Source organism: Eublepharis macularius, chromosome 5 (genome assembly GCF_028583425.1).
Source record: "Eublepharis macularius isolate TG4126 chromosome 5, MPM_Emac_v1.0, whole genome shotgun sequence".
NCBI classification, from domain to species: domain Eukaryota; kingdom Metazoa; phylum Chordata; class Lepidosauria; order Squamata; family Eublepharidae; genus Eublepharis; species Eublepharis macularius.
In genome coordinates, this window is record NC_072794.1 from 42,176,224 (window position 1) to 42,248,312 (window position 72,089).

The 72,089-nt window shown below is 41.9% G+C and overlaps 1 protein-coding gene across 1 annotated transcript; it reads right to left on the reverse strand.

Moving 5' to 3' along the window:
• Positions 1-13,785: 13,785 nt before the first annotated feature.
• On the reverse strand, positions 13,786-34,575 carry ATP6V1G3 (ATPase H+ transporting V1 subunit G3). The gene is made up of 3 exons (XM_054981332.1): positions 34,393-34,575; positions 20,823-20,923; positions 13,786-14,071 (listed from the first exon to the last, which is right to left on the reverse strand). Exons 1-3 carry the CDS (start codon positions 34,472-34,474, stop codon positions 13,898-13,900), a joined length of 357 nt encoding a protein of 118 aa, XP_054837307.1. The 5' UTR covers positions 34,475-34,575; the 3' UTR covers positions 13,786-13,897.
• Between the last annotated feature and the right edge of the window lie 37,514 nt (positions 34,576-72,089).

The window sequence follows — 72,089 nt, forward strand, 5'->3', positions numbered from 1 at the left end:
GGGTTTGTTGTCTGTGCCACAAGTCTAGGGTCTTCTCTGCAATGGCCTGGCCTTTTTTCATTTGCTGCCCTGTATTTATGGAACAGAATTCCACCTTCCAGGCTTTTTGGCAAGAATGTAAAATGATTGTAAACTGATTTTTGGGTCAGTTTGAGTCTAAGCAAGAAGAATGATTTCGGGCTTTTAATATTGTGTTACTATATTGGCTTTTTAATATGGTTTTGTTGCATGTATTATATTTTGCCCGGCTTTTTTCCAGATGGAACGCGGTGGAACGAAGTTCCGGAACCTCTTGAAAATGGTCACAGGTGGCTCCGCCCCCTGATCTCCAGACAGAGGGGAGTTTAGATTGCCCTCTGCTCCGGCAATCTAAACTCCCCTCTGTCTGAAGATCAGGGGGGCAGGGCCACCAGCCATGTGACCATTTTCTCTGAGGGCAACCCACTGAGTTCTACCACCTCTTTTCCCAGAAAAAGGGGAATCCCCTTGTTATCCAGTTGCAAGGGGCTTTGCTTGTGAGAAGGAAGGTGGGTATAAAAATGTTTTGAATAAATATCTGATCATAGGATGAAAACTGGGTAAATAAGTGACATGAAAGTGAATAAATGACTGCCATTGACATAAATCCTTCTTTTTCTTTGAAGGATAAAAGTTATATTACAGCATAATATTGGTGTGATGCTGGTGCACTGACATCATTTCTGGAACTGATGTCGGTGGATCCTCTGGATTTTTAAAATTGGTTTTACAAGGAAGGAAGACAAACAGCTGGAAAAGTCTGGGAGGGCAAGAACAGGGAGGTAGTGTTCCTGGCCAGGAGAGCAATAAGTTACTGGTCACTTTAAGGCCTAATCCTGTGTTAAGGTGCAGTGGCTGGAGGTTCCAGGTAGGAACCCAGGCCAGGAAGTACAAGCTGAGTCTTGATGTAGATAGGTGGAAAAGATAAAGGGATAGGTAGACCTCCAGATTGTAATCAGGTTGTCTGAAACCAGACTGTTTCCTCAGCCTATGTGGGATGCAACAAGTCTCCATTACCCCTGCTCTGATGTTCAGGCTGCTAACTATTCCTATGGCTGCCCTGTCAGCAAGAGGGCAGGCATTGCCAGGCTAGGCAATGCACAGTTCCTGTACATCACCATACAGCTCCTGGCCAGGTTATCAGGAAAATGGGGGAGAAGTGCAAAAGGTCTGGGAAGGAATGACGTAAGCCTCACTCACTCCCCCACTATGAGGCAGATTTTCCCTTTAAAAAGGTCAAGATTGCTTGCTGTGGCTGGGCATGTCTCTGGGTATAATTTAAAGTTCCTTTTGTCCCACACTTAAAACATGTATATTTTTGGGTTATATCCCAGCCCAAATACTTGGTAGGAGAGAAGCAAGAGCCCATGTCATCTTGAAATGATATGGCACTGGAGGCTGAGTAAAGGAAACAGCAGGTTTATTAAACAGGCAGGGTTGGTAAACAGGTAGGCAAGAAAAGAAAAACTGAGGCAAACTTAAATTGTAGAACAGAATATTTCACAAGGATTAGGCACAATAATCTTCTTAAAGCTTAGCTTCAGTAATCACAGATCTTAAAAGTAAGAGGTTGGTCGTTTCAGACTTAGGTTGCTTTAACAAAGTTTCTTCATAGATTTTGCTTTACAGATCAGGTGTTCTGACCAATACAGCACTCTTTTACACCAGGTCTAGGGTCCTCTTCAGAGCCAAAACTCCCTTTTTAGTCACTGGGCAGGAATTATTCTTCTCCAAAAGACATAACCCTGATCACTTGGCTGAAGGGGAGTCTCTCCCAAGTTACTACCCGCTTCCTCTGCCAACAACCCACCCCAAGTTCTAACTTGTCTGTGTAAATCAGTGCTGGCTTTCACACTTAAGTACTTTAACTAAAGTCTTTTTTAAATCTAAAGCTGTTCCAGTTCGGGCAATCGTTTCCTTTTCCCTCACACAGAGGGTTACTAGACTGCCTCTCCTTGTCAGACTCCAAACTTCAATTCCTTCCACAATTCTGTCAGCACCTTCTTCCTGGCCAATGGGGGCACAGCCTGTTAATCATTCTCCTTTCTGACAGTTTTTAACCCTTTCCCTTCCACTCTCTGGGTGCTGCACTCATTTTAAAGCTCATTCCATCAGAGAAGACTTTTGTATGAGCAATTAAGCCTGGCCGATATAAGGGGCCAAATGTCAGGCCAGGCAGGCAGCTTCTGGTTATCTCCAAGTTGCGGAGGAGAGATTTGAAAGACGTGGTTGACTGCATCAACTCTCTGAATCTGAGGCATTTAGCAGCCCTGGGGTCTCAGCTGGAACCACAGAGATGGACAGCGAGGATCAACAAATGTGGAACCCTACATCCCCACACAGGTATTTGAACTGGAGAATGTTATTGAGGAAAACAACAATGAAATACAACCTGACCTATCCCTCTGGTGTCATCCTGATTTTGGAGAGTCTAGAGACTGATGGAATGCCTGGGTGGAGATGCAGACCCTGGCTCTGGGGGGCTTCACAATTACTCAACCGCTGTATAAATAAAAGTCAAGTGTTCCCCATACACAGATTATACTTGCATTTGTTGTAACTTGTAAGCAAGGTTTGGGACTCTGGCCTACCCTTGGGGTCTTTATTCTTTAGGGTTGAGTTTGCCTGTATTACAGCTGACTCTAGAGTCTGTCCTTTAATATTAGTATTAATTTTATTAGAAAGGATAGTTAGGGAAAACAATCAGTTGTGAACATGGACCCGTTTAGTGAGGGAGCAGCCCTTCTCCAGAAAATGTGTGAGGTGAATGTGTTTACTGTGTCACTGTACCTCATTACACTCCTGTCTCTAGCCATCATAGACATCAAATTTATAATCAGGGTGTTTCTTTGAGTTAATGACTGAAAATTCAAAGAAGCCTCTGATACAATTGGAAGAAATTAGCACTTTTCATCTTGTATGGTTTTAACTGATTTTTTTTAAAAAAATACAAACATAGTAAAAAGAAATTAAATGATGTAAATGTCTATAGGGTTATAGCTATAATGATGTAACATAACAGCGCTAGTTATTACAATTATGTGATGTCACAAAAATGCTGGAATGCAAAGGGATACAGTTAACCTATAAATGTCAGTGTTGTGAGACTAGAAGCTGATGAAGACTTGAGGAAAATTTCTAGGCACAGATAAAGAGGGGCAGAAAGCCTTGAAGTAACAGATGGACAGAAAGGAGTCGCACACCTACAGTGCGTGTGGAAAAGTGCGAAGATTACATCTTTGAAGACAGCACAGTCTGATAGTGGGCGAGCACATCTTGCATATTGTTTGGCACACATGCAAGAAACGTGCCTTCTCTTTGCACTTGGCATCAATGGTTATGTGTTTTCTGGAGGATGATGGTGGGGACTGAAGATAAAGTGATGGGATCCATTTTGTTACCCTCATTTAGCCTGCCCCCTTCATGACCAAGTCTGAATGAGCAGTCCACTGAACTGGATGGCTCCTCTGGGAAGACAGAAGGAACTAATGTCCATTTTTTACCATTGGCAGTATTCAGCCACTAGTTTAGAAACTCTTTTTACAGGCAGAAGACAAGTCTCTTAAACACAAAAAGGGAGGGCCACCCATTTCAAGTCCTCTCTTGCTTGTTGGATCTGCTCTCCCTGAAAAAGTGCATTTTAATGCTTCTAATGCAGTTTTTCAAAGTAAGAGAAGAATAAGGTTACAAACTACTACAAACAAAGTAAACTATCCTGATATCATGCTCAAACTGCACATTATGTAGGTTTTTTACTTGATGGTTTTTGAATACTGGTTAAACCAAAAGTTGGAGACTTGCTGGCAAGGCCAGTAGCAGAATGCTGAATTGGTAGAACAGATTATGTCATTTTCAGACTTCAGGTGGACGATTGTGAAAGATCCCATTGTGGAATGTTACACACACACTGCAAAGAAAAATCTGAGCAAAGACAGGAGATAGAAGTTCTCTTCTGCTGTTCTATTTTTCTGTTGTCATGGACCTTTTAAAATGAAGTAACCATCAAAGCTGGCATCCACTACTGTCTGAAGTGGTGCAGTTCACTATACCACCTCATTTGCCACTTCATTCTCTTGTGTATATGAACTGGGATGGAATTTGGCTGAGTAACGTGGTGGAGTGGAGAGACGGGTGGTAAAGGAACCCAGAGCATGACGACTGAGGAAAACAAGACATATTAATTATTATTCCAATTTTCAAATTTCCATAGGAAGTAACAACAGAATAACTGTTTCTTATTTTGAGGGTCATCTTGACTCTCGCCCTCCAAGTTCTCTCACAGCTGAAACATTTTTTAAGTGGTACCCATTCCCAACATTCACTGCAGCTTTGATATCAGACTTCTCTGGTTTCTAGTACATGTTGACATAATAGTATTTTTATGGGGCTCTTCCAAAGTGCTGAAAGTATTTCATCTGTGTCATCTCAGTCTTCTTTACAACAGTCTTGTGAGGTAGGCTGGTATTCTAAAATCCATATTACAGGTAAGGGGTGTGTGTATAGGCTTGGATCCTGGGAGAGGGGAGCAATATTTGCCACTTCCCATCACTGCAGAATCTTGCTTTTCTTCCTAGGGAGTCCCCTCCCTTTGGAGGAACATGGCTGCTTCTTACTTTATCATCACCCTGAGCGGAGATTTTAACTATGTTTCATAGTCATTCCTTTAATCACTAGGGAAATCGCTAGGACTCAGGGGGGAATGCATCTGCTTTGCATGCAGAAGATTCCAACTCTATTCCATGGTATGGGCAGTTAAAAGGGTCTGGTACTGGGTGATCTGAAAGGTCTCTGTCAGAGACCAGGAGAACCACTGCCAGTTATAGTAGAGAATGCTCACCTTGACTTACCAATGGCCTGACTCAGGATAAGGCATTATCATGTGTTCCATGTGCGTGTTGCCTGTGCTCCAGTAGCTCCATAACTCTTGGTAAATAAACCATTCCGAAATACAATATAAAGGAGGGCAGTGTGATCACCTGGGTTTGGAGCCAGAGGAAGCTGGCACTATAAAGATTCATCTCCTAATTTATTATTCACATCAAAGGATGTAAAACCAGTGTATCATTTTTAAATGCCTCTCTTGTTTCCAACTTTGGTTAAACTGACTTGTCTAAGAAGGTTTCTGAAGTCTTAGCTGAGTTCACAGCGCCATCTAATGTTGAGCTGTAGAATTTAGTTCTGCTGGCGCCTTGTGTAATAGGGGGAAAAGGTTTATAGTAAACTCTTAACTAGTGATGCCTTGTGTAGAGAGAGACTCTGTGTCTAAAGTACAGTATGTGTATCTGTAATAGAAGCAGCAGCAGGAACAGAGATATAAGAACAGGATTAGAGAGACTGAAGGATATATGCCCTATTTTAAATGATGGTAATTGCCAACTTGTCCAGGAGTTCCAAATATTCTATGACGGGAAGTAGTAGATGGGTATGAAGAAAGGTACTCCTGATAATGTAGCACCCAGAGCAAATGGAACTATGGACAGTGAGGACAGCAACAAGAATAATAATGGGCACCACTCAGCAGTAGCAGCCAAACAAACAAACCTGTATCCCCCCCCCCAGCAATTAGCAGTGGAATTCTAAACAGAGTTACAGTCTTCTAAAGCCATTGACTTCAGTGGGATTAGAAGAGTGTAATTCTGCTTAGGGTGGCACTGTAATTCATTTTCATTTATTTATTTTATTAAATTTATAACCCGCTCTCCCACAAGAAGGCTCAGAGCAGGTAACAATAAACAATAAAATCACATTAAAATACATTAAATACATTAGTTACATTTAAATACATTCACGGCAATAGATGTTAATTTCAAAGGGGGGTATCAACATTAAAGTATACTGGCCACAACCATAAATATCACAAGCTTATCTTTTAGATGGTCCAGCATCTTGTTTAGCTCCCTCCTATCTCTGTGCTGAAACATAATCTTCCCTCTCAGCTGTTCAGATTGGGTGAGGTCAGCCAAACGGGAGAGGCATCACTGCTCTCCAGATGTGCGGCATTCTAGCTACTACAACATTTTGTGATGGAGCCTTGTTCTGCTTACCAATCCACCCCCCCCAACCCGTCCCCACACACAAATATTGTAGCTTTCAGAAAAGGCCAGATTTTCTTTACTTAATTTATTCCCCAACCTATTCTATAAATTCAAAAGCTATAATAATATTTTAGAGTTATAAAAAAAATGAAGAATGTTAATATATAAAAAATATACATTTAAAAATCTCTGAGCTGTTACACTGAAGAGCTTGACATTGTTCGTATCCGCAGGCAGAGGGAATGATTCAGGGGGTTCCAAGAAAACTTTTATGAAGCATAATACTGGAACCAATTTGTTTGAAGAATTTAGCTTTTTATTGGGGAATATACATTTTAAGTATTTCTTTTTTAAAAAACTTTCTCCAGAAGGAACTACTTGTAAATACATTTCTTTGAACAATAAAGGAGGAAAAGCCACAGTATGGGTGGTGTTTGGGTGGGTGGAGGGAGAAATTCAGGTTTCTCTGTCCTGTTTTCTTCCTGGTTGACTGTGATTGTACAAACAGAGGACCTGTTTACGAACCCATTTGCATGGCAAAAACCAAGGAGCAGCGTTCTGCCTGTTAATGGCTAAAATTGAAATGATCACAAAATGAGCATCACAGCTCACATGATAACATTGGCCTCTGAATGCACTCTGATTGTATTTGCAGAAAGATATTTGCTGAAAAATAATTTACCACTTTTTACTTGGTTTCTCATTTGGTGATAATAATTAATATTTTTAATAATTTGCTATTTTATTTATTAAAATATTTATATCTCACTTTCCTCTCCAATGGGGAGCCAAAGTGGCACACAATATGCTTCCTTCTCCATATTTTCCTTACAATATGCTGAAAGGTCAGTTAGTCTGAAAGAGAACGGTTGGCCCAAGTTCACCAGGCAAGCTTCCATAGCAGAGTAGAGATCTGAGGCTGTGTTCCCCCAGATTGTAGACTAGCACTGATGAATATGCTTCTACTGACAACTTTTGCATTTGAGGCGATATGTAAGATTTGGGAATGCCCAGTATGAGGGAGGGAATCCTTGTATATAGGATTTCACCACATGCCCCCATAGATATGTATGCTCTAATCAGGGATGGCAATATCATGTGGCAGACTGAGGCAGTGAAAGCTACTGAGATCTGGGTCAGATTGGAAGCTTCCTGTTGATCTAATCTGGAAAATAAACTGCTCATATCATGGCTCTTCTATCCCAAACCTGAGTGCCACATCATGGGCTGGGGGAGTTTGGAGGTGGGGTGGAGTACATGCCTCCAGTACATGTTTTATCGTCTGTTGTAATTCCTCATTTTAGGATACTTTAAAGTATTCGGGACTTTATCTCTGCTGCAGCCCAAGGAAACCCAGGCTGGGGGTGGGTGGGTGGGTGGAAATTAATAAGGATCAGAGACAATGTTAATCAATCTCCGTAGACTTTTTAGCTCTAAAAGGATCAGAGGCCTTAAAAGTTTATAGCTTTCTGGGGTAAATGGAGATGGGGAATTAGGGCTTGGAGATACCTACTCTATGCCCTGTTTCTATATTTTAAGCTGAAAAGGGTTTGGACAAGCCAGTTTCTCCTTCTCCATAGTATCTTCTCGCCTAGCTGATACTTCTCATTGTGGTATTTTGAGTTCCCTCCCTTTTGAAGTGTGCAACTATTCATATTTGTACGTGGAATCCCCAGTAATGCAGAAACCCCTGTCATGTCCATTGCTTTACTGATAAGCATGAGACTATCACATGGACTGTCAGAAAGAATGGTGAGGAGGACAATAGCCTCTAGAATGCACATGACACAGGGCATGTTAGCGCTCCTTGATGGGTTTAGCTAAGTCCCTTCAATGGGTCCTGATGCTTTAATGGCCAAGTGCCCATCAGATTGGGGGGAAGTAGGCTTCCTGGCTAAGTTGAAAGGGGATGGTGGATAGGTATCTGTGTGAGAAGAAGGTGCAGTGGATGAGAATGGAAAAGGAGAAACATGGAGAGAGAAGCTGACAACCTTTGTTCAAATAACAGAAGCACCTAATGTGTATAGGGACCCTCTCTCTTGGGGAATCTGATGTGGAATAGCAGATCTGAGGCCCTGTGGGGATATCTCTGTGCCTCTACCTGTGATCTACATGTATATTTTTAAATAAAGAAAAGTCTTCAAAATCTCTACATGTCCAAGGAAACCAAACCAGGTAAATGCTGGCTCTTGGAACATCTGTTTGCTCACATCAGTGGGGTGAACATAACATCTCCAAAGAGATGACTGCATGGGTGAATCAGGATAACCTTTTCATAAATCAGCACATGGTGTTCTTTGTGTGAGCAGCAGGAAAATATGGTGCCAGGGAGGGAAACGGGAATGCAGCACAGCAATGGAAGGAGACAACCTCTTCCTTGTGACCCAAGGGGAAACCTTTGGATTAGGAGGTGGCAAATGTTAATCAAAGACTCGTTTTCATGAGAGAACAGAATCCAGAGGAATTCTTTAATGATTGGGGGAAACTAAAACAGTATTTGGAAAAGAAGTGGGACGTAAAGGGAGAATTGTGGGTGTTAGATAACTATTAATTTGGCAGAAGGGAAGAGAGGGGAGTCTTTACAGGAGGAGAAGAGATAAGTTAGAAATATATTGTAATTGTTAATTTGATATTAGATCTTTTATAGTTTAACATATAATATCTATTTTAGTAGTATATTAGGATAGATAAGAAAAGAAAAAGAGATATAATTAGTAGATTTAGGCAGCAGGTTGGAAAACTGTTGGAAGTCTGAGATAAAGGGGGGAGGGGAAATGGTGGGGAATATGGAAATGAGGGTATTAATTAAAAAATTTGTAATATTAAACTTTACTCACCCAATAAAAATTTTTATTAAAAAAACACTCGTTTTCAGATTGCTTGATGGTCTGAAGACACCTTACGAAAAACCTTGTGAAATCTTAAAGGAAATCTGGGGTCTGGTCATTATCTGCCTGAGTGATGTTAAGGAGATGGGATAGATATGTTATAAAAATTGACAATGAGAAGTCAAGTAGCAACTCAAAGATTTTATTCCAGCATTGGCTTTTGTGAAGTATAGCCCATTTCTTCTTCAAATGCAGTGTACTGTGTCCTTGCTATGAGAATGAACAAAAATAAAGAGTAGGGACAAGAGCAGTTGTAATGCAGCAAGAACAGGGTGAAATGTAATTATGTGAAATTCAAATTTAAATCATGAATGTACAGACTCATCTAAATGGCAGTAATGGGCTATCTATGTTTCCTAAGCCTTTAGATCACAATCGGAAGGGAACCAAGAATTAAAGGGTATTTTTAATGCTTTTAAAGGGTTTTTTGTAATGCTTGTATGCTGTTGAAACAGGGAATAAACAAGAAAAAAGTTGAACAAATAAACAGCTGCTTTGGTTATTAAGCTGCAAGAATTTTCAAACTTCTTTCTAGCTCCAAGAGGAGCTTATATTGAGGTCACTGTAATAAGCACATTGATTTACATTTAATCGGTTAAAAGGAAGATGATTACTTAATAAACATTGCCAGTTGGTCAGCAGTTATGATATGTTATTCTGTTATTGCCTGTTGACATAACTAACGTGAATTTTATCAACAGGACTGAGGGTCAACTTTTTGCCTGTCTCTGCTACTGTGTTTTGTAGCAGGAGCATGGTGTTCAAACTGTAGCAGGTGATAATTCTATGCTTTGTTTGCAGTGAAAAGCTGCCACTCTTAAATCCATGGGATCAAGCCAGGTGAGTTTGTTCTGATCTGCTGACAACCCTGTTTATGTTAGTGTTCACATTAGTGCTAGTGAACAGGTTAGTGTTCTTAACCGCAAATGTGTGTTTTGTCCTGCTTCTCATGGGATGCTGTATTTTAATTAGAGCAAAGATCATTGGTTTATTCCTGTTACCCAATATCTGACAGGGATAAACCACAGAATTAAGGTGATTATGAAACTAGAATAGCTGTAGGGAGACTGGTGTACCCACATCTTGTAAGTCAAAGAACAGAGAAGGTCTTAAAGAAACCTTACATAGATCACGCCATTCAGTCTTTGTGCATTGTCAGTATGGCTGAATGGTGCTCTGGAAAGATAATACGTTTGCAAGACAGCACAACTTTCTATGTGCTGCCGAGCGTCTTGCATATGCTTTTAATAAAACTCCCAAGCAATATAACCTGAGCATTTTGCAATAATAGCCATGTAACCACGACAATTGATAATGTTCCAGTAGTATGAAGTGTGTGCTTGCTTTCTGGAAACGAGGAACAATGGGCTATAAATAAGGGCAGACCATCATGGTAACGGCCGGAAAATAGCACAGCAGTTACGGCACAAAAGGCAATCGCTTTATATACAGGCACAGAATTCAAATGATATTGAAATGTGGGTGTATTGAGTCTGTTTATGTGCCATAAATCTATATGGGTTCGTTTGGCTGTGTATATACAAAACAGAGCATGCGTGCCTCTTTGCTGTCTAATGAGAGCAGGCACATATTGCTTTCAGTGATTTGTAGAACCTACGCATGTTTACAGTTCTCTTGAACTTCCAGATTGCTTCACTGCATAAAAACAGGTCTCAGTGGTTCATATTTTTTTCCATTGATTGCTGCAATCCTATGTGTACATACCTGGAAGACAATTTATCTGGAAATTTGTTTGCATACAAAGATGTTCCCTGAGCTTACTGTGGAGAAATGTTCTCATTTCTCATGTATCCTTTTCTGTTTTTTTTTTTTACTATTTTTTTTTTTACAATAGTCAGGCAGCACCCACTACAACTACCTCCATCTCATAAATATTAGTAAAGTTTGTAATCATTATTTGCATCTTAATAATTTACATGGAATTCATTGCCTCATGATCTGGTTATATTCCATGGCTCTGATGGCTTTGAACAGGTATTTAACAAATTCATGGCAGTTAAGTCTATAAATGGCTACGAGGGGAACTGGTGAGAACTCTTCTCAGGGGAGAATGCTATTCCTCCATTGGCTTCCATTCTCCCCACCCAGTCTGGTTTTGGTTCCGCATTCTTTCTAGCTCCACTGGCTCTTCTCCCCCCCTTCCTAGGGTTTGCGGTGAATACACGTTTGTAGCTTATTGAATTGTTTATTGTATGTATCAGTTTCCTTTTACTGCATTGTCTTCTTCTACTTATGTGACCCACTTTCTGCATTGTGGGGTATTGTACCTTAGACTTAAAAAAAAACAATTTTTTTTTCCAATTCTGTAAACCTAGGCCTGCTTAAGTGATTGCTGAAAGTCTCTGTTGTTTGTTTAATTTTTAAAAACAGTATCTAAGCAGGTATCAGACCAAGAGTGCAATCCTATGCAGTTACTTCAGTCTAAGCCCATTGATTTGGCTGTTTTCCCTAGTGCTTTTTGTACCCCAAGCAATACATTCCTTTTCAGTCCCTTTTCTTCCTGGCTCCTGAACTGGACTGCCTTGTAGGGACTGGGGCCTCTTCCTCCAGCTTTTTGGGGGCTTGAGCTGCAGCTGAAGAGAACTGCCCTGCCCTGTAACTCTTCCTTCACAGGCGCTCAGCTGACTTCAGGATCCATGCAGAACAGGCTCTGTGTAGCCTGACATCTTTTTCAGAAGGATTAGTGTCACCCTCTTCCTTTTTATGGTGGTATTTATCCACAGAGACTTGTATATTAGTTAATGTAGGGCTTGGGATTTTTTTTCCATTTTGATTTTGGAAAATTATAATGTATTTAGTGTTGATACAGTTATAAAGACTCATACACATTGTGTCAATCATTCTTCCAGTAGCCTTGGGATGGATCCAATTCTGGGTTGGATAAACAGCATTGGGGATTAAATCCTGGCCCTTTAGCACCACAACTGCTGGTCTTTAAAAAAAACCAAAAACCTGTTGGGGAACTGATCACAGCTCTTCCTCCATCTCAATGAGTTGTACACTGAGCAAAAGTGTTCTGACTGTGTGCATGTATGAGAAATGCTCTCAGATACAGAAGTCTCCATCTTATATCAGCTGTTCTGAACAATCACATTCATTGGCTTTCATTAAAAAAAGATTCACATTCCGCAGACACAAGTGGCTCAGGGACTCCAGCGTAAAAGCTAACTAGACTCCACTTCGTGAGCACAAGATCACACATCAAGTACAACAGCTCAAGCCCCTATTTTGATTGTTGTAGTTTAATTGCATTTGTAGGATTTGAGAGATTATTTACCTTTTGCAAGAGCAATGCTTGCTTTCAAAGTACTGTTTAGAATGTCACGGCAATCAAATTGTTACCCATAGTTCTTGAAGGGTCAGGAACCTCCTCTTTGGAGGAGCGGCAAAAACCCAGTGTGATTCAGTCTTACTTCTACAGTATATTTTGATGCATTGCAAAAGTATTTAAACTGCTCCACTCATTTAGCACTTTTACTCATTTAATTTTAAAGGCATTGAATACTGCTTGTTTACACTGAGAAACTTAGGGAATGCAAGTGCCAATAAAGTGCTAATCAACAGGTGCATAAATGTCTCAGAGGTTGGGGGAGGAATGGAATGCAATTTCATTCCATCTCTCACATTTGCTTTCATATATAAGGATGTGTCCTTGGTTAACCTGACTTAGATTTTTACATTTAAAATTATTTTAAAAACAAATTATAATAAGCTGCAGGTGGCAAGTGTCATCTCAAAAGAGGCATTCCCTCCTATGTGTGAGAGGGCGGGGGGTTACCTCTTCTAAGATTATATCTGCTGTGACATAAGGGATGTTTCCACACTGCTTACCGGCCCTGGAACATCATGCCAAGCTCCCAGAACGACAGCGTATTCCTGGTGCAATTTCGCCGTGCAATTTTGCCTGGTGCAAATTGTGCCAGAAAGATGCTGTCATTCCAGGAGCTTGGGCGCAATGTTCCATGGTTGGTAAGCAGTGTGAAAACGGCCATAATCTAAGACCAATAGAAGTATTATTTGGGGTTTGTTTTTTTTAGAATAGATGCTATTTTTCACACACAGATATAGATTTCAATTATTGAACTCATCTACGATTAGAGCCCCAAACAGTAATCCCGTCTCTCTACATAATTGAATATAATTATGCCTAATGTGTAAAACCTACATAATATGTATGATAGTTGCCTCTCTTGATGTTAGAAAAGTGCTAAATTTTAAGTCTCTCTGTCTCTTTGTGTGTATGTATTTTAAAAAATACTTGGTTATTTTAAATTCTTCACATATTGCAACAAACAGATTTCCTATGACAGGCCAAGTCATACAGAACATTTTTTAAAGTAGTAGAGAACATAAGTAAATAAGAAAAAGACACCCACTGAAAAGCTGCTGGTGTCAAACAATTCCTTATTCCATCATTGCCCATATTTAACTGACAATGCAATCCTAAGCAGAGTTACATTATTCTACGCCCATTGACTGAATGGCTCTAGAAGGGTATAACTGTGCTTAGGATGGCACTGAAAATCCTTGCTAGCTATCAGAAAAAAAGGGGTGCGGGTGGGGAAGAGGAGGAAATCCACTCCACCAAATGCTTGTGCAAAACCTTGGAAGCACAAGTCACATCACAAATCTTCTAAAAATCTAGGGGTTTTTTTTTTTTTGGCTTGCAGTTTCTCACATACAGAGTAGAAATGTAGAACATGACAAATTTCTAAAACATGATATCTTCTACTTGAAAAGAGCACAAGACAATTTTAGTCCCCGAGGCAGAGTACCCAAATTGGTATCCAAGTCTTGCTGATAATAAAAACATAATAACTGACTTGATTTGACCCTTTAATAGTACTTTATAATCTGTGACTTGAGGAAAACCACATCACCCTGTCTAATAGCAAAGCCATAATTGCTCTTTCTGAAACACTTCCATAAAGTGTTTTAAATAGTGTAGGAATAATTTGTGTGGATTTCTGGATTGATGTCATACACCTTGTCCAAAAGATGTCCCATCATGCTTTCCGTGTTGTTACGGTAGTTACTAGTGAGATCCCGGATCTTTGTTGCGGTTTCTTCATCTATTTTTGTTGATAGGTTACCCTGAGAGCCCATTATCTGCAAGTCAAACAAGACATCTTGTGAGCGAAACAAATTTGTAAGCTTATTTATACTAGCAGAGGTGTATAACTGCCAGAATCTCTTATCATTAACTGCCTTGCTCAGATTTTGCAAACTTAGGGCCGTGGCTTCATTTACTGAGTCAAGCACTATCTCATTTTGGCTCTTTCTCTTTTGTGAGATGTCCAATTTCTTCCATTGAGTCCTCTTGCATGTGCTGGAATTTAGAGAGGGACCTGTCATTTCATGCTGCCTTTGAGGAAGAAAAAAAAACAAAAGGAAATTGTAGTGCTTCTGCCCTGGCTAAAGCCTGGTGCAAAATGAAACATCTCTGCTTCCAAGTTCTTTGCACACAGAGAGTTCTCAGGAGAGGGAAGGGTACTTTCTCTCATGTTGAACAAGGTTTTGGAAGAAAGGCTCAGAAAGTGCATAACAAATATAATACATCCAGATTAGACAGGTTTTGTCTCAAAGATCTACATGAAAGAAAATGTTTGATTTGTAATTAACACAATAAAATTAGTGGGGGAAAAGGACATAAGATGGCATTTATTTTTTTGGATGCTGAAAAGGCATTTGACAACCTCTTTTGGACTGTCTTACAAAAATAGTACAGAATTTAAATTGTGGCCTAAGATTTGAGAACTGGATACAAGGAATCTAAACAAAATAAAAGGCTAAGATGTTAATCAATGGAGTATTAATGGAAGGATTACAAATTGAAAAGGGGACTCAAAAGGCTGTCCACTGTCACCACAATTATTCATCTTAGCAATGGAAATTTTTGCTTCAAAATTAAGACAAGATTCCAAAATTAAAGGTTTGAAAATGGATGATGAAGAATTTAAATTGAAATGTTATGCAGATGATGTTGTTTTGGTGATTTTGAACCCACATGAGACATTACCACATGTTATGGAACACCTTGTGAGATTGGGAAATTTTTCAGGATTTAAAGTTAATAGGAAAAAAGCTAAAATAATTCCCAAGGTTTTGACAAGGCAAAAAGAAAAAATTGAGGAACTGTTGGGAAATGGGATGTGAAATAGCAGTAAATCCAGTGAAATATTAGGGCATAAATTTAACAGGACAAAAGGAAACACTATTTAAAGATAATTATGAAGTACTTTGGAGGAGGATTCAAAAAGATCTTGAAAGGTGGTCGATGTTAAAATTGTCTTGGATAGGAAGAATTTCTACAATCAAAATGAATATTTTACTGAAAATTAAATTTTTATTTCAAATGTTACCAATCAGTATAAAAGACAAGACACTGAAAAGCTGGAAAAGACAGATAAATCAATTTATTTGGAATGACCAAGAGTAAGATTTAAGGTACTACAAGATGAAAAAAGAAGAGGAGGATTGGCGGTACCAAATATTAAGGTACGTTATAAAGCAGCCAGTTTGGTTTGGACTACAGATTGGATTAAAAACCCAAAGGATAGATTAATATGATTAGAAGTGGCTGATTTGTCTGAAGGGCTACATAATTACCTTTGAGTGAAGAGAAGAGCAAGGAGGGACACAACATAAAAGCCATGTGATAAGAGACAGCTTGATCCAAACCTGGGACTCAGTAAGAATGAGGATAAGCCCTCCAATATCACCAATATTGTCATCAATTGATGCTTTTTCTGATAAGAATCAGAAAAAAATTAATGACTTTATAACTTATCAAGATAATGACGGTTTCCTCACGGTCTAAAAATAGTGCAATACTCACGGAAGGCTGTCAGCATTCCTTGCATGATTTTTGACAAAGATTTTTCACACCATCTGTTTACAAAACACCACAAATCACATTTTGTAAATGGATGGCATCAAAAATTGCGTGAGGAAGCCGGCAGACTTCCGTGAGTATCATGCTATTTTTAGACCATGAGGAAATGGCCATGATAAATTCTCAAGGGGAGATAAAATCATGGCAAGAAACCCATGATGAAGGAAAGGAAGTATAATGGCTGACTTATCTTCAGGTGGTCTCCAGATTAAAGAGAGCTTTTAAGGATTACAGAGGCCACCTGAGGGATCTTACTGATTTTGAGAAGACAATTACACAGAAAAAGAACCATAACTTGGGCCAAATTTACAAACTTCTACTTAAATATGATACAGAAACAGAACAAGTTAAAATTTGTATGCTAAAATGGATGCAAAAGTTTGGAGAAGGAATAACTTTTCAACAGAGGGAAAATTTATGGACTATGGGAATAAAACTTACAGCAAGCCAACCAGTGAGAGGAAATTGGTACAAGATGTTTTTTAGATGGTACATTACACCAAAACATATTGAAAAGATGGATAAGAAATATGTAGGGTTATGTTGGAAATGTAAGGAAGCAGATGGTTCCTTTTCTTTTGTGGTGGACATGTAAAAAAATTAAAATTTTTGGAAAGATATACACGTTGAGATTCAGAATATTTTAAAAATTGATTTTGCCATGAAACACCAGACTATGTTGTTGGAAATAATACCAGATAATGTTGACAGAACACTACATGAACTATTAAAGTATTTGCAGATGGCAGCAAGAGTGGTAATAGCAAGTAAATGGAAAGAAGGAGAATGCCAAACCAGGGAAATCTAACCAACAACAGAGAGTATCACGGTAAACAGTAATTATGCAGCAAAGAACCCGCAAATATTTACTAAGCATCCCTTTAAATGATAACAATAAATAGAGATGTAAACAATTTCTTGGGAATGCTCTTCACCACCTGTGGGCGGGGCATGTGGCGGAGGCGCTGGCTGTGGCCTTCCCTGCTGCTCTGCTGCCTGCGGTGGCAGCGGAGATGCCGGCTGCAGCCTTCCCCATCGCCCAGCTGGCTGATGTGGAGGCAGAAGTAGTGGCGCGGGTGGCAGAGGCGCCAGTTCCAGGCTTCCCCGCCACCTTGCTGGCTGCTGCGGCACTGGAGGCACCAACTCTGGCCTTCCCTGCTGCCCAGCTGGCCGCTGCGGAGGCGGAGGAAGCAACACGTGTGGTGGAGGAGCCAGCTCATGCCTTCAGGATTCAGTAAGTGGGGTTGAGGTTCGGGGAAGGGGGGCTCAGGGGGGTGAGGGCCTCACTTCGGTATGCTCTGAATCATTATATATATATATATATATATATATATATATATTATAGAGAGAGAGAGAGAGAGAGAGAGAGAGAGAGAGAGAGAGAGAGAGAGAGAGAGAGAGAGAGAGGACTAAATATATATATTTAAATAAATATATATTTAGTCCGCTCTCTCTGCAAGCGGGCTCAGAGTGGAGCACAACACAGTAATATACATAAAATAAAACAACGGTAGCCACTACATTATATTAAAAACATCATTAATACAGCAAGGCAAGGGAGAATTTCTTCCACACACACAAAACTAACAACTTCAAAGCAGCAGAAGTTCCCATACAGACACACTTTTTTAAAACTTGAAGTTAAAAGCTTGCTGGAAAAAATGGATTCTCAAAGCTACACTGGCATAGATATGAAAAAACATAATAGAGATTGATAAGTAGTGTATACTTCTTATTTCTAAGGCAAACCATTCAGTTCCCTGTGTGGAGCTGGCTTTGCTTAGCTAATGGCAAAGAGTTATCTTGAAGCATAAAGAGCATCTCCTCCTCTTCCAAAAGCCAGAGCCATCTTTTTCTGTTTTCTTAAAATAGGGAACTCAAGGCACCCAGCACGGCTCCTCCAGCTGCCCCTGCAACATTGGTAACCACTGTCACACCTGAAGCACCTACTGATTGCAATGTAGCAACCAGGCTTCCATCAGCCACTCCTCCACCATTAGCAATACCAGATGCTGACATCATACTTGCAGCTGTAGATCTAGCTGTAATTCCAGCTCCAGTAAAACCCAGTACCCTAGGAACTGCTAGGAAAGCAGCAGTGGCCACAGCTCTAGCTCCAGCCTCAGCAGCAACAGTGACAATGTCAGCCATTCAGATATTTTGACTTCTCTTCACCTTGTACAGGAAACACTTGCGCAAGCCTTTCCGGAGTATGAAGCATACCAAAGTGATTCCGATAACCCAAATCCGAAGCAGCTTGCTGCTTCGGGTTTTGGGTTATTCTAAATCTTTTTCCCACTTCAGGTAAACCCAAAGCGGGAAAACTGAATATTTCTCCGGTGCACACCCCTAGTTGCAGCAGCTATTGAACAATTGCATTAGTTTCCTGTGCAAGCAAAGTGATGCTCAAAATTCTACAACAAAGACTCTTTTCATATATGGAATGAGAAATGCCAAATGTGCAAGATGGATTCAGATAAGGACCTAGGGATCATTTTGCAAATTTACAAGGTTAATAATAACATTCGATTTATAATAATATTTGATTTATATACCACCCTTCATGACAACTTAATGCCCACTCAGAGCGGTTTAGAAAGTGTCATTATTATTCCCACAACAAAACACCCTGTGAGGAGGGTGGGGCTGAGAGAGCTCCAGAGAACTGTGACTAGCCCAAGGTCACCCAGCTGGCTTCAAGTGGAGGAGTGGAAAATAAAACCCGGCTCTCCAGTTTAGAGTCCCACGCTCTTAACCACTACACCAAACTGGCTCTACTAGTAATGGAGCATACTAGTGAATTTCAAAATAAAATCAACATGTGTTTTATAGATTACAGCAAAGCTTTTGACTGTGTGCATCATGAAAAGCTGTGGATGGAAAAAAACCGAATCTTGTGGTTCATGGTTCATCAAATTTCACAAACAATGAACTTTCATGAACCTGTCCCTGGTTCGCGAACCAGTTCTTTTGGTTCATGAAAACGTCCCATCCAGGTCAGAAAAAAAATACTTCCGGGTCAGTAGAAGGTCACTTCCTGGCCATCAGAAGTTCACTTCCGGGTCACCAGAAGGTCTGCAGGAAGTCCATCCCCTGTTGCCTAGGAAACTGATTGATTGGTGCCAAGATGTCTGCAGTGACGAACCAAAAAACGAGCTAAATGAACCAGCCTAAAGTTCGTGGCAGTTCATCAGAAATGGGATCTGATGAACTGCTGGTTCGCAAACCACGAACCGGGCTATTTTGTGCTTAATTTTGGTTCGTGTTTCAGTTCGTACCAATCTCTACTCTGGATAAGAGACTTCTGTTTGGATAGAATACGGAGGAACAGAATGGTTTCCAATTGGCAAAGTTGTCAGACAAGGATGGATATTATTTCCTGATCTGTTCAACCTATATGCAGAACATATCATAAGAAAAGCTGGAATAGATGTAGAAGATGGTGGGGTAAAATTGGTGGAAGGAACATTAACTATTTGAGATATGCAGTTGACACCACATTACTGGCAGAAGACAGTGATAACTTGAAATGGCTGCTGATGAAGGTTAAGAGAGAAACTACCAAAGCAGGATTACATCTGAACATAAAGAAGACAAAAGTAATGATGACTACTGAGTAATTACACAATTTTAAGGTTGACAATGAAGAAATTGAAATTTCTATTCCTTGGTTTAATCATCAACCAAAAGTGAGAGTGCAGCCAAGAAATCAGAAGGAGACTAAGACTTGGAAATTATGGCAATTTGAAAGTTACTAACTGGGGAAACTATTAGGGATAGGGATCTTTACCAGTTAAAGTGAAGTTTTAATTATTGTCAAGTTTAAGTTCTAAATAGATTTGACTTTAATGGATATTATTTAGTTTATTAATGGAATATGAGATAATAGCATATAGAGAGAATAGATAAGTAAGTTATAGAATAAGATATGGGTTGGAAAGCTGTTGGAAGTCTTTGAAAAAGGGGGGAGGGAAATGGTGGGGGGAAATTGATATTTAGGTTTTTAATTGAAAATTATATTTGTAATTTGTACTCGCCTAATAAAAAAAATGTGGTTAAAAAAAGACGGAGACTAAGACTTGGAAGGACAGCCAAGAAGGAAGTAGAAAAAATCCTTAAGGACAAGGATTTGTAGTTGTGGAGCAAGATCATGATAAACCACAATAAAAGAAGCCACAGCCTCCAATTTCAATATCTGAGCAAGGCTGTCAATGATAGGACATATTGAAGGTCTTTCCTTCATAGGGTTGCCGTAAGTCAGATGTGATGTAATGGGATATAACACACATGCATGTGCCAGATCAAAATATTCTATTTTTTCCGGGCTTTTATTGGATTTTAACTCATTTTAACCCATTTCATTGAATTTTAACCCATTTTTTACTTGACTAGTTTAATCTCTTTTGTGATATTATGACCTGTGATTTTATGCTTATTTTGGCCTGCTTTTATGTGGGTTTTATGTTCTTTTTGTAACTCTGTTATTGATTTTCTTGGCCACGGTATGAATTTTGCTTTTCAGGTTAGTTTTAATTGGTTGCATTCTTTGAATTTTCATTGTTTTATTTTATTTGATGTTGGGAACCATATCAAGGAGTTTGCGGAAGAGGCAACATACTGATTTTAAATCATTTATAACTCCATATATTGTTTATAGCAACAGTCAGTGTGTTGGATCACTCACTAAGAGAATGAAAGATGAATCAAATTAAAGCCTATTTATGTATGAGCTACATATAGAACATCCAGAGCATATTATTAAATGTATCAGAGTGAGGAGGTGCGGACACACCTCAGCAGTGCAGAGAATACATATATACTAATATATGCACTGAGCAACTGGGCCACATTTTGCCTTCTGTGTATGATGAACATGCTAATCCTCAATCATTCTAAAATAATTCTCAATTAAGCAAGAGTATAAACCAGCTAACTATCCAATCTCCCCTTTGTAATCTTGCTTACATTGTTTTGCTTGTGTCTGAAATTCTTCTCTCTGTGTAATCTGTAATGGTCTATCTCTGCTGTGGCTTCTTCCTTGGCTTGCTTTAGCCTCTTTCCCTTTCCTGAAAAATAAGAAGAAAATCCAAATTCAGTGACACAGGGATTATGATACAATTGAATATTATTGAATTCTGTATAAAGTATTTATTTAATGTTTTGAGTTCCCAAGTGTTTTGACTGGGGAAAGCATACAATGATGCAGTTATGTAATTTTAGTTATGTAATTTAATAGTTATAAGGGTATCCTTTAGATGGTAACGTATATTTCACCAAATGCTTACTAGCCACAGTAGGCATGAGGTGTGTCTGTTAAACCCATGAGCTAGTCCTCTGCAATTTCATCTGAAAGTCTGGCTCTGACAGTGCCACCGAGATCATAGAGAATGCTACCTGCCACAATTACCTACACATAAATAAAAGGTACTCAAAGGTACTCCAGAAATTACTGCACTTTTATTTCTTAATTCAGACTTGCCAAAGGTTTGAAATGCAACATGTGGCAATTCAATGGGGTTATTATGGGATGCACAATTCCCTAGTAACTAGATTCTATACTACATGGAGGCAATAGGAGTGAATCTTGAGCTCCCAGACCCTGTCTTATATAGCTTTTATTGAATAGGGTGGAGCTGGAACCCATCAGGTGGAAGAACCTGGTTCCTCAGGGGACAAAATGAGATGATAATATGGTGGTTATGGGTGGAACTAGGGTGAAATTTCAGGCAGATCCTGGTAGAATCAAAGAGGTCATTGGTTAAAAATTTCTTTCATCCCTGAAGTTTGCTGGCCTTTGAGAACTTGGCAGCTAGTTCCCTGTCACAATAAGAGTTCTATGGACAGGGCCAGTGCTATACTGGCCACCCTAATACAACCCACTGTTCATGCACCCTGTATAGTACCCTGCCTGTACACAGGCAGTCCTCTTGATTCCTCTGGTGCAAAATGGGGTAGATGGATTGCACAACAGGGTGCATGCATATGAGCCTAGCATGCGCTGTGATCCATATATGGTGAAGCAGCATGCAAACCTGATACTTCACTCCTATCATGTGCATATGCTGTGTGCCTGAGCCTTTATATTAGATGAAATCTGTGGATCATTATATTTCCAGAATAGTTAAACATTTGGTATATCAAGACAACCCTTGAACATCTTATTTGTTCTTATTTAAGAAACGAAGGGAGTTTTTAAAAATAAAATATACTTTTTTTGTAAGCTGTGTCTGCATTTTCCCCAGAGCACATAAACTTCTGAGTGCAAGTACAATTGCCCCCATTGTCATACAGCCTGTTCTCTTCTTCTGTCCCTCATGTGCCGGCAACAGGAAGGAAACTCCTATTGATTTTACTGGGTGTTTTGATTATGTGCTGCTGACTCCATGATCAGGCCCATCTTATTTACTAGTTCTCATCAACAAGCAAATATTTGTACTCTCTAACTAAACGGTACCGGGCATTGGCAAGGCATATCCTTTGGTACAATCATTGATGACTCCCTTTTATACTTTTGGCTTTAAATAATCAAATATTCCCCCCCCCCCCCTTGCAATGGAAACAACCCGAGAACAGATTTTAGTTGTCGTTGATGAGAAAAGACTTTATTCTGCAAGATTTGCTGTATTGATTTGCTGCCAGGAACCCTTCAGTCCCCACCAACTGGATTCTATTTAATGCTGGCAGATTTCCAAGGCACTACAAAGATATAACTCAGCCACTAACTGAGCTGCAACATTTACTTTTTATTGGGTCTCTCCCTCCTTTTCGTAACATTTGCTAAATGCAAACGTGAGTAAGAACATCAAAGCAGATCTCCAGCATTAATATGTTGTAGACATGAAAGTGAAGGTAAAGTCAAGACTTTCAAAAAAATAACAACAAACAACAACAGGAATGTAACTGTGTTCAGTGACCCTTTAGGGACCAATAAACATGAAGCCCTCACCCTAAATCCTGCAAAGACCCTGATACATGCCAGCACAACAGGACAAAATGTATTATTTGTAGACCTTTTTGGTTGTTCAGTTTCGGTGCTCCGACTGTGCACAGTGCATGTGCTACATGTGCTCCTCCCAATATAGACAATCACCATTTCGTATGAAAAGGGGCAACGTGCATACAACATTGGTATGTGTAAAAGGAACCAGATTTTTGAAGGAACATGTTCATTCATACCAAAGGTGTATAAGCATTGAAAATATGCATGTTGACCACAAGTTACACCATTCATAAAAAATGGTGACTGCATGTGTAGTGTATGCTCCTGTTACTTGCAGATGGAGTGGAAAAATCAAACTACTGGATTGTAATCCTACATGAGTCTGAGATCTCTAAATAAATTACGGGGGCATTTCAACCTGTACTTATATGGCTCAGGGTTCTCAAGTGGTGCAGTGAGCTCTCTATCCCAGTCAACAGCATGTCTGCTTCAGTGCTGGGAGTAGGGGGGGGGTTCATCTAACACATGTGAACTTTGCAGTGGCTTCTTTGGGACAAGGAGGAGTGAGTAAACAGTCCCATTCTTTGTATGACAAGTTTATACAAATAAGGTCCCTTTAAGAAAAAATGTGCTGGGGCAAAACCTCCAACTACAAAGCAAGATGTGGCCAGAACAGCAAAGAACAACCTGGAGAAAAATCTGGAACGTCCTCTGACATGGAGTCTCCTACTGTGGGCTGGTATAAATGGATAGTTCATAGTCTGCATTCTTCTCAACATTAAAGAACAGGGCAGATCCACAGTTTTAACGACAGTCCAACCATCTGGCACTTGGGAACCATTGCAAGACTGCTTTGGGGGCAAGCAGAAGACGGCTAACCTGCTTGTTTCTCATAGGATACCATTGGTGGGTGTATATTTGCACTGCAAAAGACACATGCAGGGGCAGATTATAGAAAGCTGGTCTTGAGGCTAAGCATACGTGCTGGGAAGTCCCCAGTGCAAATCTTCCTAGCTACACACTCGCTAGAGAGCCTTGGAAAGCTATTGTAGCATAAGCTTTCGAGAATCAAGTTCTCTTCGTCAGATGCATGGTACAGAAACTGGTCAAATATAGAAGAGGAGGGGGGAGGAGGGGAGGAGAGAGAAGATGCAGTTAGGGGGGGAGAGGGAGGGTGCAACCAAAACATTCCTTTGCTAGTAAATGTAAACATCTCCTTTTGGTGTGGGGGTCAGTTGGCTTGGGTGAGGCTTCAAAGGAGTTTGCCGTGTTAGTTTACAGCAGCAAAACAGCTAGACCATCCAATTCCTATGTAGTATAAGCCTTCGATAACCACAGCTCTCCCCGCCAGATGCATCTGACAAAGAGAACTGTGGTCCCCGAAAGCCCACGCCAGGCGCCACTGGGCTTCGGATACAGAGTCAGTATAAAGTCCATTCAAAGGACCTTTGAATGGACTTTATACTGACTCTGTATCCGAATGGTTTCTTTCACGTCTTAAGTCTATGTTGTATTGGAATTGAAATAGTTGGTGGCCTGATGAAGGAATTGCCCTGAAACAAGCCAAATTAGATTGGACCGGTGTAGCTCGTTGCCACTCAGCGTGCTCTTCCGATGTCTTCAACCAGTTCCTACTGGCCTCTGGACATCGCGAATTAACAGCGATGTGACTAAAGATAGAACCACTTACCTGTTGGATTCTTGAAGACTTTTTCTTTCTCTCAATGGTTGTTGTTCAAAATTGTTACTCATTGTTGTAATTTCTATTGTAGATTTGTACTTGGGACATTGTTAATATGTCTTTTGGCTTGCTTCCTTTGTTGTTTTTCGGTGTAGCTCTTATTGAGGAAGCTTTTTCCCTCCTGTTCTCTTTCTTAACTGTACGAAGTACCCGGCAACACAAGCTCACTTAAAGCAGAAACTGATGGTTTCATGACCGCTGTATAAGACAGTATAATTGCTACCAATAACTATCAAAATGTATAACAAAGATCACAGATAGACCCTTTTGAAAAATGCAACAAGGTAAGTCAAACAGAGGACAATGCAATAGCTGGTTGTATCATGTTATTCAATACAGACTATCTTGCCAGATGTTAGATTGCATAAATAATTCATTAGTTGCAATCCCAACTAATTGTGTTCAGCACTTTACTACAGATGTAATTCTTTCCCAGTCGTTGAGAACCACATGGTGACTTGAGCATTCTCAGAATCACTACTAGGGGTGTGCATTTAGAAAGTTTCAGTTTCAGTTTCAGCTCCAAGAATTCTAGAATCATTCCATTTCATTACTAGTTTGTTTTGGTTCAGTGAGTCCTGGCTTGGAACTAATCCATTTGTCAGACTATGGAATCCCTGTCATCCAGAGGTCGTCTCCCCCTTCTGCAAGAAGCGAAAGTTTCTTGATTTCAAAAGGTTTATTGAAAGACTAGGCTCTGATTCAGGTGTCCATATTTCAAGGCCTGAAGAGGTCTTGACTGAACTTTAGCAGGGTCCAGCCGGGCTGGCGAGAGGAAAGTGACAGCACCGCTGCTGTCCCACTCGAAGGGGAAGGGCGCCCGGGCGCGGCGATGGGAGCAGCTGCGGACCTGGGCGGAAGCCGAAGCTGTGGCAGCGGCGGCCGCTTCTTTCCCAGGGCCAGCCCCACTTCCCGCCGGTTCCCGTCCTCCGCCTCCCCCAGCGGCTGTGACGTGGTCAGTTGGGCGGCCTGCCTGGCCCAGCACTGCTCTGATCTGAACCCAGAGCCCCTCGTCCAGTTCAGACTTGTAAAACACACCTTTGGGCAACTTAATAGGGAACTTGCACTGCATCAGAGTGGACAGGACTTTTCGGGCCAATTTGACATGTTCTACTCCCGTTTTCTGCGCCACCAAACTTAGCAGGTCTCGGATCAAAGAGATTGGGTAGGCATTGGTTGTGGGCACTGTATTAATGCCTCTGAAATCCATGCAAAGTCTCAGTCCCCCATCTGCCTCCCCTACAAGCAACATTGGTGCTGCTTTCCCCGTAGCTGCGGCTCCGGCAAGGCCCAGGGCCGGTGGTGCTATGTGTTCAGCCAAGATCCTTTCTAGGCCTTGGAATATGGATACGTGTCAGAGCCTAGTCTTTCAATAAACCTTTTGAAACCAAGAAATTGTACTTCTTGCAGAAGGGGAAGACGAACTCTAGATAACAGGGATTCCATAGTCTGACACCATTTGGGTCCCCCCTGCAGTCAATCCATTGCATGCATACATGTGCAAACACACAGTTCTTTACAGGGGTGGGTAGAGAGGCTATGTTTTTGCATATAACCAAAAAAACAGCATCAGTTATTCCCCCTGCTAGTCTAAACCATTGATCCACTGATTTTGTCCTCAAGCATAATAACATACACAACAACAACAATGAACTCATGGAAAGTGAGTGTCATTTGGTGGTGCAAGGGGGTGTTCCCAAGAAGGAGAATGATACAAGTGCAAAAAGCAAGCCTGTTTCATGTTTGAGTTTTTTTCTTTTTCTATAGTGCTGGTAACTTATTACCTTTGCATTCTGCTGTTGCCTGTTGGTTTCATATTTCTTTGTGCTTTGCTCCCACAATGAGGGGCGAATCCAAATCTCTCCTTTTGATGCTCAGCATTCTGCTGCAGAATGGAGTGTTCTTGCTGCCAATCTTCTCCCATCACCCAAGTGCAGGCAAGCAGGCAGACAGGCTGAATCCCCACCCCACCCCCGCTCAAACTGATTTTACCTTTTCATTTTTCTGTGGGGGCAGGCAAGATTGTTTTTGAAAGGGAGGAGTTATACTTTTGAAATTGGCTCAGAAAAAAAGACTATGATAGCAATTCTACACAGATCTACTTAGTCCCATCAATAGTGTTTACTTCCAGGGAAGTCTCTTTTGAATTGCAAAGCAGCCTATTCCTTCCAAACGTTTCCAAAGCTGATAGGAGGGAGGGATTTTCCCTTGTGTAGACTCGATTGGCAAGGAGGAAGATCCATTTCCTTGGTAGTTACAGGGCGTGGTGTAGGGGGATGCACTCACACCATGTGCATTGGTTTTGTTCACCCTAGAAACATCTGAGCAAAATAGGGGAGCTTGAGTGCTTGAAGCTAAATGACGATTTAGATATATGCAGAACAGGGATAATCAGTGGGACACCGGGACTCCTGAATAGGGATAACACACTTCGCTTTATCCAAACACCTTTGTGAAGCTCAGGTACTATGCTATTATACTACAAAACCAACTTTAAAAAACACACACACCAAAAAATGCTACATACCCATAAGTATTATAACTGGATTTAAAGTAGTTAAATACCGTAGCGAAGCACGGATATCAAGCTAGTGATTCTATATGGGGAGGATCCTATTATAACAGATAAAACAATAGATTGCAATAGCCCAGACATAGTTCTGGTGAACAAGGAACTAAAATAGCAACTTCAATATGCACTTCAATACCTTTCACACTTAACATAAAAACTAAATTGTGAATAATTTGGTAAATACCAAACTGTAGCCTAGAAAATAAAATATGCCTATTCATATTGTAGCCTTCTTAATATCCATTATATGAGTTATTCCAAATACCATGAAGCAAAAGTAAGAGAGAATAAATGTGCCATCAATCCTATTAAATATAATGCTCAAACCTGTCATTCTTCTAACTGGCCATATAAACAGGAAATTCCAGGGTCTCAATTGACACATCTTGCAGAAAGAAATACAGATCTAAAAGTACATATACTATCAGGAAGAAAAAGAAAACAGTAATAGTAATAATAAATACTATAATGTGTTAACTACCACTCCATGCTAAGCCATCACATAATTCCAGAATATTGAGGTCACAGCCAACATCCATGCTGTCCTCCTGGAGGGAGGTGTGCTCTGGCACCTACCTGTATTGGTGCCATTTGCGCGCACGCATGCACATGCTCCCAGACCCTTGTGATGACATCACTTACAGGAAGAGACATGGTTGCGTAGGCTGCGGCTGCCCTGGGAGTGCTCCTGTGCTCCTCGGGGGGACAAATTGGGCCCTAATCTACCAGAATTGGGCCCAAATTGGCCTGGAATTGGCTGCTGCAGAGCATGGGAGTGCTTCCATGCTCTGCAATGACCCAATCCAGGCTGATTTGGGCCTGAATCAGCCCGTTTTGGGCCTGAATCTGTCCGGATCTGGCTGGAATCAGCCTGGAATGGGCTGCTGTGGAGTGTGGGAGTGCTCCTACACTCTGCAGTGGCCCAATCTGGGGTGATTTGGGCCCAAATTGACCTGTTTGGGGCACAAATCGGCCTGGAGGAGTGTGCTGCGCCCCCCAGGAGCGTGCTCTTGGAGGCCCATGCCTTCCCCACCATCCAGGTGGGGAGTGGTGGGTGGGAGCAGGGGATCCCCTGCCCCTGACAGAGGAATGGCAACCCTGCAACAACCCTGTGAGGTAGTTTAGACTGAGAGTGTTAGACTGAGAGGTCACTCAGGAAGCTTCTATGGCAGAGTGGGGATTTGAACCATGGTTTCCCAGATTCTAGTCGGATACTAATCACTAAACCAAGCTGGCAGATTTAGCCTGAAGAACAAAAATATCATAGAGCAGAGAACAACCTCCCCCCCCCCCCGCCCCCCGTGCTGCCATGACCCTGCAAAATTTCCTGTTTCTGCTTCTAGAAATCCCATATACCCCCAGAGGAATCAGGGATTATGTTACTGAGCTCATCTCACTGAAATCACCTTGCAGGGAATGTGCGGTTGCTGTATCTCGCAAGATATGATGGCTGTTGATTTCTGTTTCTGCTCTTCTGGTGTAACTCAGGAGTCACTAGCTGAAGTCAATGGGATTGAATCAGAGGACGACAGATCAGACTCAGATCCTAGCTAAGCCACATTTTGTGAATGCTTTTTATTTCAGACTTGAGGCAATCTTTCTCCCCTTCTGCCTTTGATTTCCCTCTAGTTTGCTGTGCCTCATTGGATTGACTATGGTTGCCCCACACATGCAAAACTGTATTGGATATGACATGTAGCAACGGAACTCCTCTGGGCATGGCACAGCAATGAACTAGAAGCTTGGAAAAACAAGTCTTTTCAATAGATCTGTAGCTTGAGACAACTCTAGATAAAACGGACTGATCTGGCAAAAAAATTATCTGCTCAGTGGGCAGTTCAGGCCCAAGTCAGTACCTGGATCTGTGTGAGCAGTTTCAAGGAACAGCAAGACATGAAATACTTTTAAAGGTTTCGCTTCGATTTACAGGCCACTTGTCTTGCTGACTTCGCTTATCGTGGGATTCAAAGAGAGATCAAGTGTGATTATACAAAGAAGAAACAATCTGGTGAGGAACCATGTGGGTTTACTGAATATCATTTCATCTTCTGGGATGCATGCCCTCTCTCCTCCTCCTCCTTGTAACTTAATTGCACTTGCCAGACTCTGTATGTTACGGTGATCTCTTGGATTATGTCCAGATGGGCAAAAAATGTTTTAAAGGCTTATTTTTTCCCCTGGAAAGAGCCTGAAGTGTATGTTTTACTAGGGTTAATGTTTATTGAATATGACTGAGCTAAAACGAGTTTGGTGATTGCTCTGAAGCCTCTGGCAGCCACTGCCCTGGAAGTTGGCTGAGTCACTGAAAATGCTTCAGGATGCCCTACAGTACGGTATTTAGATACATGTTCAGGCTGTCTATCAAGCCTCAGCATCTTGCCTGATTTCCAGGTGTTTGTGTATGTTCAGCCATTTATATGACAAAAAAAGGAGGTACTAGATGAGTAAAACTCATAAAAGAAACCTAATTTCTTAAAACATGACACCAGCTGCATTGGAAAATTTACTGCACATTAATGTGCCATAGTATCCTTTCTAATTCATCTCTTAGCCTCTGCCAATCAGTTGGGGCCTCAAAAATATTAAGATAAATAAGCAACTCTGCTTTTTATTTATTTTAACAGGTAAATCAATGCAGAATCCCAGCCACCCCATTTCCGTTTCCGCTCAGCAAAATCAAATAAGGTGTGCTTGATGCACAAGATACATTACTAAGTCCTGGATGTTGCTGTAACATGGCAGCTTCTTAAAGTTTCCCACAATACCATTCACACTAGTCATCTGCTGTTTTTCATTTCATTGAATTTGAATCCTGTGAGTAAATTGGCACCGATATTGCAGTGTCATAGATGGATTCAGCCACTATACAACAACCAGTGCTGTAGATGGATTCAATCACTATATATTCAGCTATGTTACACCTGATTGCATCCCACAACACAACCTAGATGGAAACCTGCTGTTTTACTCTAGGCAAGCCAAAATTAATGAATTGGCTTGGATAACATTAACCTCTTGCCTTTATGGACTAGACTGCACAAACAAGGGCCTGTTGTTCGGTCATTCAAGGACGCAGCTGCCATCAAGGGTCGGGATACAGAAAACCTAATTCATACCAGTTGTGTGGATCTCATCATATCAGAGGTGGTGGCAGGGATATGGATTTAGGTTCAGTGCCTTGTAGTCACAATCTGGCAGTAGGTGAAGGTGAGTAGGCCAAAGACCAGATGATACTTTATTAATATCCATTTACTAACAGCAAAGTTTCTTTCCAGATTTTTTTCTTAGATGCACTATAGAATTTTTTTCCTTATAGGAAGGGAAAATCTATGAGAATAGCCTGGAGACTTCTTCCTTGACTTTCATAGTTAACCTATTATTGCCATGGCTTAGAACAAGCCATGGGATAGGTTAAATCCCCCTCCAGATGTTCAGGAACTACTTCTCTGTATTGTGATGCCTTGCATGCTAGGGAATATGTACACGCAGCAACCACTAATGCCGGGCTAATTGTATATGTTTTGCCCACTCAGTCATTGTCCTCTCTCTGAGTAGGTGCTGATTACTTGGGAATACCCATGCAATTGTCCCTGTCCAAGGGCCCCTCTCTATAGAACCAGACCACCTACTAGGTAATTCTGTGGGTCCTTCCTATCCAATCATTGTGCGCCTTCTAGCCATGCCACGATCAGTTAGAAGGACTAACGTAAAACAGTTCTATCATCTGTTGCTTCCAGCTATCCCATACCTTTCTGTTTTTCTCCCTCTTTCTTACTCTTTCTTCTAAAAAAATGCAAAACACTAACCTGCAAAAGAAAACGGACATGCTGCCACTGCTTAGGTTAGGTTTTCAATTTCCTTTGGCCCCAACCCCCTACCCTTGGGAAACTGAGTAGCAGGATTAAAAACAGCAACCCTCGTCAGGGTGCACATTCCTGCTTGTACGTCCCCCTGATCCACCATTAGGAATTCAATGCTTTAAATGACCCCTACTAATGGCAGTCTTTCTTCAGAGTTTCAGGTGCTCTGAAGGGGCTTCACTGTTGATGATGCCTGTTGAAGAGAATCCTCTTTTCCTTCCCACCCTCCAAACAAATGAACAAAAATTGGAGAAGTGTGCAAAAGAGAGAGAGAGAGACAGTTGGCGATACACAACAAACTTTTCCAGTCTGTGCAGGTCATGTTTATAGTAGGACATGGCAGGACTGCCTTTGTTCAGAAAGGGCAGGTTCATTGTTTTACTTCAAAATAGAATCTTGCTGATGGTAGAACACAGAGCAGGCTGGGCTGCTACTGTCTGGTACAGATTGCCTTCGAACTGGTCTTTTTTCGCAAGCAGGTTTAAGTTTGTCACAGAGGTGCAGGTGACTCATTAACAGCCCAGCCCCCCTCCCCCAGCTTTGCTGAGAAAGGTTGCAGAGCAAATGTCCCTGTAGGATTGAATCATGCAAGCTACACAGCTGTGTAAAGTGAGTCAGTACATTGTAGCAGTTCGAGTACCAGATTAGGAGCAGGGAGATCTGGATTCAAATCCCTTGTCATAGGGTTCCCAGTTGCCCTCTGGTAGCGGGTAATCTCCTGGGGGTTTTCCCCAATGCCCACCAATTGCTGCCGATCGGCAGGAGGTGGAAAACTGCCCAGTGATCACCCACCAATGGCAGGCAACCTGGGCAAATGCACAGTGGGCATGCTCCTGGTGGGGCACGATGATGTCATTTCCTCAAGTGACATCATTGCATCAGCAGCGGGCATGCTCCTATGTTTCACAGGGGCCAATACTTGCCCCAAATGGGCTGAATGGCATCCCACAAAATGCAGGAGCATACCCGCTGCTGGTGTGATGACGTCACTTCTGGAAGTGACATCATCATGTCAGTGCCTGGAGCATGTGTGCACTTTGCGCATGCACAAGGAGATTCCTCCCAATAAGTATCAAGTCCCCCTCTCCCACCAGGAGGGTAAAGGGACCTGGCAACCCTACTTGTCAGCCACATGATTTATTAGCCAGCCTTAGGCCAACCACACTCTCGTAGGACCTGTTTAAAGTAGGAAGCTGTGTTGGTCTGGAGTAGAACAGTAGAATTTGAGCCCAGTAGCACTTTAGAGTCCAACAAGATTTTCAGAGTGTAAGCTTTCAAGAGTCAAAGCTCTCTTCTTCAGATATATGGAGGAGTGGAGCTCCCTGAGTCTTTATATCCCTGTCAGGACTGAAGTGGGAGGGGTGAAGCAAAGAAGGGGATTCAGGATCTAAAGACACAATGCAGCTTGATTAGAGCAGAAATTAGTATCTGTAGTGAGATAAGAATCCATCTTATATGTCTTTTCCATCCTGGGAGGGTGGGGTATCCATTGTTCTGAACTTATAAATGAACTCAGGTTCAGCAATCTCATGCTGTAATCTGCTCTTGAAGTTTCTCTGTTTGAGGATAGCCACTTTTAAGTCAGCAATGGAATATCCTAGTAGAGTAAAATGTTCTCCCACTGGGTTTTGAGTGCTGTAATTTCTAATGTCAGGCGCAGCATGCGGAGGCTCCCCCGGCCACCCGCTGGGACCATGGTCTGGGACCATGGACAGCTTCCACACACCATCCCGGCTGCCCACCGACCAATGGGGCCAACTTTGCTGTGTGATGACGTCACCAAATGGTGACGTCATCACGCAGTCCAGGGCGGGTGCGCGTGCACATAGGGGGCAGCCACGGGTGCCAGAAACCCTGGTGCCGCCCCTGCGATTATGATAAGCCACTTTTGATTTATGTCCATTTATTGTTTTGCATAGGAACTGACCTGTTTGTACAGAGTGGAAGGGCATTGCTGACAGTAGCATATATAACATTGGCTACTCAGACTGAAAGTAGCTCTACAGGGCTGAGAAGGGTTTTCCCTAACACAGTGAAGATGCTGGGGATTAGATATGGGAAGGACTGCTTGCAAAGCCACTGAGGTCCTGTGCACTGAGATCCTGTGCACTCTAGGAGAAAAACAACAACAATACAGTTTTCTGTGTGCACAAAAGGAATGGGAATGTTGGATGCTGCACATTCACTGTAGTGACTGCAGAAGGCTCCATGCATAGGACCTACATGAGACACTGTAAATCCTATTAACCTCTGGATATCTGCTGACATTCTGTGTGCAACTTTGTCTTCCAGAGTCAGCAGAAATATATATAAACAGTCTATTAAATCATAGCCACCCTTTATGAGTATTACAAGTCACCCAAATCATAAGGTCCTATCATTAGGGCACACCAGAGTACATCTTCAGCTCCGCATGCTTTGCTGCGGGTTTTTGTTTTTCACCTACAGAGCAGAGTGTAGGCCTGATTGTTTATGATGGTAGGTAGGTAAATTCATTGTATATGGCAATTGGCTTTTGCAAAACAAATCTATATAGCAAATTTACAACCATAAAATGTAAAAAAAAAATGGAGATAACAGACAGGATTAAAATTATTCAAATCACAAGCATGACCCAAATTTACTGCTCAGAATTATGAGATGCTTTCTTAGATACCACACTTGCCCTTATTTTCCTAGCAGCCAAGGCAAAAAGTGCCACTTTATAGCATCCACGTTGGATACCACATGAACTAATTTATTGGAGTCAGAGAAGGAATATATAGTATTTAAAATCTTGGACAGGAATTTCTTTCTGGGTTCCACATTATAAAAGACAAGCCAAAACATAATGAAGAAGATCCTCTACTGGTAAAGAACTGTTTATGAGCCTGTGGGACTTCTTGCCCTTGTCCAGATGTGCCCAGACTCATGCAGCTGTGCATTAAACTAGTCTTCTTACTCCTGTGCACCTGAATCTGAGGACTAGGAAATCCTTTGAAATGGCAGTGTAAGGGGAAAAAAGGAAGCTAAAGGTGCTAGGACTACTACTTTGTCAATGAAATCCTAAGCAGAGTTACTCCAGTCTAAGCCCATTGACATCGATGGACTTAGACTGGAGTAACTCTGCTGAGGATTTAACTGTTAACCAGAAAAAAGTGACACAATGCATAAAAGAAGAGAAATAAAACCTACTTTCAGGTAATTGGGACGGAGACCATTTTCCTAAGCAAAACATTTAATAATCGATTGTGGTACATGCACAGCTGTAAGCAGGTCCCAAGACAGCAAGGAGAAAGAGATGAAGAAAGAGGCAGCAGCAGGAGACAAAAGCTTGTGTGAAGATGAAACAGAGCTGGGTTTCCTAGGAATGACTGCTTTTCTAATGAATATTCAGCAAAACACAAGGGGAAAAAAATACACCAACCCAGCTCACAACTTACTCTTTTTGGCTTCTTCAAGTTTGTCTTTGGCACGCTTTTCTGCTTGCAAAAGCTGCTGGATTCCCTGAGATTGGCTAGTCATATTGTCCCCTTGATTTCTCTGGCCCTTTTGCCAAATGAGGAAGAGAGGCCTTTATGTGACACCCTCCAGGTTTCTTCCTTGTGTGTCTTATTGTGTCAACATTGAAGGCATCCAGTGTGCTCCTTCCAATCCTGCTGAAGCTAGAGTAATGCTCTGGGAGACCAAGAAAATAAAATTAATGTCAGGAAGGAGCACAGGCTAGTTTGACTTTCCTTCTGACTGGTTCATACAAGACAGCTCCAGTGTTTTGAAAATATGGTAGGTTCTTGTTTGTCCATAACACATATTTTGCAGCATAATTTAAATAACACATTTTGAAAAACGTCTATGTCGTCTCATGTTTGTAGCTTGCTTTGCATTCCCCTGCTCAGGCCAAGCCACAGAATAGATAGAGTGAGATGTGCTGAGCATTTCTCCTAATGAATGACTGCTCATTTAAATCCAGGCATGCTTGACTGAAGGGCATGTTGAGATCCACAATGCTGCTCCTGTTGCATGCGAGAATAACCATAAAGGTATCATGTGGTGATATTGTTGTCTTTCATTTTGAGAGATTCCCCAAACATTTTTTTCCTGAGGCTCAGAGACATAGAAATTACTGGAATATACAAACACTACAGTGGTGTTAATATGGTGGGGAAGAGTGCTTTTTCCAACTGCATTTGGTACAAATGTCATCTCTGCTCTTGGACTCAGATGGTCCATGCATCAGGGGCTAAACTACTGTGGGGCTGTGTGGGGCTGCACTTGAAGGCAACCTGGAAACTGCAATAAGTGTCAGAGTACAGTGGGCCCTTCATTAACTGGGACACACGTATGCCAAGGAGCACCGCTCCTGGTGTGAATCAGTGGACCAACTTCAATCATCCCAGCAATCTGTCCTGGCTTGTTCTTTCCACCAAAAACAGTTAGATCGACTGTTCCACAATCACAGGTTTTCTTGGTGGTGATGCTATCCCTGTGGAATAGCCTGCTGGAGAAGGTTTTTATGAGTTATGTGCCATCAAGTCACTTCCAACTTATGGCGACCCAATGAATGAAAGACATCCGAAACATCCTATCATTGACAGCCATGCTCAGATCTTGCAAACAGGATGCCGTGGCTTCCTTTATTGAGTTAAGCCATTTCATTTTGGGTCTTCTTTTCCTACTCCCTTCCACTTTTCCTACCCTTATTGTCTTTTCCAGTTAATCTCGTCTTTTCATGATGTGACCGAAGTACCATAGCCTCAGTTTTGGCACTTTAGCTTCAAGGGAGAATTCAGGCTTGATCTGAGAGAGTGTCTACTTTGGCAGTTTTTTTTTAAAAAGAGAACACTGCGATTCAGTATTGTTCAGGAGTGTTTTGGGAGGAAGCTGCTGCTGCTGAATGTTCTGTTAGGTGTTTTGAAACACAGACAGGAGGGTTGTTAGGTCCCCCTTCCTCTTCATGCATGAGCAAAGCAGATGCGTGCTCCCAGCACAGTGCAATGACGTCACTTCCAGGGGTGACATCATCGCACAGGAGTGCTCCCAGGCTTCGTGCCAGGCTGATTTGGGCCCCCAAATGGGCTGAATTGGCTGCTACAAAGCCCGGGAGCATTCCCAGAGCCTGCACAATGATGTCAGTCTTGGGAGTGATGTCATCACATCGCACTGGGAGTGCACCCAGAGAGGCCCATTTCTGTGCCTATTCCCCTATTAGGCAGGTGAGTGGTGGTGGGTGGAAGAGGCTGGGAGCAGGAGATCCCCTGCCACCAACGGGGAACAGGCAACCCTAATGGGCAGTTTGGTGGCTGTTTTATTCCTTGTTTTTAATAATAATAACATAATAATAACATTCGATTTATATACCGCCCTTCAGGACAACTTAATGCCCACTCAGAGCGGTTTACAAAGTGTTATTATTACCCCACAACAATCACCCTGTGAGGTGGGTGGGGCTTTTTGTGCTCTAGCAGTCCATGCTGGTGATGAGCCACTTCGGGCCTCCTTGTATGAAGGGAGAAATGGATATTTTCATTAATAACTAAAGTCAGTGTGCAGAGAGAGGAAGCAGAATTGTGGCCATTGTGAGTTTTGCATAACTTTTGAAAGGGCCTATATGCATATAAATGATATGCTTTGTATGGAAAATCGGTCACCACACCTATGTGCACACATTTTAATGTTGTGCAGGCTCTTTCACCAGTTATGTTGAATGCATGTGGAGGGTAGACTAACAAGTCATCACAATCCTGCCTGTTCCTGTTTTATAAACTGACTTCCAGATTGTGTTGACTGCATTACTATGTAATGTTGTGTGAATATTTCTACCTTCAGACACCGTGGCCCTGTATTTTATGACAGGAATATATATCAATTAGCCCTTAGCCTTTCACTTGGTAGGCTGCTTCTCCTGTGGTCTGGTTATGTGGGAAATATGTGTGGCAGAGCATGGGAACTAGTCACAGGCAAACACACCCTGCCCCATTGCAGTGCATGGCATTCAGTGTAAATGCTAACCTATGCAAGCACATCCCACTCTTAAGATTCACCCACCCCTTTCTCACAGTGAATGAATCACTCGAGTATGTGGGGCCTACTCCTGTAGGCATTTACAGGCAAGTATCACAAGAGAAGTTATAAACATTGTGTGGGAGAAAGCATGAGCCATACTCTGGCATCTTGCTGAACATGCAACCTTCATGCTTGGCCTGGTATGTGACCTTAATTTTAAAGCTTCTAAGTTATAAACATGAAAAAAGTTCATTCATGGCAGAACGAGCTGCACTCACTTAGCTGCCTGCCCAATGGTAAGCAAACAGCAAAACAAATTTTCTGTAGTTTTGAAGAAGTAAAACACTTGGAAAGAGAGGATAATGAATCATTACATAATGCCCTCTTCACACCATTACTAAGATCAGGGATCATTTGCCCTTAAAGACCAAGTTTAAATATAATGATCATTTCTTTTTCCACTATTGGTACATATTTAGGGCATTTCTTTCGCATCTGGAGAGCACCCATAAGCTGTTTTGAGATAGTCTAATGAATGACCCCATTGTGTTCTTTCTTCTGTGTCTTGGCCTATATATTGTATGTTGTCTCTGATCTATTCCCAGGGGTCAAGGAACAAGAGTGAAAGGAGGAGGAAAGAAGAGTCCTTTTTTGTCTTTCCCTGAGCTTAAATAGTGGATAATGTTCTTCTGACATCAGTTCATGCTGAATCCTATTCTGTGGAACTCATTACTCATGTTCCTTCCAAAACATAATTGTGTCCAAAAATTGTTCTAGCATCAAATTTTATACACATTTTTGATCTCTTAAAAACAGTTGTTTGTGCCTATCAGAAAACAGTGTCTTGAGAGTCCCTTCCCTGTGGTTTAATCCCATGCTGCTCCAGTCACACATTTCAGTGAAGAAATCACACAGGCAAGGAGTATAATACCCCAGGAGGGTATGTGGGAAGAATAATATTATTAACTCCACTCAGGATTTGGATCCAAATTTCTTTTACCCATCTTTCTCTTGGATCAATAAGATGTTCTACATACATACAACCAGCCAACACAAATTCCCATATTTATTTTAGTTAGTTTAGATATTTATATCCCACTTTTCTCCCCAAGGGGGACCCAAAGTGGCTTTCAATTGTGTTCTTCTCTCCTCCATTTTATCCTCATAACTACCCTGTGTAGTAGATTAGGCTAAAATAAGTCACCCAGCACACTTCTATAGCAGAGAGGGAAGGTGAATTTAGGATTCCCAAATCTATATCTGACATTCTTATATTCTGCATGCAGCAGGGCATGTTTGTGGGGTTTGGGTTTTCCCCCATCCCATGTTGCACATTCAGCATTAACGTAGGCTGGGACTTGCACATTCACATATGAGTAGGCCCCACTCCTACAATGTTTGCTGCAAAAAATGGTGAATGAATCATGTAGATGGGGGCCTAGTCCTGAGTTAACATTAATGTGAGGCACAGCTGCTCCTGTTGTTCTGGGAACTGGCATCCATTACAGTTGCTGTGATGTTTCTTACCATGTAGTGCCTACACGTACATCACTCTTTCTTCAGTAACTGTAAGGTGATGCATATGGCTCTCTCTTGCCCCATTTTATCTTCACAACAACCCTGTGAGGGAAGTTAAGTTGAGAAAGACTGGCCCAAGTTCACCAAGTGAGCTTCACCTCAGAGGAGGATTTGAACCTGGGATTCCCAGCTCTTAATCTGATACTCTAGCCCCTATACTACACTGGCCATATATGAACTGGAGGTATAATTTTAGCACTACCATACAAATGAAGAAGGACATTTGGATTTAAGTGCACTAAGTCACGTGTTCACCTCACAGAGTCCTTTATCCTTACGTACATTTCTTGGTGTTTCTCAGGGCCAAGCTACACATGACGAATGACACTTGAACAGCAAGTGGATTGAGTGGAGGGCAAGTGAACAGGGAGAAATACACTTGCTGTTCAAGTGTCATTCGTCATGTGTAGCTTGGCCCTAAGTCCCTCCGCAGCAGCTTCTCACCCCCTAAGGTCAAGAATAGCTGCAACTGTCAAGTGAGGTTAACGCCTCTTTCAGCTGTCCAGATCCTGTGACATGTACAGATGTGTGAAAGAATAGACAGGAAGGCTCTATTTTAAGACAAGTTACTGGCACAGTTTGAAAAAAAAAGCTACTGCAATTTAAGAGTACCAAAAGGGGGAAGTATAGATCAGTTGGAGAGAATGGTATGTGCAGTATGGTTCACACGGCCTTCCCTTAAAGCGCAAAGGAACTCATTGGGTGACAAAAGTGCAAACCAGAAAATGAAAGTTAAAAACAACGTTTCTGGTGACTTGCTGATATGAGAGCTACAGCGCGATTCTATGCAGAGTTACTCCAGTCTCTAAACCCATTGGCTTAGATGGGTAACTCTGCACAGGAGTGTAGTTATAACAGTGTCACCTGAGGAATTAGTGAGATAAACATTCAAATCTCCACTCAGCTACAAAGCTGCCTCACCGACCTTCAACCAGTCACTCTCCCTCAGTCTAACCCACCTCACAGGATTGTTCCACGCAATTCATGGTCCGAATGTCCCTTAGCCAGTTCAAAGAAGAGATAGACACAGAGTCCTGTGCAAGAAGCAAGTCTGCTACATTTAATAAATGTGGAGAAGCATCAGTTTCATGGAGAGTAAAGAAATCACTCGTGTCCAATGCTCATCAAAGCTACAATAGCTGTGCAAAACATTTTAAACCCTTAGGTTCAGTACAATGTTGGGGGTCTCGTTGGCTCGAACATAATAATGAACCCCATTGGTTGTGTAGGTGACAACTTCCAATGATCCGGTGGTCCCTTATTGGAAGAATAACGCTGGTCAACAGCCAGTTTGGTGTAGTGGTTATGAGCGCAGGACTCTAATCTGGAAAGCCGGGTTTGATTCCCCACTTGAAGCCAGCTGGGTGACCTTGGGCTAGTCACAGCTCTCTGGAGTTCTCTCAGCCCCACCCACCTCACAGGGTCTTTTGTTGTGAGGATAATAATGACATAATGGTTGTTATGGGTTTTCCGGGCTGTATTGCCGTGGTCTTGGCATTGTAGTTCCTGACGTTTCGCCAGCAGCTGTGGCTGGCATCTTCAGAGGTGTAGCACCAAAAGGTGTAGCATCTCTCACACTGAGAGATCTCTGTCTTTTGGTGCTACACCTCTGAAGATGCCAGCCACAGCTGCTGGCGAAACGTCAGGAACTACAATGCCAAGACCACGGCAATACAGCCCGGAAAACCCACAACAACCATCGTTCTCCGGCCGTGAAAGCCTTCGACAATACATAATAATGACATACTTTGTAAACCGCTCTGAGTGGGCATTAAGTTGTTCTGAAGGGCGGTATATAAATCAAATGTTGTTGTTGTTATTATTATTAATTACAATATTTCTCAATTAGCATTGCTTATCACATTAGTACATTGTTTTATCTTCAACCAGGGCCAGGGCATTTTCTGTCCTGGCCCCAACCTGGTGGAACTCTTTGTCGGAAGACACTCAGGCCCGCCACGATCTTGTATCTTTTCGACAGGCCTGTAAGACAGAGATGTTCCGCCAGGCATATGGTTGAGGCTGGCACTGGATCCATCTAATTAGCCTCCCTGCCGGTCTCCTGCCAGTTGTGGGGAGCATATGGTCCATCTGCCTCCCCATGCTTGAGGAATTAGAGGTTCACCAACCCACACCTCCACCTTTTTCTTCCCTTGTGTATGATGGACAGGGAAAGGGGGAAGTGTGCACCACCTGGAATGTTGAAATCCATGTTGGTACTGAGGGCCAAGCTACAAGTGACGAATGACACTTGAACAGCAAGTGAATTGAGTGGAGCGCAAGTGAACAGGGAGAAATACACTTGCCGTTCAAGTGTCATTCGTCACTTGTAGCTTGGCCCTCAGTTGTATTTTACTGGTTTTATTTGTAATTTATCTATGATTGTAATCCGCCCTGAGCCTGCTTGCGGGGGAGGGGGCTAAAAATCCAGTCAATCAATCAATCAATCAATCAATCAATCAATCAATCAATCAATCAATCAATCAATCAATCAATCAATCAATCAATCAATCAATCAATCAATCAATCAACATCTCTCTTCCTCTATCATACTTTCCCATTCATAGATCTCTTAGTATTTTCTTCTCCCCGGGCAATGTAACATTTTGCCAAGGGCGCCTTAGTGTCGCTTCAGCAACCTTGTATCTTTTCAGGCAGAGATTGTCCCTTCAAGTACCGTGGGAGGAGAGCTCTTCCTCTCCTCAGGAATTTAGTAGAGACTACATTGGGTGTTGGGTGCCCCTGTCTCTATTACTTAGGGCTTCTTACAGCCTTGATGAGTTTGGTTAATCTGATTAGCTTGAGGCCAGCTCAGTTCTGCTGCTGAGTGGGTTTATTGCCCACTCCTCATCCGACTATTTTCCTGTCTGAAAGTAGCCATTCAAATCCTCCCATTTGCAGCTGGCTTCTCATGTCTATCTCTGGCTATTCTATGGATACATTTAGCATGAATAGTTTAGATGGAGATTTCCCTTTATCAGCATATAAGTGTTGCATAGCATATAATGAGTACAGGTGCATCTTTCTGGCGGTAGGCTTGCTTGATAAGCATATCTAATAGTTACTGCAAAACAGCAGGTATTTCTCAATAATTGATCTCAGCTTTCCCAGTGCTTAGCATACATTCATGTCTTTCCAGTGTTAATTCTTTTGCGTTATTTGTTAGCATGTGTCAATAGTACCTGAGAGTAAAGCAAAATAGCATAGAAATAATAAAGGCACATAAAATGTTCTAGTTCATTAAAGTCACTTCTATCAGGACTGTTGTGAGGATAAAACGTATTCTACCCTGAGCTCCTTGGGGAAAGGATAAGTTAAAAATGTAGTGAATAAGAAACTTGCAGCTCAAGAACTCAGTTTGGATCTTAGGAAATTTCCATCTCAACTGTATACTAGCTGTAAGCATTGTCCTTTACAGAGGTACAGCCTGTCAAATCACAGAGCAAGACAATCTTAGTAGAAGCGCCTTCACTGTCAAGTTATCTTCCCGTGGGGAATCCTCAATTCCTATCGCTGCCTGAGGTTGTAGGAAGTTAGCAAGCATGTTGTAGTGATTAGACTTTCTGACTAGACCTGGAAAGAGTCAGGTTCTAACCCCCACTCAACCATCCTTATATCAGCCACTCTCTCTCAACCTGAACTATCTCACAGGGCAGATGTGTGAGTAAAATAGAAGAGATGACATGTAGGCTGCTCTGGATAAGTCTCTGGAAAAGTTTCCATACTTTCTGGAGAAGTCAATATTGCTAGGAAAAGTTCAAGGCAGTAGGAAAAGAGGGAGACCCAAAGCGAGATAGCTGGACTCAATAAAAGAAGCCATGTTCTCCAGTTTGCAAGGCTGTTAATGATAGGACATTCTGGAGGTTTTTCATTCACAGGGTTGCCATAGGCCAGAGGTGACTTGACAACACATAATACACACAGGCTGCTCTGAGCTCCTTGGAGGCTGGACAGGATAGTTACAAGGAAGAAGGAGAAACAGGTAGTAAAAAATAGAGAAAGAAAATCTCATTGTTGCCAGAGCCTGTCCAGTCTAGACTTTGCTGGGTTCATTTCAATTAGTTCCTGTTTAATGATGTTCTTTTTATTATTTTTATACCATTTTTATATAATTTTAAATGGATTTGTATGGGATTTAAATTGGGACAACTTGGACCAAATGTGATATTCATATTTAAAAATATAAAACTTATATTATTATACTGTGTGCCTTACATTTATTCTAGCCCAGCTCACCTTGAGTATCAGAGACAGGCCGGAAGAAAAATGCGTCAAATAACAGAACAGAGTAAAGTGGAGGAGGGAGAAACTTTAGTGGCTTGAGGTCTCTGTTTTCTTTGAAATTTAGGGCTTACCCTCTGCATTAAAGATGCATGAATGGGCAAATGAAGAAATGCATGTAGATGCCTTCAATGCATTAAGTTTCATCCTAGTAAATGGTGGTTGCTCCACACAGAGGCAATTGTTATTCTGTTGCTACCACAAATGTAAATGCATTGGTACTAGGTATATCATTACAGCATCTTTTAAAAAAGTAAAAATCCTGCTGGTGATAGGGGAGGGGAATGTTGAACATGAGGGGAAATGGGGACAAAATGGCACTGGATGTGAAAGGGGGGAATTTGTACCTTCCCACCTCTGCTCTTCCCAAATCCACTTTGAATTTTATTTATTTATTTATTTATTTATTTATTTATTTATTTATTTATTTATTTATTTATTTATTTATTTATTTATTTATTTAATCACATTTCTAGACCGCCCTCCCCGTCAGATGGGCTCAGGGCAGTTTAACAACAGCTTAAAACAATAAAAACGTTATAAAAACATTAAAACATCATATCAAACAATTAAAATTGGCGGGTATAAAATATTAAAATACAGCATTGTCCTGCATGGGTGGTGGAAGGTCTTCAGTGGTATGGCCGGCGAGAGGACAGCCTAGCCCCCACCAAATGCCTGGTGGAACATCTCCGTCTCGCAGGCCCGGTGGAGAGAGAACAAATCCTGCTGGGCCCTAGTTTCCTCAGACAGAGAGTTCCACCAGGTCGGAGCCAGAACTGAGAAGGCCCTGGCTCTGGTAGAGGCCAGGCAGACCTCCCTGGGGCCAGGGACCATCAGCAAGTTCTTAGTAGCTTTGAGGAAAGGTCACACCAGAACATGTTTGGAAAACTGCTGAACAAAACCAGGGAAAACCTGGCAAGTGGGAATATGTGCAATGCTGTTGTGCCAAAGTACTTCCCCCACCAATGCTGCAGTTTGGGAGGGAGCAAGAGCTCGACGTGGTAGCAATGCTGCATTTGCTACAGCACCCCAAATGGACATGACAGAACAAATACACACGTGGGATCAACTAGTTGTTTATTTATTCATGTATTTAATTATTTTAAGTGGCAAATCTACATCGCCACTTATTTAAACATAAGTGGACTATTTTGAGGAGTGGCTGCACTAAGTAACCTCCTTGGGTGCCTCTGGGCAAATCCACCATGGCTTCAAGTTCAGCTGGTGGTTTCACCAGCCTTGTTTATCCCAGTCTGCACTGGGATGCACAAAGTATTAACTGGGAGAGATCATATCTGCCCCACAGGCTCCCAATTGGCTATTTCCAACTAGAGATAGGCACGAACAGCAATACGAACAAAAAAAGGCCACGAACAGCCCAATCACCTGTTAGCGAACAAGCTGTTCATGAGGCCCCATTCTAAACGAACAGGTGGCCATTGCAAGCCTCGTTCATTGCTGTTAGTTGCTGTTCGTCAAGCCAGACAGTCTGGCACCTGCAATCAGTTCCCTTGGTAACTTAGGCAGGGATTGTCTGAACTCTGTCTGAACTCCTGCTGTTGCCCTGGAAACCCCAATTTAGCTTGCTAGACAGGTCTTCCTTTCAAGTGTGGAGCTCCAAATTTGTTACAACAAGGGAGCAAAGACCAGGGGGGGAGGGGAGCTCCCAGCTCTGACTTTGTAGACAGTGGAGAGACAGTTTCTGTTGGCATTTTGATAGAATGCATTGGAGCTTGAATTTTCTTTGTGTGTGGTAGGATAGGGATCTACCCCTTCAAGTTCCAGGGCTGCTCACAGGCTCTGGGCCAAGCTATTATTTATTATTGTTACCTTTCCTGTTGCCCGCTCTGGTAAGTTTCTGGGAGTGGTGCGGTAGGGATCTACCCCTTCAAGTTCCAGGGCTGCTGCCAGGCTCTGAGGCCAAGCTATTATTTATTATTGGTACCTTTCCTGGTGCCTGCTCAGGTCAGGTTTCTGGGAGTGGTGCAGTAGGGATCTTGACTTGGATGATGGCTGGAGGAGAGCCTGCTGGCACCCACGATCAGCCAACTACAAACATGTTCGTGAACAGGGCCATGTTCGTGGTTGTTCATGAGTCCCTGTTCGTGGATGGCAACGAACAATGAACATCATGTTCATTTTTTTTCTGTTCGTGCCCATCTCTATTTCTGACCCCAAACACTGTAAATGAACCAAGTTGTCCTGCCCATCTCTAGTTGCCAGTATCTTGGTCCAATCCTTTATTTGCTTTCAAAACGATCAGCGTGTAAGGATCTTGCCAAGGAATTGTAAAAGACTCCGCTGGTTGGTTTTTTTGAAGCTTTATTGTAAGTCCTAGTGTCATGATATTATGAAGGCTTTGTTAGGGATAAGGCACATGAAAAAGACAGTCACATATATACTTCAGAGATAACTAGTTTCCCCCCCTTTGGGGGTTTGGGCATTCATGCTTAGACAACTCAAGGCCAATCGGCCAGGCTCCCAGCTGCACAACCTTAAAAGAAAAACGTAGCTGTACCATCCCCCACCCTTGGGACAGATGGCAGATGCCAACATCCTGACATAGTGGAATTATACTACATAAAGGCTTCTTTGGGGGGTATTCCAGCCCTTTTGGATATAATGGCCCCTGAGGACAATTGCTTTTGAGTGACAATGATCTCTGTTGAACTTCTCTGCTGGTTGCTTTTATTCTGTTGGTGTTAGAATTATGTTGTGTTTCTACACATTTTATTATTGCTGCCCACCTTGAGTCTAAGGTTGCCAAGTCCTAATTGGGAAATTCCTGGGGACTTGGGGGCAGACCTTGGGAAGGATGGGGTTTGTGGAGGGGAGGGACTTCAGATTAGTATAATGTCATACACTCCACCCTGGCCCATGTAGTCGAGATAAGTGGTAATTCTGGGAGATCTCCAGGCCCAGCTGAAGTTTGGCAATCCTGCTTGTGTCCCAGTTATCTGAGAGAAAGGCAGGCTTATAAATAAAATACACTGAAACCTATAGAATGAACCATCAATCTAGACCTTTATCCTGGGTTAAGATACTACTTCATAAAGATTTTTTCCGCCAGATCTGTGGCTTTTAATTATCACACATATAAGCACACATACTTTAAATAGCCATAGCAGCAGCACTAACGTGAAGTAAGTTTTTTGGAGTGCATAGCTTTAGCAACTTCATAAACGGCCCATGGTTTCTCAGTCATAGACTTTGTTCGGAATTCAAATGCAAAGCTTCAGACTTCATGTAATGATGAAAGCATAACCAGCTGGATGCCAAAGAGCACACCTGGAGGGGCTGTTTGTGTGTGCATTCCTTTTGTTTCCTGCAAAACTTACCAAATCTAAGAGATTGTGCAACACCTGTGTGTGTGTGTGTGTGTGTGTGTGTGTTTCTTTCTTTCTGCAATATCAAAATGAGGCCAACCATTGCTATTGTTTTAACCCAGAGAACTTCTTCAAACAGATTAAGTGATGACATGTTGAGAAAGAACCTCAGAAACATAAAAGTCTTGAAGTTTCATTTCTACTAAGTCGGCTTTTCTGTTGCGTGGGGCTCCTGCTGAGTGCTTTTCTTCCACTGATGCTGGCCACTTTTCTTGCTTTAACCCCTACCACATCCTGTTTGATTCTTGGCACAAAAGTATTTGTATTTCTTAGTGTGGTACTAAGCCCTGATGAGGCCTGAAGAGTATTTTTCATCCTGGGTGTGGAGAGAGTGATCTCATGGAGAAGGGGGGGTTACAAAGACTAGGGGGTAAGCAAGGATATACCCCCTCCAGTAAGCTCCTATTGGTGGAATCCAGGGCATGTCAAGGAATGAGGTTGTCCCATTTGGCACATGCATTACTGTGACTACCAATGAAGAATGGATTTCTTACAGCACAGGGACTACCCCAATTGATATGAGCCCTGCTCTGTAAAGTCATTGTGAACTGTAGTGATGTCATCACAGTTAGAATGGGAGGAGCTATCCATCTTTATGTGTTTATCCCACCTTTCCTTCAGGGAGCTCAGGGTGGCGTACATGGTTGTTCCCTCTCAGTTTAATTGCTCCAACAGCCCTGTAAAATCACCCAAAGAGCTTCACAGCATAGAGGGAACAGAAACTAGTCCAATACTCTAACTCCATCCACACTGGTTGAAGTCTAGACAGCTGGGCCACTCCTGCCTCTGTGCTCTGCATTGTGCTACCCTGTATTTAAGGCTGCATTCCTCAACACAATTTATTTCTGAGTATACATGTTTAGGACTGCAATGTTAGTAAGATTAAGGTATGACCAAGAGACATAAGGCTTTTATAAAAAGTCTGATGTTCTACAGCATTTTCCTAAAAGGTGCAGAAAATTATGCACGTGACATTGGGGATCTGTGACCCTGTTCACTGATGAGTAATTTAGTACCACAAAGCAGCTGTAGGAGGGGGTTAACTCTTCCCTCTGTACATTTTTCTGACTGAAAACAGCCCGCTCTCAGTGGCTTTGGTACAGGAAATAATGAATTTAAAAATGACCCAGGATGGGCCATTTTCAGCCAGAGAAAGCCACCCTTCCATACCCTCCACTCCTTAGCTATTTTTTACAGCTAAATTACACACCAAGAGATCCAATTGCAGATTGTCAAAGTCATATGACGTCTATCTCAAAGGTCATTACATTTGTATATCTGTAGCCAATCATGCTGTTTTGTTCTCCATGCTGAATGCTGGATTTCAGATCTGTTTGTTTGTTTATACCCTGCCTTTCTCCTCAATAGGGACCCAAAGCAGCTTACATCATTTGTCTTCCCTCCATTTTATCCTTACAACAACCCTGTGAGACAGGTTAGGCTGAGAGAGGGTGACTGGCACAAGGTCATCCAGTAAGCTTCCATGGCAGAGTGGGTATTCGAACCTGGGTCTCCTAGATCCTAGTCCACCACTCTACCACTACACCATGCTGGCTTTCTAATTTCCAGTCAATTCATACAGCCCTGATACAGTAGCCAGCCAGTGACTGGCAAGTGTCAATAGTTTGAGAGCAGTCTAGAACATGGAGGGGTGTCTGCACGGAGGGGTTTTTGTCACTTCCAGGAAAAATTTGGAAGTGAGCTATAAAGTTTCTGGAGATTCCTAGAGAGGAATGGGGTCACATCCTGGTTTTCCACAGAAATGACATAATGCCATTGCACCAATAGCAATTTTTTGGTTTATTTTTTCTCTCCTGCCCCCAGTGGGAGCTGGCAACACTAGGCACTGAAGAGCCAGTATTTGGTCTGGGGAAAACCTTGCTTGTCACCATCATTTTACATGAGGTCCCTTCCAGAGCAAGTAGCAGCTCCCCAGTGCTATTTAGGAAGCAAAAATTACATGTAAGGAAGGCTGAATCTCATTGCTATGTACCATGTGCCAGAGTTGTAATCAGAATTGTGCCCACGTGCATACTGGAACTAAAATTACTGGTTGAAGCCACTGCAGGTGCAATGCAGTCTGTGTGAAGGTTGCCCTTGAAGACTGCTTGAAAGCTACAGTCAGTACAGAATGCTGTGGACAGAATGTTGACTGGAATGGGTTGTAAGAACTGTATCTACATTAGCTCCCAATTTGCACCCAGACTCAATTCAAGGTACTAGTACTGATCTTTAAAGCCCTATACGGCTTGGGGCCAGGACTCCTAAAGGACTGCCTTCTCCTGTATTAACCTTGCCATCCACTCAGATCATCTTCAGTGACCCTGCTTTGTGTGTCCCAATGGCTGAGTGGCAACCCAAGAAAGGGCTTTCTTGATCACTGCCTCAAAACTTTGCAACTTCCCACCAACTTCCCAAATTTGTTTGGTGTATCCCCACTAGCTGTTATTGGCCCTCCTCCCCGGTTATGTTTGTCACAACTCTTTGAGTCTTCAGGGGTGTTGGAGAGGGGGTCAAGAACAAACACTCACTATTGGGGTGTGAAAGTCTCACATCCTATAGTAACACAATCTGCCACCAGTCCCTCTTGACTAACCCTAAGCTTAGAGGTTGAGGAGCAAAGCCTCTTCTGGTTGTTAAACAAGAAGCCAGCCCTGCATGGTTGAGTGCCACAAAAAAATTACTTGGTAGCTGTAATCAAATTAGGCCAAGATACTGGTTTTAGATTGAAGCCTCCAAACCCAAATACTGTCACATAATTAAAATTACAGAAAATGTGCAAGCCAGGAAAGAAAATAATAAAAACATGTAACTAGCCAAAAATACTATATAGGCTTTGGTTCCCTAACGCAGATGTTACCTTGTCATGTCAAAGCACACAGTCCAACAAAGCTTCAAAAGTCCAAGGTCCAAGATGGTGTGTAAGCAGCTAACATTCACAAACAGCAGAAGGTCCTTGCTTTATGCCAGGCTGCCCGCAGCGTGACCTGATCCTGCTTGGATCAGGGAAATTAGTAGGACATGTGACCACTTTTCTTTGCAGCTAGGACATGTTGACAATCAGAACAACTTATCCCAACCAGTGTTTCTTGTGCTAATTGGATGGAATGCAATAGAGAACCTCCCATCCTGATTTATGGCCTTGAAGCCCTCTGATTCTATCATTCACGTGAACTTGTATTCCATCATATCTGTCTGAGAACTGCTAGCTCAAAGCGCAGCCAGTTTCCAGAGATTTCATTTCCTGTGGCCTGACTAGGCCCCCAAACCCAATCTAAAGATTTAGAAAAGCCAAAAAATTGACTAGACAAGGCCAGTTTCTTGACCATGGCCATTTCCACATGTCCTAAAAAGAGCGCCCCACTCACCGAATGCTGGCGGCTTTTGTGCAGGATTTCTGATGTCTCCAATTCCAAAATGGATGCAGGCAGTTTTTGCAGCACCACGGAAATAGAAACAAAACTGCCTGCATCCATTTTGGAATTGGAGACATCAGAAATCCGGCGCAAAAGCCGCCAGCATTCGGTGAGTGGGGCGCTCTTTTTAGGACATGTGGAAATGGCCAGTGTTGTGTGTGTTGTAAATTTTAATGGCTTTATTGAATTTTTAAAATATTTTATATATACTCTATTTTAAATGCTTTTTTAATGTTTTAAATATTTTAATAGTGAATGTTTGGGTGCTTGCCTCCTTGGGGACCCTATCTGGGTGGGAAAGAGGTATAGATGATGATGATGATGATGATGATGATGATGATGATGATGATGATGATGATATCTTCCCTCTTACATAACCAGTGAGTAAAAGAAAAGGCAGATAAATCTGCTGTATGATCAAGATCTAATCTACAGTACAGTATTAGTTTTCCAAGGGTAACCCTTCAGCCAGGAATGCTTTGTCTGTGTACTGCAGGGTGATTTTGAAATATCATTAGCATTTGTATTGCTCTTTCTTAACAGTGAAAAGGTAGCAGCAACTGCAGAGATTAAACCTTTTCTCATAGGGCATGACAGGTGATAATGGAAGGCTCACAAAGGGAAATAGGCTGCTTTGAAAAGCTCAAAAGATTTTATCTATATTTAAAGGAAGCTTTGTGCCTTAACGACAAAGTAATCCTTGATAAAAAGTCTGTACAATGCTAGTATTTGAAATCTTTGCAAAATTAAATTAAACCCATTGACGGTTCTTCCTGGCAAGGCTTCAAATGGAACACCTTTCAATTATGTGTATTTGCCCTGAAGGGAACCTTATTCTTGAACTTTGATGAAATTATTCCTCCCTCTTCTCACTCAGTACCTCATACTAAGTGATTACAAACCTGTCTTGAAGAACTAGGAATATTTTAAGAACGGAAGCCTTTTTCAACAGGAGATTTCACCTTTCTCCATTTTCCAAGGAAACGCTATACTGTACACTTCTCCCAAAAATAGCTATTTCCATAAAATCATGTCAGGTACATTCTAAACCTGCCTACTGGTATATTTTTATCTTCCAAGGTGCTCAGAGATGGATACATCACTATCACTTCTCCAATTTGTTCTTACAAGTATGATGGGTTAGATGAAGGTAGTAAGACTGGCCCAAGGTCACCCAGCAAGTATGGTAGTGTGAAGATTTGAACCCGGGTGTTCCTGAGTCTAGCAGGTTAACTGTTACATGACACTGGCTCTGTGATGTTTCAATGCTGAAGTTGGAAGCTCTTCTTGTTTTTTTTCCTGTTAAAGCTAGGATACTATCTTTATCTAAAAACCAGTGCTAAACCCCATTGACCAACTCAATGAAATCAGTTTACGCAATTCAATTCAGCTGAGTCATCAACAGTGCAATCTTATGCATGTTTACTTTGAAATCTGCAGGGCCTATTCCAAGTAATGGCAAATAGGATTGCAGGCCAAGTGTTGTTCTGTAATCAAACAAAGGAATCAATTGGTGTACAAGCATGCGTGAACTAGTTCTTAAATGGCTGTTTTCTCAGAGTTTGAGGATCACATGCACCCATCCGGCACCACTCTAAAAGCACCTTTATTTCTCCCTAGTTTTCTGCTGACAGCCAAGAATAGAGAATTGGTCTTTTATAACAACTGAAAACAGATTTCTACCGCTGATGTTCATTCTGCCTATTAACCCAGAAATAAGTCCCACAGGGTTTAATGGGACTTACATCCTTGTAACAGGATTGCATCCTCAAACATTAGAAGCTGCCTTATGCTGATTCAGTGCACCTAGCCCATCATTATGTTCTATGACTGGCAGTGGCTTTGGGAGTTTTGACCCAGGTTCAAATTCCCACACTGCCATGAAAACTTGGCAGATGACCTCAGACCAGTCACTTTCTCTCAATCTCAGGCCTCTTCCACACGAGCGATTTATTCCTCTCTTTTTGAGTATTTGCTCCTCAAGGACTGGATTCATTTTGGCCACCTAACTTTCTGCATGCCGCTTTTAATCCCAGTGTATGTTCTATGTTGTGCTGGTGCTTTTTGTCCACATCACCATGAAAAAAAAATATTACATGGTGATGTGTGGATGTCACTGTTGATGTCACTGCTGGCATCACTACTGTTCCCTTTTTATTTTCATGCATGCCCATTCATGTTATTATGATGTTACGACAACCAGAGGTGCCAAGCACTAAGGCATTAGCTGTGGAAAAAACAAAAACAAAAGAGAAACAGAAGTGAAAGGAAACACAACATGGTGCTTGTGCAGTGCTGCCTCAGAGTAAGCCCAAACACAGAATTTTTTACCCCCAAACCTACAAGAAATCCATGTAACCACAATACAAAGTAACCATGTCATTATATCGAAAAGAGTCCAGTAGCACCTTTAAGACTAACCAACTTTACTGTAGCATAAGCTTTTGAGAATCACAGTTCTCTTCGTCCGATGCATGCAGGGTAAGAAGAAACTGGTCAGATATATAAGTGGAGAGGGGAGGGGGGGAGTAGATGCAATCAGTAGCTTCTGATGATGGGATCAGTTGGCTTCTGATAATGAAATCAGTTACTTCAGATAATGACATAACCATTCATAGTCTCTATTCAATTCAAGCCTGACTGAGTCAAATTTACATATGAATTCCAGTTCAGCAGCTTCCCATTGGATTCTGTTTTTGAAAGGCTTCTGTTGAACTACAATGACCTTTAAGTCCGTGATGGAATGTCCTGGTAGACTGAAGTGTTCTCCCACTGGTTTTTGGATGTTGCCATTTTTAATGTCAGATTTGTGTCCATTTATTCTTTTGCGCAGAGGTTGGCTGGTTTGTCCAATGTACAGAGCAGATGGACATTGTTGACACATGAGGGCATATATCATGTTGGAGGATGAGCAGCTGTAAGAGCCAGAGATAGTGTACTTGACGCCATTGGGTCCTGTAATTGTATTTCTTGGGTAGATATGAGGGCAGAGCTGGCATCTCGGTCTGTTGCAGGGTTTGGTACCTGAGCTGGTGACTCTGCTAGCCGATCCATGGTTGTAAATGAGAAGTCGTTTAAGGTTGGGGGGACTGTCTGTCGGCAAGGAGAGGTCTTCCACCCAGGGCTTGTGAGACAGTAATTACTAACCAAGACCAACCCTGCTTAGCTTCTGAGATCTGACAAGATCAAGCTCACCTGGGATATCCAGGTCAGGGCACTCTAAGAAAACAACATATAACAATTTTAGCTTCTGGAAAAGCAGGATGAACTCAAAGCAGCACACATACACACACAGCCCCACCTACCTACCCCCGAAAGAAAGTAAAAGAGAATGAACTCAAAGCTGCACACACATAAACAGAAACACCTGAATGAAATGAAAGCAGAAATTAACTCAAAACAGCACACACACACACACACACAGTCCCCCACAGCCCCCACCCCCCCATGAAAAGAAAGCAGAATGAACTCAAAGCAGCACGCGCACACACATACACACACAGCTCCCACCCCCCATGAAAAGAAAGCAGAATGAACTCAAAGCAGCACACATACATACACAGCCCCACCCCCAATGAAAATAAAACAGAATGAACTCAAAGCAGCACACACATACACAGAAACTCCTGAATGAAATGAAAGCAGAATGAACTCAAAGCAGTGCACATACACACACAGCCCCATCCACCCACTCCCCTCAATGAAAATAAAACAGAATGAACTCAAAGCATCACACACACACAGAGAGAGAGAGAGAGAGAGAGAGAAACCGTGAATGAAATGATAGCAGAATGAACTCAAAGCAGCTTAACCTCCTCTGGAGAGTCGGCCCCAGCAGCTCTGTTTGCATTCTCTCTCTCTCTCTCTCTCTCTCTCTCTCTCACTCACAGAGGAATGGAAAAAATCAGAATGAACTCAAAGCAGCTTACCCTCCTAAGCCTCCTTTGCAGAGCCCGTGCTGGGCCCCGTCTCTCTCTCTCTCTCACTCACTCACTCACTCACAGAGAAATGAACAAAAATCAGAATGAACTCAAAGCCGCTTAACCTCCTAAGCCTCCTTTGCAGAGCCCGTGCTGGGCCCCGTCTCTCACTCTCTCACTCACTCACTCACTCACAGAGAAATGAACAAAAAGCAGAATGAACTCAAAGCCGCTTAACCTCCTCTGCAGAGCCCGCAGGGCTGGAGGAAGAACGAATCACGTGGGCAGAGTCTAGAGCTGCCAGAACGCCATTCTGGAGCATTCCTCCTCAAGAAAAGCCCTGAGCTTTATTATGAATGAGGGCTAAGACTAAAGCTGTGATCTGTGAATCATTCATAATTCAAAATTGGCAAGCTCCTATTTGGAATGATTGTAGGTCTTCCTTCAGGGCTTAATTTGAGTCTCACCAAGTCTTAGTTCTGGAATTTGTTTGCAATACCAATGTTGAGTCCCGGGCCCAGCTCATGTGAAGTAACAAGAAAATTCAAAATTCTTCTGATACTGTTCCTTATGTGCCTTCATCATTAAGTAATCATAGTAGTAAATTATCAGAGATAGGAGTCCAGGTCAGAAGGCATAACTTCTGGTAGGCTTGAGGCTTGGGTTGCCAGGTCCCCCAGGGGCCAAACCAGGGGGTAAGGGGGGTGTTGGGTGTTGGGAAGTTGCTAACCTGAGACTAGGTCTTTGGAAGAAAATGGCTGAAATTAGGTTCAGAACTGTAATTATCGTCCGGTTGCAGCCTAGCTCAGATATGTGGTTGCAGAGCTGATTAGTAACACCTTAGAGAGACTGTCCTCAGAGAGCTCTGTGTTAACTCTAGTTTTTCACACAGCTGAAATGCTAATTAACATCTTAGCCCTGATTGGCTCTTGAGTTGCCAGATGATTCACTGAGTCCTTAAAAATGGCTTCTCAACTCACCCCGTGTCACCCATAGTTTTGACTATGATGTAAGTATGCCAGAGAGAAGCTTAAAGCTGCATGCTATTTATCACCTCAGTGTGTACCTGTGCTGAACAAACTAGGCATGGGATAGGGATCACATTCAAATGGATGGGTGAGATAAGCAACAATGGATGCCACACAGAGTGCTTATGTACCTAGCTCTCAAGTTTTAGAGAGGCAGTTTTATAATTTAGCAACAATAAGGTTTTCTTATTTTAATGCTTGTTGCCTGTATAAAAGTATTTCATGCTTTTTGCAAACACTTCCTAACTAACAAATTCATATTTTATTTAAGCTGAGTCTGGAATTCATGACTTATCCATGGGTACATCCGAGAAATGAACCCTGAGGTTGGAAAGCCTGGTCTTTGGGAAAGGAAGAGCTTTCTGTCTCACAAAACAAAAAAGGGAATGTGTCCTATCTACCTGACTGCTGAAGTGGCTGTGATCAGTGCTCAGAATTGGGAGGAGAGGTGCTGGGTCCCGTGTAGTGAGGCAGTGGGGAACTTATCCTTGTATGCATGCAAAGCATGTGCACTCCCACTCTCCTGCATCAAGCTGGAAAATGACTTCATTTTCCAGCACAATAGGGTGTTCATGTACACTCTGCACATGTGCCTCTCCCTCCAGGTGCTTCCCCTCTGCTGCCAGCCGGGCTGGACACCCCTACTTGAGGCCTACTAACTCTCTAGGCAGTGCTATCTTAGATTTCATGAAGCAGAGGGAGGAGGGACAATGAAGATATTTCAGTGGGGAGAGAGTAAGATTTTCAGTGTGGTTTAAAGTCCCACTTATGAATAAATTCAGGTGTAGAAATACAGAGTATTTTAAGATCATTTGCTGTATTGCCTTTCTATACCACATATAGTCTCCTCAGTTTTGATAAAGCAAATGGATTTGTGTGTTTGTTTATTGGGGTTGGTACAGAATTGGTACAGAAATACGCACAGAATTGCTGGTTCAGATAATTAAAGCAGCTTCCAGAATGCCGAACCAAATCCTGGAAACTAAATTGTAACAAGTCCCTCTCATGAAAAAGATTGTGTGCTTCATTTCATACCTTCCAGCAGCAGATGGGCACTGGGCTTGCTTCACAGGGCAGCAGTTGGTTTTCCTGAACAGCTCACCCATCATTTACCAGAGAGGTCTTAATGGAAGCAAAGCAGTATAAAAACCGAGTAACTAAAATAAATGGTTGTTGTGGGTTTTCCGGGCTGTATTGCCGTGGTCTTGGCATTGTAGTTCCTGACGTTTCGCCAGCAGCTGTGGCTGGCATCTTCAGAGGTGTAGCACCGAAAGACAGAGATCTCTCAGTGTCACCAGGTCACTGAGAGATCTCTGTCTTTTGGTGCTACACCTCTGAAGATGCCAGCCACAGCTGCTGGCGAAACGTCAGGAACTACAATGCCAAGACCACGGCAATACAGCCCGGAAAACCCACAACCATCATCGTTCTCCGGCCGTGAAAGCCTTCGACAACACAACTAAAATTAAATCAATGTTATTAATTAACTCTTGGGAAGGGGGGATGAAAACAATAAGCATGAGTACCTCTTTTTTCAGAAATCCCATCCATTTCGGCCATTAATTCTCCACTTCTTCCTTTGTGGCCTTGTGCCAATCAAGTGGCTTGCCCAGTTTTAGCCATCAGGAAGTGTGTATGCTTTCTAGTGGAAGCCTATTAAAATGAACTGCTGGTCATAATAACTGTCCACTCAAATAACATTTTTTTTTAACTGGGGTTACTTTGCCATCCTTTGTATGGAGGTGATGTGAAGATGCTATAACTTGTCCAATTACTGCTCTCAGTAATCCTGCTGGAGTTTTTAAAAAGCATAGTCCAATTGTTCTTGCTGGGATACTTGTCTTGACAGTGTTATGCAGTTACACTTCCTCAGTGGGACACACAGGACATGTGTAATTCTCCGACCTACAAATGGAGGCTGGTTAGCAACACCTTTGTCTAGTTGTCACTTCTTGTACAAGGTTGTTGACTGATGCATATAACTCACTCCTGGTGGAAAGGAAAAAGAAGTTATTTCTTGAACAAAGTAGGCATAAATAGTTGCATTTTATATTGTGGTTGCATTCTGCTAGTATCTGTATATCTGTCATCTTAGGTGGCACCTATAGTTGAATAACCTTCTGTCGTATTGTTATTGAGACACCTTATAAGAAGTGATGCCTTTCAGGACATCCTTTCAGTACTGCGGTAAATTACAGGCATGTGTAGAATTCAGTGTCTGCATAGAAATGTAAGAAAGAAAGTTTTGTATGTCTGAGGAAACCCCATGCCATAATTCCAAGCAAAGTTACAGTCATAGAATGCTGACAGATAAGTCCTGAAAAAGTAATTCTGTTGCAATTTAGAGATTCTTATCTGTGCTAAAGCAGTTGCCTTATTAACTATAGTTAAGGATAGACTAAAGCAAGTTTAGAGGGAAAAGTTAATGTACCATTTTTAAATGAGAAGGCTGAAGTGGAGAGTTAACTAATAAATTTTAATTGTCTTAAAAGGGCTCTCAAGAAAGTCCAAGCATCCGTGAATCCCTCTTAATTGTCTTTAGTAATCCAACCTATTTCACTAAAGGTGAATCATCTGGCTGGTCTGAATAGTTTTGGGATTAGTGATGGAGGTAGCTATACATTTGCAGCTCTTTTGGAGTTCTTTAATGTTGGAGGGGACTGATGTCATCTTTCCTTCTTTTCCCAAAAGAGAGATGGCAGCGCGGATGGGAGCAGGTTTGTCGGCTCCTGCTGATTTCCTTTTAAATTTTGCTTTTTAACAGTTTGCTGAGCTTCCCTGCTAAGTTTGCAAGTGCTTAATTGAAGTAAAGGGCATTAGTACCCTTACTACCCTTAATTTTACTACCCCGATGAGTGAACAAACTGAGAAACCTTGCCTCCGGCAGATGCTCCCCTTTGAGATGGGAAACCTTTCCCAGTGGTTCCTTGGCAGAGTATTTCTGATGTCTGACTTCCCCTTACCTTTGGAGAGCATTCATGTTAGCTCGGTTTAACGTTCTTCCTTCTGCCGTATTGTATGGGAGTTTTAAGAAAATCCCATACTCCACCAGGCTTTGTGCCTCTGGTTTGAGGGAGGTAGAAAGTACTGAACATGTTATTTGGTATTGTTTATTTTATTGTGACATCCGTGCAGTGTATTTAGAACCTCTTCTGCAAAATCATGAAGGACAATCTGATGTTAGTAAGACTTTTCTCCTATTATTCACCCAAAACCATGTGGCCAATGAGACTGTGGCTAAATCTCTGTTGTGCATCCAAGAGGATAAGATTGGTTTAAATATTCAGGTAATGGTGGTATTGTCTTCTTGCTGACTGTGCATGTTCACGTTGTTATGCCAATAAAGGTATTCTCAATTCTGAATTCTGAGTGAACAAACTAAACGGGTGAACAAGAAATCAAGCTGACCTGTGGAACAGCTGGAGGAATAAGTAGGCTGGGTGTGGAGTATGGAGCTGGTGTGTAGTGGTGGAGGAGCAAGGCTGACCGAGGCTGAGTGGGGCTAAAATTCCAACCCCTACGGACTCCAACATTCACACCCAATACTGCTGAGGCTGGAGCAGACACCGGTGTTGCTGCCCTGATGCTAAGCTGAGCCCAAGCCCTGATGTGGAAGCAAACAATGGAGTCAAGCTCCAATGCCCGACAGCTGTGGGAGCATTCCTGTGCTTCATTTGGTGCCAATTTTGGAAACCTACTCCTTCCTGTCCCCAAGTTTCAGGATGATCAAACTCAAGGTTTCAGTTTTATGGGCCCATGAACAAGGTGCCCCCAGACCACTCTCATTTTGAATGGGGGAAACATTTCCAAGGCTTTCCTGTGAGTAGTCCGCCTAGCTCTCCACTATTTAATATGCATGTGATTAGCAAAATCATAAGGCCTCTAACTAATGTGCTGCAAGCCACAATAGCAAGCCGCTCGGCTGGGGGAAATGTTGCTGGCTTCTGCCCAGGAAACTAGAATGTGAATAAAATGTGAATGGAATGCCAAGTGATTGGGTGTGATTAGTTCCTGCCCTCCCTCCAGGAATGTGCAAAATTCCTGAGAAGAAACGCATTTGACAGACTTTCTTAAAACAAACCCTTGGGCATTCCAAACTTCTTTCTCCCATTGATTACAACCCCAGCTCAAATCCTATCCAGCAATCAAGGGTCATCAATCATCTCTGTTAAGTTTAAGCTCTTCCTGGGAACATTTAATCACAACTCTAAACTCATCAGCTGACCTCTGAGACACTTAATTAAAACTACAGTTCCTTTGTCAGGCACGGGCAACAGGCAGGCTAACTCTTTTGTCGCACCCAGGTATGCCAACCAAAACTACTCAAGCCTTTTGTCCAACACAGGAGACAACCGTTAAGGTCTTTTTGTCTTTTGGACTGGCATCACCCTCCAGTCCATTTTGCTCTACAATTGCTCAGGCTTTGCCCTAGCCAAATCATGCATGCTTACTTGGATCTAAGCGCTGTGCCCTCAGAATTGCTCTGAGCCTCCTGGCAAGGAATGCTGGTCATCCAAGTCTCTTTCCTCCATGGACCTCTCTACTCCTCTGATAAGTAACTATTATCCAAATCCTACAACTATTCCCCATTTTCTTACTACTTTTCCTAGGACTCTTGTATGCCTGTGATTTTTATATAGTTGTCTCTTGCTGTGTGTGAATTTCTCCTTTAAATAAAAGGATATTTGCTTTGGAAAACACCAGCCTAGTCAGTTTCCTTGGGTAAGGGACCTAGTATACATTGGTAGAGGATCTCACTTGTTACCGCCTCTTGCAACCTTCTCCTTGTTTGCTAGTTCTCCCTATGCTCAAGGAGACCCATCTAGGTAACATTCCAGGCAATGAGAAACCTTAAGCAAAGGCAACTCCTGGCCAAAAGCCAGTCCCAATGCAACTCCCACTCCCATGCAAGCTGAACCAACAAAGCCCAACAGAACTAAAGTGAAGCAAGGGAACCAATGTCAAACCAGAAAATCGCAGTGACAAACCACAGAATCCCAATGTAAAAGTAGAGAATCCCAAACTGAAACAAGGGGAGAGGTAAGGCCTGCTGGAGCTGCAGACTTTTGAAAGGCAGCCAACAGAAGCTTGATAGACTGTTTTGGAGCACAGGCAGGGTGGATGGGCAGGATGGGAATCCACTTTGCCTGCCACCTTTTGTTCCCCACCAGCTTTGCACCACTCTCCTGCCACAGTGTGGAGCTTGCCTCCATTTTTTGCTGCTGCCTTCTCTCTAGCTGCTTCTCTACCTCTGCTGTGGTTGCCTGTGACCAAATAATCCGGCCTGACAAAGTTCAGCTCCCCAGATCCAGTCCTGGAATCTCCAATGTGATCCAGCTATGCTGAATTATGCCAGATTGGTATAAATCCGGCTATTTAGCCAGATCATTAATCCCAGATCACACACCCCTAATCAAAAGCTGAGGACAGAGTCATTGCCTTCTCTGTCTCCAAATATTGTCCACTAGAACAATGAATGCTATCTCCATTTCAAAACTGGGACTAAGGGCCAAGCTACAAGTGACGAATGACGCTTGAACGGCAAGTGGATTGAGTGGAGCTCAAGTGAACAGGGAGAAATACACTTGCCGTTGAAGTGTCATTCGTCACTTGTAGCTTGGCCCTCAGCCAGACTGAAATAGGTCTATCACGTATGAAAAACCTGAAGATGCCCTTCCACTCCCCATTCAATCACCCTCTTCGTACCCAGAAAAAAAGTCAAATTTCCTACTGGCTTATCATTATAAATAGTTTGTGAGGTCCTGGAATCAAATGTAGGTTCCTAGGTAAGATACAAAGCAAGCCTAAGGGGGTCTACTCAGGGGTAAGTCCTATCTAATTCAATGGGGCTTAATCTCAAGAAAGTTTCTTTAGGATTGCAAATATAGTTACATCCAGGACTTCCAAAGTATTATTTTAAGATATCTTTTCACTCTGGGCTATCTAGATGAGCACAGGCTGGGATAAGGAGATAGGAGGAAGAGTTTAAATTTGGGTTCACCTGTTTATTGCTAGCTTTTAAATTCTGTTTGGGAGGGGGGATTGGAGCTTAATTGATTATAACGTTTATTGTTGTAAATCAGTTTTAGACTTTTGACAAAAAAGCAGCATATATATGATTATATAAATCAATCAGTCTTAAAAAAAGGAATAGCCCTGACCATCCACAAGAGCAACCATAACACTGTAAGTAGACGGAAAGGGGCAGAGGAAGGTATAGCAATAAATGACAACTTATGCATTATTTTTCTCTTTCATTTTTGTTACAATAATAGATGAAATGAATGAGAGTTCCTTTTTTGAATTCATTTGGTAATAAATATATATCCCGCCTAGTGATGTTGCTTTTACATCTGACCTCCCAATCATGTTGAGCCTGCAGCACTTTTAGAACTCTGAGAATGGGTGCCACTTTCTAATGGCTGCAGTGTGGTGCTTGGGTCAATCACAAACTTTTTGGAGGTTGCAAGCTAGCTATCTTCCCATAATGAAAGCAACTGTTTCCGCACTAGTGTCCCCTGCAAAGACAAAGTTAAAACACCTCCTGGATCCAGTGAGAAGCAGGAAAGCTGGGACTGGCTACTTGCTTTAAAGAAGAAGCAAATGAGCACCAGAAAACCTATTGGTGGGTGTCACAGACGGTACCACTGGACATCACACCTTGGGGATTGCTGGCCTATATTATGAGAGAGCTTATTTTGTCCTTAAGGCTGGCATAGAAGGGAGAGTTCTGCCTGTTGTTGTTTCTACCATCTGTACGGCATCCTCCTGACTTGACAATCTTGCAGGAGCAGTAAAGGCAAAGTGGCAGTGGGGTGGGTTAACAAACTTCACATACGGAATTGAACTAACCAGTTAGGTCTTTGTCCGCTAGCTTCTAATGAGTCCTCCGATTGCGTTGTCAACAGTGGCAAACTACTCGCTGGAGGAAATTTTCAGAAGCTATGGCTATTATATAAAACTTGGAAGCATTTGTTCTGACTTGTTTTTTTCAGTGAAGTGTTTTTTATTCATTCCTTAGTGGCAGTCACACATCAGGGGAGAGGCCCCAGCAGAAAGCATATTTGTACCTTACGCCGTCAGTTTGTGAGCACATGTTGCTGACTGTTGGGGTTGCTCCCTGTAGTGTGCTGGAACAATAACTTCAAAGCTCAGCCTCCCCCCCAATCCTTTTTCTAAAATGTCCTTGGGCTATTCCCACATAAAATGAGAAACATAGAAAAGTGAACGCAGTAGTCCACAAGTATTGTGGTATAAATAAGGATCCCGTTGCTTTAGAATAAAAACAAAACTTTTTTTAAAAGATACCAAGCAAAATTACGGCCCCATTGAAGCCAAACATGCATTGATTTCAACAGGAGCAGAATTTCATCCATATGGCGATCTTTGTCAATTGCCCAATTGGAGCTACCTCTTCGTCAGCTTCCTTTGTGTCTTTTTTGCTTCTCTCCTCCTGGAGTACTATTTTAAATGTGTTTTTAAAAGGTGCTAACAAAAACATGCTATAGTTGGGAAGCACAAAGAACTAACCAGAGAGCCAACATCTAATGATCATGCCAATGGATATAGTGTTGCTGTGATTAATATCAAAAAGCTGAGCCTTTGTTATTTGTTTGATTTCACTGGCTCATAATGTCCTGTTCCCCCCACCCCCTTCTTTGATTATCAGGAAAAGAACTGAATGTGTATTCACAGCTGTCTCATATATTCGCAAAGGTGTGTCACATTCCCAAGCCTTCATTTCAATCATGCCAAAAGCTGGGCTCTCTTCTCTTTATTATACCAAGCTTTAGCAACATGGGTATGGTTCCCAACAATCTCCTGTCCAACTGGTTTATTGAATCAGACCATTTTAACTTCTGTTGTTAACAAGGGGGCATCTTGTGCCTTCAGATCTTTCCCTGGGGAACCACCACTGCATGAAGATGTATGCACAATCTAAGCTCACAGCTGTGAAAAACCTTCACATCTGATCAACAGGGCACTCACAAACTTGATGGCAACACATCAAAATAGGCTTAAAATGATGATGTCATTTATGTTTTTACCAGGGCTTTTTTTCTGGGAAAAGAGGTGGTGGAACTCAGTGGTGGAACTCAAGACCGCACAATGACATCACTTTGGGTCAGCTGGAACAAGGGAGGAGTTTTTTAAAGTTTAAATTGCCCTTGGTGAAAATGGTCACATAGCTGGTGGCCCTGCCCCCTGATCTCCAGACATAAGGGAGTTTAGATTGCCCTCTGTGCCGCTGAGTGGCGCGGAGGGCAATCTAGACTCCCCTCTGTCTGGAGATCAGGAGGCGGGGCCACTGGCCATGTGACCATTTTTAAGAAGTGCTGGAACTCCATTCCACCGCATTCCTGCTGAAAAAAGCCCTGGTTTTTACTCTGTTCTATGACTGGTCACTAAAATTGTTGTGATTGTGTGGCATAGTGGGGAAAATAGAAAAACATACAACAATTTTTAACATTTTATATAGCGGTATTCCTACCTGATCCACAGGTAAGTACTGTGGCCTTTGTCCAGTTATCTGTGCATGGAAGGCAGACAGAGCTTCCCCAGGTTTCTCTCCATTCCAAAATCTTTTCCAGACCTCAGAAATATCATTCCCAAGGTGGCAGGGATGGTGTGGAGGAGCAGCTATGGAAGACAGGAGGATGAAATTACTCCTTTGTCTCAGCAGAGCTGTACTTTATGGAAGAGGGAGGAAGAGCCATTTCAGATACACGCACCGCCTTGGGTGTTTTCTCCCTGAAGTCCCCTAACTCATGCAACTGTTACTCCATGTAGATCCTGGGATATTTCTGAGTGTCAGAAGGGACTGCAGGAATGAAGAGGAAAGTGGGGAAGTGCCATATTCCAGAGATGGATGGTTAGATATGGTAGAATAGTCTTTTACAACACCCTGGTACAGTTGACTTGCAGTACTATCCTCCTTTTATGGATATGGTGGAGAGCGCCTTCAAGTCATAGCTGACTTATGTCGACCCCTGGTGGGGTTTTCATAGCAAGAGACTAACAGAAGTGGTTTTGCCATTGCTTGCCTTCTGCAACCCTGGTCTTCACTGGAGGTCTCCCATCCAATAACTAACCAAGGCTGACCCTGCATAGCTTCCGAGATCTAATGAAATCAGGTTTGCCTGGGCTATCCAGGTCAGGGTATCATCAAGTACTTTACAAGCCTAATATATGTCTAGTGAGGTTAGGGTTGTCAGCCTTCAGAAGGGGCGTGGAAATGTTCCAGAATTATAACAGATCAGTAGATAACACAGGCAAAAAAATACACATTAAAATCTAGGGATAAATAGAAGCAATTTGGGGTAGGAACTGATGGGAAAAAACCTGTGTAGAAAATGCCACAGTCAGGAGGACCCAAGGCAGGTGACAACAACAGATATTAAACTGACAAAAACTTATAATGAAAACAGTTAAGCCAGAGCCCATTCAAGCTGCAACACAATGTCTTTGTGCCACAGGAAGGGCATTTTACTAGAAAAAAAGAAAACATCAACATTTCCTCGCTCCTGAAACTTTGGCTCCAAGATGTCTGGGAACTGAACTTGGAATTAATGTTGGAGCTTCAATATATCTTTTGTTTTTGTAATTGGGGTGTATGTGTTAGTAATAGGTAGTTCACAGGCCTAGTAAATTGGTTAAGATGCCGCTCTGGCTCCATACACTGTTAAGGCTCAGCCAATAGGTTTCCTTCTTCCTTTCTTCCAAATTTTAATGGCTTGTTTGTGATTGAATCCAGTATCTCACAGGCTGTAATAATACTGAACCCTTTTGTATCAAGAGGCACGGACTCTCTACTTATAAGCTACTGTGTAAGTGAACTTTTATTTGTTTCAGTCACAGACCATAACCAAAATGTCAACAATTAGTACAAACTGAAAGTAATCTTTAAAAACAGTTATTAAAAACAGTCAAAAGATACAGACAATTTCCTCATGGAAGACAACAATGAATGTGAAAGAGAATTACAAAAGTCTAAATAAAATGAAAGTTCAGTAATTCTGTTTACAATCAACTCTATGAGCTTCAATGCAATTGTGATACTGTCATTCTACTACAAAGGCAAAAAACAACCTTTTTTCTGTTGTCTCCTGTCGCTTGCTACAAGCAGATACTCAGTTTTCTGAAGGTTCAGATGCAATTCATGTTCCACAACCAATGGAGGCAAAAATATACGCTGTACATCCTTTGAAATGGATCACTGGAGCATATAATATGGCATCTCTTCTGGTACACTTTCTCACAGATACAATGGGACTTTGTAGAGAATTTTTTTTACTGACTACCAAAAGCAGGAAACTCAATTTACATTTTGCTGGGTGGAGAGCAGGGTAGGAAATATATCTCAGAATTCTGTATGTTGTCTATTAGACTCACATTGCATTTTTGAATGGTATGATTGATGGTTGTTTACCTCGAAACTGTTAAGCTTAAAAGTATGGAGAAAATTGTAAATGGAAAGGTGCACACTGTGTTTTTAGAATTAAGTTTCAGAGCTAAGTAACTGTCCCTTAGTTTACAGATAACAGTCCTCTCTAAGTTCTAAAAGATGGTATGAAAATAATAGCTAGTGCAGGCCTTGACAAATTTTGTTTGACTTTAGGAACCAGCCCCAGAATTTAGGAGTAGAGATGGGCATGAACAGCAATACAAATTTATTTAAGCCACGAACCACCCAATCAGATATTTGTGAACAAGCTGTTGGTGAGGACCCATTCTAAACGAACTCTAACGAACAGGTGTTTGTTGCAAGCCTCCTTCTTGCTGTTCATCAAGCCAGACAGTCAGGCACCTGCAATCAATTCCCTTGGCAACTGGAGGCAGGGACTGCCTGAACTCTGTCTGAACTCATGCTGTTGCCCTGGAAACCCCAATCTAAGCCCAATTTAGCTTGATAGGCAGATCTTCTTTTCAAGTGTGGAGCTTCAAATTTGTTACAAGGAAGCAAAGAGCAGGGGGGAGGGGAGCTCCCAGCTCTGGTTTTGCAGACAGTGAGGAAGAGACAGTTGCTGTTGGCATTTTGAGAGAGAGACAGGGAGAGTGCATTGGAGCTTGAATTTTCTTTGAGTGTGGTGGGATAGGGATCTACCTCTTCAAGTTCATTTCTTAACAAGTTGCTTTATGAACTGGCTCCAACATTCAATTAAATTGCGTTTTTAAAAACAATAATGGAATTATGAGAAACTGGAGTAACCCAGATAGGCTGAGTTACAGGTTGAGGGTTTGGGGGGGGGGGTTGATGACAATTTGGTATGCCCCTATATATACACTCAATAGTGTAAAGTTAATGGTGTACACAAGCAATGACAAGAACTTCATTCTTGGTCATGCAAGCAGCTCATCCTGTGACCTTGCGCTAGCATGCCAAGTGGGGGAAGGAGATGGATTGCCCCTCACCTTTCTGTTTGGGTGCTGCTACATCTGCTGGCTGTTTGCTCAACTTCTCCACTCCCCCATGCTCCAGATGGTGGTGCAGCTGCAGCCACACTTCTGGGGATGTGGGCAGTCATGCTCCGCTGCTACCACCTTTCCTCCTGCTCTCACCTCCTCTTGCAGGAGGAAGATGGTGACCCAGCCAGTGAGTCCATGCAGGCCCCGCCCCACTGTCTCCTTCCTGCTCTTACCTGGCTTTGCCCCACCTCTGGGCGAGCTGATGAGCCCACGTCCCTAGGGCTGCCTCACTGCGTATCTGTTCTGGATGGGGCCTCATGGTTCTATATTAAGAAACTACAAATCAATTAAAAATGGCATCAGTGGACATGGGGATAAACCTGTGACAGCCATCACATCTAGCTTCTTCCGGAGAGATGTTGCAATAAAATCATTGCTGAACATATTAGGCCCCACAATACCTGGGATTTGTTAACCCCTGAGCTAGTGCATGGTCCCACACACATGTTTGCTGAAATGATGGGTGGGGGGATGAAGGCATAGGGATACTTGCACTGGTTGGGGATGATGAACTCCTCTTGCATCAACAAGTCCTCCTCTACAAATGCCTCTCTTCAATCAGTCAAGCACATTTCTGCTTTCGGCCTAGCAATGGAAAAAAATCTACCCCACATCACCCTCCATATATTACTTACAGCTATGAACCCTTTCAATCAATTAATAAGTATAATATGTTTGATATTAAGTAAATGATAATTAAATTAAAAACCAGAGAGAAAATTATACCTCAGAGACTGTAGGCCATTTTCCATAAATGGAATTAAGGGTGTGCAGGCAGATATTGCTGATCCTGAAAGTTGTTTGTCTGAAGCAATCAAAGCCTCCCCAGAACAACTTTGAGATCTTTTAGCATCGGGAATTAATTGTCAGGAATTTAAGAGAACCTACCCGCATGCTGTTTTTTTAAAAAATACATTTCTCCCAATTCTGTGGGAAACGGCATTTCTTCTATTCAATCTTAGCCTTGTGACTGATCAGGCAAGCTACCTTGGCCAATCACAGAGTCTTTCTTGGAGGGGAGGGAAATTCTAAACTGCAGCCATCCATTACGTTGGCCATTTTATTTTTTTTAGTAGCTTTTTATTAGTTTTCTCATATAGGAATAGGGGAGGACAAGGGAAAAGGTAGGGAGGGAATATCAAATATATATCATAGAGTCTGCTCAAGTTATAGTTCTAGTTATCTATGTCCTTTCCACATAACATTTTATCAAACATTTAACTGTGGTTATTAATAATACATTAAAGTAGTGTCTTCATATAGTTACTACATTCAAGTCAGTATACTTATTTTTTATCCATTCATAGAATGGTGTCCATGAGGTTGCAAAACCTTCTTCTATTTGTCCTTTCATTAATGAAGTTAGTTTGTCTATTTCTGCATTTTCCATTATCTTCGCTATCAATTCTTCTCGGGGTATTGCTCTTTTCCAGAAGGATGCCAATAGAGTTCTTGCTGCTGTTACTCCATGAATTATAAAATATTTCTGATCTCTTCCAATTTCTTCTGGTACACAATTTAACAAAAATATCTCAGGTTTAAAAGGGATTGTACATTGTAAAATTTGTTGTAACAGGTTATGCACCATTATCCAGAATTTGTGGACTTCTTTACATGTCCACCACATATGATAAAATGTTCCTGTGTGTTTCACACATTTCCAACACTTATTTGACATATTTTTATACATTTTAGCTAGCCTATCTGGTGTCAAGTACCATCTATAAAACATCTTATACAGATTTTCTTTGAAAGCAACTGATTTAGTTATTTTAATATTAACTTTCCATATCTTATTCCATTGCATCAAATCCAAATTATATCCTAAGTTTTGTGACCATTTCGTTTTATATTCTTACACTCCCTCATTTCTTTTTTCCAATTGCATTAAAAACACATACATCTTTTTTATCAGTTTCTCATCAGAATTGCTCAGCAAAGTTTCAAATACATTTTGTTCTAAGTAAAAGCCTCCCAGTTTTTTTTATCTTAGTTGTATCTGGACTCAATCTGAGCCCTTGCCCACCAATCTAAATTAAAGCCTTGTCTTTGGAGTTCTTCTTTTGATTTTAATACTCCTTTATCATCTAAAAGATCTCTGTATCTAATACTCTTATCTAGGGAAAACGTCTCTGGTTGTGGGAATGCTTCTAAAGGTGAAACCCATTGTGGAATCTTCTTGTAAATTTCTGGTACAGTTTTTTCCCCATATAGTCATAATAGATTTCCTAATCAAATGATTCTTGAAATATTTATGCCCTTTAGCTTTCCCATACCATAGAAAAGCGTGCCAACCTAGTTGCAAATCATGTCCTTCTAGAGGGCAAGTAATCTTTGATTTTCTAGTAAAATCCAATCTCTCATCCACACCAGGCAACATGCTTTATAGTATATTCTCCAGTCCTGCAGAGCAAAACCTGCATTATCTTTGAAATCTTGGAGTCTTTTCAGCTTAATCCTTGGTTTCTTCCCTTGCCATATAAATTTAGATATTATCTTATTTAGTTCTTCAAAGAAAGTCTTATTGATACAAATCGGGATAGTTTGATATAAGAAGATAATCCGTGGTAATATATTCATTTTAATAGTTGCGATTTTGCCCAATAACGAAAGCTGTAATCCTTTCCATTTCTCTAAGTCATTTTTAATTTCTTGTAACAGTTTCATATAATTATCTTTCATTTGTGAACTACATTTAGCTGTTAAATAGACTCCTAAATATTTAACTTTCGCTGCAAGTTGAAATCCTGTCACGTCTGTGAATTCCATTTTTTGGGTCATTGTCATGTTCTTCATTATCACATTAGTTTTCTGGTAATTAATTTTCATTCCTGCCATCTCACCATACTCTTTAAGGCAATCCATTAATTCCTTTATTGATTCTAGAGGTTCTTCCACTATAAATAGTAAATCATCTGCGAATGCCTGTACTTTATATTTATGCCCTTTGATGGATGCTCCCTTAATCACCATATCGCTCCTTACGTTCCTCATTAGTACTTCCAGCATCAAAATAAATATTAATGGTAAGAGAGGGCAGCCTTGTCTTGTTCCTTTTTCAATCTCTATATTTTCAGTATAATCGTCATTTATAATTATTTTTGCCTTCTGCTTTTTGTAAATGGCTTCAACCGCTTTTATAAATTCCGTTCCAGATTCCATCTCCTTCATCTGTTCAATAAAAAAAATCCAATTAACGTTATCAAAGGCTTTTTCAGCATCTAAAAATATCATGGCCATCTGCTTCTCTGGATGTTGTTCATAATATTCCAATAGATTTAAGGCAATTCTAATATTATTTTTCAGTTGTCTTTTGGGAAGAAATCCCATCTGATCTTGATGTATTATATCTATTAGTACTTTTTTCAATCTCGTAGCTAAAATTGTTGCAAAGATTTTATAGTCATAATTAAGCAACAATATAGGATGATAGTTCTTAATTTCTCTCCTGTCCGTTCCTTCTTTATGTATTAATGAGATTGTTGCTTCCATCCATGATTCCGGCAAGGATACCTCTTCTACCGCTGTACAGATCATATTTTTAAAGGGTAGGAGGATAGTATCTTCTAATGCTTTATAATATTCTGCTGGTAGCCCATCTGGGCCTGGAGTCTTCCCATTATTTTGTTTTTGTATAGCTTCCACTATTGCCATTGGTGTAATTGGATCATTCAACCACTTTCTTTTCTCTTCTGATAGCTTTGGTAAATCTTGTTTTCCCAAATATTGTTTCTGCATTTCAATTGGTATTTCCAGCTTACCATATACTTTCTTATAAAAAGTTTCCACAATTTTCCTTAACTCTTCTTTTTGTGTCTTTTCTTTCTTCATCATATAAGGAATAAATCTTTTCTCTTTTTCTTTTCTCAGTTTATACGCCAACCACCTCCCTGATTTATTAGCACGTTCAAAGTGGTTTTGTTTAGCAAATTTAATCTTTTGTGCCATCTCTTCAGTCAGTAATAAATTTATTTGGTTTTGTAATGCCTTAATTTTACCTTTTAACGTTACATTTGAGGGCTCTTTTTAAAGCTCTTTTTCATTCTTCTCCAAACTTTCCACAATGTCTTTATATCATTGTTGTTTCTCTCTTTTCCGTTTAGCTGCGTATCTTATTGCCAGTCCTCTAAAATATGCTTTACTTGCATCCCACACAATATTCATGTGAGTTTCAGGTTTTATATTTTGTTGAAAATAATGTTTGATTTCTTCTTTAACATCTTGTAAAAAAAATTTGTTCTTCAGTAACTGGGCATTCAATCTCCATCTAAATTTTTTCGGCACTTCTGCAATTTTCACCATCAAAGGATTGTGATCAGCATAGGTTCTAGGCAGTATATCCACATCCTTAATCTCTTGCACAAGGGATACTGAAGTCCATATGTTGGCCATTTTAAATGTATATGTGTCTCACTCACTGCTCCTAGCATCTTGACAGAAACAGCTTACTTGGATTACACTACACTTGGCCAGCTGAATCCCGCATGGATCATACTTCTCGATAGACTGGTTTGATTAATTAATACTGTTGATAGCTAGCCTGTCCTCTGTCCTTTTGCCCTGGGAGAGGGTTAGAAAGGAGGCATGGTGGTCACAGGGGAAGTTTGGGAAAGGTAATGCTTTCATTGTTTTAGGTTCTGTGTAGTTTAATATTTGGTTTGTTTGGCTCTTCTGCCTTTCCTTTTTTGTGCTTTTGAAGAGTTTGTGTCTTATTTCTTCATTGTCTGTGCTTTTCTTTGGTTTTTTGGTTTTCTGGTTACCTTCTGTTAGTGAGTTACCTGTTTTTCACTTTTTTGCAGATTAATTAGTGTCATGACCCCCTCTGACCAGCCCTCTGGCTAGGCCAGTGACTCACACCTGGAGGGCTCAGAGGAAGAACCTGAGGACCAGTGGGACCAGGATGGATCTGGTGCTGCAGAGGCACCAACTGACCATACACCAGAAACCACACTGCCAGAGCCTGCAAGTGAGGCCTTGGCCAACCATGCCCCGGTATGAGACCACCCCACCAGAACCTGTAAACAAGTCTCTGCCTCCTGCAAGCATGTCCACATCATCTGCCCCAGAGACTACCACTGCCTGTCTTCAGGCTGGATATGGACCAGGACCGATAGCCCCTCAAGATCACCTCCCATGCCAAGGGAGCAATGGTGGCAATGGATCCAGGTTGAAGTAGCATGGGGAAGGCAAAGTGCAAGGTTGACAGCACACTGTCTCCCTGCAAACTCAGGCCAGAACTCTGATAGTGGTACTCCTTTGCAGGACTCTGGCCAGAGCAGAGCCTCCAAAGCCTCTACACCTGCTGGCAGATGTAGCTGAGCCCTACCCCTCAGCCTATTTAGGCTTGGCAGAGCTTCAGTGCAGGATAAACCATTTCACTTCTCAATTGCCTGGTGTTGCAAGGTCCCAGCCAGGCCACTAGATATGGTTTCCTGGCAGGAGACTGGGGAAGACCTGGCTCTTACATCATTCCTCCCATTAGTGTTGCATTTGCACACAGTGTGCATGGCCCCACAGCTGCGCAGTGACATCACTTCTGGCGATAGCACTTCCAGTAACATCACCACACAGCTGCAGGAGTGCTCCTGCGCTTCTCAGCAGGCTGATTTGGGCTTCAAACAGGCCCAATTCAGCCCATTTGGGGCTCAAATTGGCCTGCAGCGAAGCACAGGAGTGCTCTCGGGGTGGCACGATGACGTCAATGATGTCATCGTGCTACCCTGGGAGCACGCCCAGAAAGCCCATTCCCGTGTCTTCCTCCCCAACTAGCCAGGCAAGTGGAGGTGGGGGTGGAAGGTAAAAGTGGGGGATCTCTGCCCCCACTGAGGGAATGGGATCCCTACCACTAGAGAGCATTTACTCACTAGAGATCATTTACCAAACCACAGGTAAATATGTCTTGGGTTAAAATAAACATAATCACAAATACCAAAAACAAGCAAAACCAACTTCTACACACCATGGAAAAATAGTTATATAGTTTCTGGATGTATTGTGAAACATCTCTACTGCCAGAAACAGGGATCTGCTTGGTGACAGTTTACTAACAGAAAGTATGT

Excerpts from the sequence above, each read along its gene's own strand:
- ATP6V1G3 (XM_054981332.1), bottom strand. The coding sequence starts at position 34,474 with ATGACTAGCCAATCTCAGGGAATCCAGCAGCTTTTGCAAGCAGAAAAG. Across the intron at positions 20,924-34,392 it reads ACTTGAAGAAGCCAAAAAGA|GAAAGGGAAAGAGGCTAAAG; the intron begins GTAAGTTGTGAG and ends CTTATTTTTCAG. Across the intron at positions 14,072-20,822 it reads TCAGACACAAGCAAAACAAT|ATAATGGGCTCTCAGGGTAA; the intron begins GTAAGCAAGATT and ends TTTGACTTGCAG.